A 71,731-nucleotide genomic window follows, 5' to 3' on the forward strand; every position below is an offset into this window, starting at 1 on the left:
CTACTATCGTTAAACGACGCTCAAGAAACAATGGAATACACAGAAGACACACACAATTCCAATACCACTCTCCCCTCTTACGCTAAGGATCCTCATTTGAACAAATCAACTATAAGAAGACTTTGAGGACAAATGAGGAAAAATTGAGTATGGCCTAGATCCTAGATGACAATAAAAAGTTCATTTTATGTGGTGTGAATATGGTATGCAGTTTTTTTCTATTGTATTTTGTGGTCGGGGTGATGTATGGAGGAGTTACAGTTACAGTCATCTGGTAGTGGGTACATTACTTCTTGAACACTGACACCCCTCCCCATGTTTGTAGTTGGATTTTATAAGTGAATGTGTGTGTGTGTGTGTGTGTGTGTGTGTGTGTGTGTGTGTGTGTGTGTGTGTGTGTTGGTCCTCCTAGGGCTTGAACTCAGGCCCTGAACATTGTCTGTAAGCTTTTTTGCTCCAGGCTAACATTCTGCTACTTCAGCCACAGCTCCACTTCTGGCATTTTTTTCTGGCGGCTAATTGGAGAACTGAAGATAAGTCTCTTGGACTTTCTTGCCTAGGTTGGTTTCAAGCCTCCATCCACAGATCTCAGTCTGGATTATAGGCATGAGCCACCAGTAATAGTTGAGTTTTTTTTGTTTTTTCGTTTTTGTTTTTGTTTTTCTTGGGACTTAAGCTCTGGGCCTGGGCGCTGTTCCTGAGCTCTTCAGTTCAAGGCTACTGTCCTACCCCTTGGGCCACTTCCAGTTTTCTGGTAGTTAATTGGAGAGGAGAGTCTCAAGGACTTTTTAGTGTCTGGACTGGCTTTGAACCGTGATCCTCAGCACAGCCTCCTGAGTAGCTAGGATTACAGGCATGAGCTACTGCACCCAGCTAATAGGTGGTTTCTGTTTTTGTTTTGTGTGTGGGGGGGTTGGTTTTGTTGTGTTTTTGTGGGTCATGGGATTTGAACTCTGGACCTGGTGCTGTCCCTGAGCTCTTCAGCTCAAGGCTACCGCCCTACCCCTGAGCCACAGGCTCTCCCTCTCTGCATCCCTTTCCTCCTCCCTGGCCAGGGAGCGTATCTTGGGAGCAGTCAGGGTGGCCTCTGAGGTTCAGGCTTTTCTGCACTTTGTCTGTGAAGACATCTGGTGAGAAGAAAGGGGAAGAAAATCGAAGCGACAAAGGAGGCAAAGGAAGGAAGACTAGAGGATTTTCATTCAACACTGTGGGTCTCCCCAGCAGAACTGCTCTGTAAACCTCCCCTGCCTGCTCTAGGCCTTTCTGGCCCTGTCCAGGATTACCAATTCCCAACTCACTGCTCTACAAGAGGCTGGATCTCAGAGGAGTCCTCATCTCCTGTGTTCATGCCGTTAGGGAAGTGAGCACTGGAGAGCGAGCCATGCCCAGATGTACCCTAGGAGAACCTGCAGTTTCCTTCCCTAGCACCTCAGAAACTGGAAGTGGGGAATCAGAAAGGATGCTAAGTTCCAAGCTTGGTCCCTGATTACGGCTCATACAATGCAAGCAATGGTCCCTCGAATTAGAATTGAAGGGTATATTTCAGAACACACCCCAGCTTTCCATAGCATAGTCCAGGGAGAAAAGAAAATGGGCAGGAAGAGAGACAGATGGTGACTATAGGGACGAATAAACACATTTTAACTAACAGGACATTTTCAAGTTCATTTTCTCATTTAGTCCTATTTAGACCTTTATTTCCTCCATTTCTCATATGTACAAACTTAGGATTCAGGACTCTTTCCCACAGCCAATGTCAGTTTCATGAGCAGAGCATATATATAAATACACATGTACGTCACACACATAGACTCAAAAGGGCAAAAATCCAGTCTCTGCTCATGTAAATTCTCTCCCAGGACAGAAGAAAGAAATTAGGGCCAAAGAAGTGAGTGGCCCAAGGTCACACAGCAAGTTAGTGCCAGTCTCAGGAGTCAACCCTGATAGCTCGAGCTGTAACACCAACGCGCTTGATTTTTATAAGGGAGGTTTCCTCCCACAGAAACAAATCACCCCATTTAGATACAATACAAATAATGTGTATGAAAAGTCTATTCTGTTCTGTTCTTATCTAACTCGTCAGTCTGTAGAACTCAGAAAAAAAAAAAAAAAAACCAAAGCATTTCGCAGACACCCAATAGAGGCTATGAAAACATCTCCCATTGTCTTTTCAGTACTGTGTTGCTAAGCGGAAAGCTGATGGGCCAACAAAGATTGGCCCCAAGCACAGAATGAACAAATGCTTTATTTTTTTTTTAAAGACACTGTAAGCAGAATACAAAATTACATATTCACTGCAATTACCACTGAGTTTAAAAATGCATATGCACAGAGACAAAAGCTGAAAGCAAAAAAATGCAAAAATGAAATCAGTTCTAAAGCAACAGGATTGTCTCTCTTAAACGTGTATGTAATGTTTTGATCACATTTGTGCATTAACAAAGACTTTGATCTAAGATGGTCATAATCTGAAATACAAAAGATTTCCTGGCAGAGCTAGAAGCCTAAAATGCAGCTGCTCCTCTCCCAGGAGTGTAACTGCTTGGTTGACCATGTTTGACCTTGACTGGGCCTGGTAATGGTCACCATAGAGATAGACAGGAAGGGGGTGGGGTTGGGGTGGGAGGGCGCTGTCTTCCCACTGGCAGTGCTGCTGGTTGTGCCTCTTTGTAACTTTCAGTACAGATTGTACTCAACATCTCCATTTTTGTAGGGCCTCCTCTGCAATCCAGAGTTAACTAAATTGTGCTCAGTTCACTGAGTGCCTACTATATGCCAAGGGCCCTGCCCTGTAAGACTGAGGACAGAACCTGTGGCTTGAAGCCTGGGACCCACCGTGAATAGTATAGATTTACATAATGTGAATTTGAGGATTCATACTGGTTGTGACAGATTTCCTTCTCTCTCAGACCCTCCTTCCCCCACCTCATCCTCAAAAGAAAAGGCCCACCGAGAGGGGACTTCTCCACATGTATCTTCCACTGTGCCTGGCACCTGAGAATGATATGTACCTAGATCTTTCTCTCTATATTTTTTTTTTTTGGCAGGTCGGGGAGGTTTGAACTCAAGGTCTAGGTGCTGTCCCTGAGCTCTTTTGCTCAAGGCTAGCCCTCAGATCCTCAGATCCCAGTCTCTGAGTAGCTAGGATTATAGGTGTGAGCCACCAGTGTTTGGCTCCCTTAGTTTGTTTGTTCAAGTCTGGCACTCTACCTTGAGCTATAATTCCACTCCTGGCTTTCTGGTGGTTAATTAGAGATCAAAATCTCACAGACTTTCCTGCCTGGGCTGGCTTCAAATCGCAATTCTCAGATCTCAGCATCCTGAGTAGCTAGGATTGCAGGTGTGAGACACCAGTACTAGCTCAATGTACACTTGTTGAAAAAACTCACTGTTACCTTGTGGCTAACTTAATTGACTAACCTCACTCTCTTAGGTAAACCTCCCGCCCTCTCTACCACACACACACCATTCCCACACTATTCTGATAAAGAGGTTTGGGTGTGGTCTTTATAACACTAGGTGTAGCACATGACCTGCTGTTTGTGTGGCTGGGTTGGGGTCTGTTGAGTTGAATACACTTTACTCGTGCACTAAGATGGCTCAGCTGTGATGTCAGCTCCCCAGTGGCAACTGCTGCACCATCTGCCACTTGGAGGTTTGCATGGGAGACCCATTCAAGTAGCCAAGGGCAGCCTAGCACTAAAGGAAATCACCTCTGGTGAGACCCGCTGCACAGATCCTGTTTGATCTCAGATCTTACCTCCCTCATCCCTTCATAGAGGAGCAGGAAGGGAGGGAGAGGCTGGCTTAGGGGCTGGAGGAAAACTGTCCACTCAGGACCTGGTCAGGTGGGCAACTGGCCTGCAGGAAGTTCTTTCCGAGGGAGATGTTGATTTACTTACCCCTCTGGAAGTCTCAGTCTTCACCATCCATGTGCTTGTGTGCATGTGCAGGTGTTTCTGTCTCTGTCCATCTTTGTCTCTGTTTGTATCTTAGAAGACAAACAGGATATTTAACTACTTCAAAACTAAAAACACTCAGAATAGACCCGACCCCTAAGTCCTTTCCAAATTTCCCAGAGCAATTCTCCAGGCTCTTTTCTTCTGTTTTCTTCTCTTCATTCCTCCCCCACCCTCACCCTTGCCTCTAGGAGGCGAGGTTTGAAAATTTCTACCTTCTCCTCATTTCTGTATTGTTTTTCAAAAAGGCTTATATGTTAAAGGTGTGGTCCCCAGCTGGTGGGGCCAATTTATTGGAAGGTGATTGGATCATGAGGGTGATAAGTTCATTCATTTGTTGAAGAGAGAGTACAGGTGGGTTAGATATAAGGCCAAATATGGGTTGTTAGATATAGTGGAGGAGATAGCTCACTAATGGGGAAGGGTCTTTAAAAGGTGCATCTTACCCTGGCCTGCATTTCTCCTCTCTCCATTCTTTCTCTCTGATCCATGGCCACCATAAGTGAGAAGTGAACTTTAAGAAATAGACACAAGAGGTTGTTGTTGTTGCTCATGGTTTTGTTTTCATTTCTTTTACTTTGTTCATTTATCTGTCTTTGGAGGGTAAGGGGGCACAGAAACAGAGGACATGGGGTGAATAAATTCAGCAGTGGGACTCACTAGACACTACCTGTAGGTGGGGATGGGAGAGAAAAACTAGGAAAGATTGAGGGAAGAGGAGGAGACATGTCCAAAAAGAAAGGTACTTATGATTTGACTTATGTAACTGTAACCCCTCTATATGTCACCTTTATAATAACAGTAAAAGAAAGCTAAAAACAAAATAAATCCTTCCAAACCCAGGTTATTTCTTTCATTGTCACAATGATAAGAGGGTGACTAACACCTGGACTGGACTCTGGTACCTACAGAACAGAGGCTAGGTTTTACTTCCTTTATTTCGGGCATAGCACCTACCAGGGAGTAGTACTCAGTGCTCAATGTACTAAGTATCCACAGTGAATTCTGCACTGTGTTTCTGTGGGGATTGATGGTGGATTTGTGGATATGTGGATAAATGGATGGATGGATGGATGGATGGATAGATGAATGAGTGGGTAGATGGATGGACGAATGGATGGATGGATGGATGGGTGGGTGGGTGGGTGGGTGGGTGGATGGATGGATGGATGGATGGTTGGGTGGGCGGATGGATGGGTGGGTAGATGGCTGGCTGGATGGGTGACAGAAAGTAAGATCGTATATCAGGTGTCAGGTGCACAAAGTTGGATACTGAAGGACAGTTTCATCAACATCTTACAAAGTGGAAAGTAGCTGAATGCCAGTGGTTCATGCCAGTGTTTCATGAGTCCTAGCTAGTCAGGAGGCTGAAATCTGAGGATACTGGTTTGAAGCCAGCCCTGGCAGAAGAGTCCATGTGGGTCAAGTAGCAGAGTACCAGTCTTGAACCAAAAAAGCTAAAGAATAGTACCCTGGCATTGAGTTTAAGTCCTAGGGCACACACTCCCTCCCTCTCTCTCTCTCTGTCTCTGTCTCTGTCTCTGTCTCTGTCTTTCTCTCTCTCTCTCTCTCTCTCTCTCTCTCTCTCTCTCTCTCTCTCTCTCTCTCTCTCTCACACACACACACACACACACACACACACACACACACAGTGGAAAGTAAGGACTTAGGAAAATCAACAGGAGGTAGATACAGAAAGAGAAGAAGCAATTATTAGTTACTAACCCTAGCTCTGAACAGACAAAGGGAAAAAAAATTAAGGTCCAAACCTTGACAGAGAAGCTGACCCAGGAGGAAGCTATGGCTTCTGGCAGAGGGAAGCAGCTGAACAAAACCATGGGCAGGGTCTGACTTCAGCACCAACCAGCTTCACCCTGCCAGGCCTCCACTCTGCCACTGATGTCTTCATGGGCAGAATCCAGTGAGAAGCCAGAGGGCAAGGAAGCCATGGACGCAGTCCACAGGGCCAGCCTACCTGTGCACAGGCCCAGGGTGGAGTGCAGGCCATGCCTCTGGTTCTCTGAGGAAGATGAAGGAAAAGTTGGGGTCTAGGAGCCAGAGCCCCTGAGTTCAATCTTGGGACTTTCTCTAACTGAACAAGTCACTGGGAGTCTTCTCTGAGGCTCAGTGTTGCCATGTGCATGTGGACCGGGTTGGACCAGAGACCATGAAGTTCCTTTCCTATCTCATAGGTTGTATATACACAGCTGAAAACAAAATAACCAGGGAGACCACCACATTCACCATGAACCCCAGGGAAGGTCGTGTCAAAATCACTATGAAACACTCTCCCCGCCCCCCACACTTGTCCTCTCCATGTGCTGAATCACAATGCTTGAGGAAGGTGCTAACAGACACCCTCATGGGAAGGGATTTTCAGAGGTACAGAGAGGTTAGGGAATTATCCCTAGGTGATACAGCCAGGGGGTAGTAGTGTTAGCATTTGGGTCTAGGCTTGTGTAGAGTCACAGGTTGTGCTTTTAAGTGTGTTACTATACTGTTTCAGGGGTACACACACACACACACACACACACACACACAAAATGTGCTAATATGTCCTGACATCGCCATTATAGTAAAAACTACACAAATAAGAATCAACCCTTATATACATAAATAGCTGCTTTGTGAATAAATAAAATGACTAAAACCTGAAAGAATAAGTGAAATGCATGTATAAAAAGTGAGACAGCTCAGATGCTGGAGAGATAAAGTCCTGATTCTGCCTCTGCCACTGTACGGTGAAGTGAGACAATGGGTCCCTGAGGGCTGTTGCCAGAGCCTCTGGGAACTGCTGGGGGTTGGGGACCAGCATCAAAGCCTACCATGGCCCACTCGGTCTGGTCAAGGTAAGATTCCACATGACTAATGATTGAGTGCCAGCGGGGTGCTGATGGCTCATGCCTATAATCCTAGCTGCCAAAGTAGTAGAGCATTAGAGCCCATTAGACTTGAGGAAAAAAAAGCTCAGGGCCAGTACTCAAGTCTGGAGTTTAAGCCCAAGACGGGCACACACAAAAAAAGTTGGAGCACTAATGGCCCTGACACTCAAATACCACTTCCCTCCAGAGCACCTGTGCTTGCAGCTGCCAGCAATCCATCCACCCTGTCTAAAGCAGTCAGCCACTTCCACCCGCTCATCTGTCTCAAACCGCCTTCCATAGTCTCACATCACCAAAGGTCACCAAACACTCACCCCACAACACATCTGAAGGACCCTTGGCTCAGCCTCTCCCTCCTCGTCTCCCTTGATAGCCTCTGTTACAGGGCATGTGGAAAAGAAAACACCCAGCTCTTGAGGAGGCAGAACAGTCACTGGAATCCACAGGAAGCAGTTTTCTGCCGCTCGGTTGTAGGAAAAGCAATGGGGAGGGCCACGCTCACCCAGGCCTGGGCAAGGGACAGATCACTAATATTTATCTTGTGTTTGCCAAGTTCCAGGGCAGTGCTAAGCACTTCAAGGTGTTAGCTCATTTTATCCTGGCAGGAGCTCCAGGAGGCAAACCCAGTTCCAGATGTGGACATCCAGGCATGGAAGGAGTAGCGTGAGGTCACACAGGTGTGTGGTACAAGTATGTATGGGTGGTGGCAAAAACCAGGGCTAGAAACTCTTACTGGCATAGTCCACATGCATTGTACCCCAACTCCTCAAGCCGGTGTACAGACATGGGCTCACTCATGCCACCAAGGCGATATGATCTGCAGCATTTGCCTGGCATCGTTGCCTGTGGAGGATCCAGAGCTTTCCATGAAGGCCTCACTAAGGCTGCGCAGGTTTCCAGTGTGGTCACCCAAGGAAATCTGGAAGGCTAGATTGTTCACTCCATGGCACAATTCAAGTGTTCAGGAGCTACAAAGGATTACTGGCCATCATATAAGACAGTGTACCACCACTCATTATAATAACAAAGGCTCACTGAAACACTGGTAGTTCATATCTGTAATCCTAAGGATTGAGATTCAAAGCCATCCTTTCAACTTTCATTGCCAATTTACCTGTTTAAGAAAAAAGCCAGAAGTGGAAGTATGGCTCAAATGGTAGAATGCCAGCTACAGCAGAAAAGCTAAGTGAGAGCATGGGCCCTGAATTCAAGTCCCAGTGAACCCATACAAAAACAAAAACCCAAACAAAGAAACAAAGGCTCAGAAAAGACGTCACCCTCTTAAGAGAACCATAAAGTAGTTGCGATATGGGCTTCATCAGTCTGACATCAAGTCTGGGATCACCATAATTAAGGCTTCAGAAAGCATCTCTGGGTCCCCTTTCAAGCATCCCACCCCAGGAGTCAGAGCAGCTGCCTGCAGGTCTCCCAGCTCAACCTCCTGGCCATGGAGACGGAGCTTGTGTGCTGTGAGAATGATGAGGCTGGAAGTTGCAGTCAGCGTTAATCCTGAAGCTGGAAACCGGAGGACCCTTGACAGGCAGGGCCTTCTCCTAGCCTGTGCTCAGGCCTCAGCCACCTCTGTCTTCCCTGTCTCTTCAAATTATAGGAGCCAGCACTTTCCAGGAAAGTCAGGGACTCACACACTCCCAATGTCCCTGGCTTTCTAAACTAACAAGGCTGCAGCCTGCCAACAACTCTGATGGAAAGCAGGGTGCCAGTGGCTCACAACTGTAATCCTAGCAACTCAGGGGGCTGAGATCTGGGGGGCGTGGTTTGAAGCCAGCCCAGGAAGAAAGCCTGTTAGACTCTTACTTCTAATGCATTACCAAAAATCCAGAAGTGGAGCTGTGGTTCAAGTGGTAGAATGCTAGCCTTGAGCAGAAAAAGAGGCAATGCCCAGACCCATAGTTCAAGCCTCAACACACACACATGCACACACACACACACACACACACACACACACACACACACACACACAAAATGCTAATGAATCACTGGCATCTGGAGGTGACTTTGAGGAAAAACAGGAAGGGTCCCAAAATAGTTCACTGAATGACAGTGACATCAGTGAGGACCCAGAGAATGACCAATGCTTGTGAGTCTAGTAAAAATGGAGATGCTTCTGAGCGGCTGCTGGCCCAGCCTCAGAGCTGAGTCTCCAGGGGATGAAGGCCTGCTTTCTTTATAAGTACATTTGCTTTTTCCAACTCAGAATTCTGCTGATGCTTACATGATGGATGCCCGTTCAACAGCTCATGGATTCCACTGGTTTCTTGAAGTTCACATAGGAGTCTACATTCTTGTCCTGAGTAGAATGACATGGCTCATTTGAGTTCTAAATTAATGAGACTTTCTGCTCTGATGGGCTTTCTTTGGGCACACAAAGACTGGGGAATGCAGTGATCTAACTTCGAGTCTCTATTCTGTCACTTAGTAATGAGAACTTTCAGGCACCTCATTTCACTAGCCAAAGCTTTATCTCCTTTCCTATGAACTTAGACTGTAGTGTGCCATGTGTGCCTATTAACTTACAACAGAGGCAAAGAGGAATCACTGGGGGCTGGGGGAAGTGAAAGGAATGACATTGTTTTAAAGAGAAATGTACTCAGGACCTGACTTACGAAACAGTAATGCAGATATAACATCTGTAAGGTCTGCTGAAAGGAAACTCCATGCAGTTCAGGAGAAGTAAGGGAAAGACCAGACCTCCCGCTGCCCAAGATGGAGCAAGAGTGCTTATGGTGGGAAGTGAAAGATTATATAGGCAGAGGGGTGTGGCCACAGCAGAAGTGGATGTGATCTCAGAAGACAGGGAAATATCTCAGACTGGGGGACCTCCCCTGCCCCCAGGCATGCCAGTTGCCAATCAGGGTGCTGAGTGGGGATTTCCAGGGAGCAGGGGGAGAGAGACAAGGGAAGGAGTCATTTCTTCCAGGTGGACCTAACAATATCCTAATAATAAAGTAATAACATTTTATTTTGTAAAAAAGGCAGGCACTGGCAGTGCACATCTGTAATTCTAGCTACTCAGGAGGCTGAGAACTGAAGATCTCAGTTCAAAGCTAGCCAGGGCAGGAAAGTCTATGAAACTTTTTTTTTGCCACTCCTGGGGCTTGAACTCAGGGCCTGGGCACTATCCTTGAGCTTTTTCAAGGCTATAGCTCTACCACTTGAGCCTCATCACCACTTCCAGTTTTTTCTGTATATGCGGTACCAAGGCATTTAACCCAGTACTTTGTGCATGCTAGGTGAGCACTCTACCACTTCTGGCCCTCTATGAGACTTTTTTTTGTGGGTCATGGGGCTTGAACTCTGGGCCTGGGCGCTGCCCCTGGGCTCTTCAGCTCAAGGCTACCACCCTACCCCTTGAGCTGCAGCCCCACTTCCCCTTTTCTAGTGATTAATCGGTGATATGAGTCTCACATTCTTTGGGTCTTTAGTGTCTGGGCTGGCTTTGAACTGTGATCCTCAGATCTCAGCCTCCAGAGTAGCTAGGATTACAGGCGTGAGCCCAACCCTTCAAATGTTTTTGATGTAAATAGGTAAATCTAAACACATTTTTCTGGCACAAATTAGTACTTTGCTAATTAAAAACTTATGATGTAAAGCCAGGGGCGTGGTGGCTCATGCCTGTAATCCTAGCTACTCAGGAGGCTGAGATCTGAAGATCAAGGTTCAAAGCCAGCCAGGGCACAAAGGGACCTGAGACTCTTATCGTCAATTAACCTCTAGAAAACAAGAAGTGGGGCTTGTCTCAAGGATATCATGGTAGCTTTGAGCTGAAGAGCTCAGGGACAACTCCCAGGCCGAGTTCAAGCCCCATGACCCACCAAAAAAAAAAAAAGGAAAAAGAAAGAGGAGGAGGGAGAAGAGGAGAGGGATATGAGGGAGATGGGGAGGGAGGGAGGAAAAGGAGATGAAACAGGAGAATGATTATGAGTTGAATGAATATAATAAATAAATTCTGCTTCTCCTTGCAAGTCTAGGGTCTTCCGTGGGCCCACCTGTGCCCACCCTGTCAGCCCCATCTTCCCCTCTCCCTCACTGGTCTTCACAGCTTCCATGATTATCACCCTGCCAACGCACCCCTGAGGGTGCCACCAACGACGACGACGCCGTATCCTTTTGTATGCCGTTCCCCTCTGCCCAGGAATCTCTCCCACTCTCTACTAGTTCACCTAAAATTTACTCGTTCTTTAAAACCCTAGTGAAGTATCAATTCCTCTCATACACTGTCAGCCTTCCTCCTTCTTACCCCCAGCTGAGGATGGGGCTCAGGGCAATGGACACCAAATCTAACAGGGCTTGTGACATCTTATTTCTCTGAGGAGGCAGGAGAAGGCTCCAGACACCTCTCTGGAAAAGGAGTCTCCTTGGCTTTGATCCCTTGAAGAGCCCGGGCTGTCCTGCATCCAGCAAACCCTTTCCCAAACATTCTTACTGGCTTGTCTTCTCCGGGTACCTCATCCCATGATTGAGGCCTGGGGCTGGGTGAGAGTGTGAGCCAGAGGGGAGTCCACCCCCATCCCAGAAGCACTGAGACCACAGCCACTGCCTGCCGTGCCCCACTTCCTTTCCTTCCTCCATCGCGGCCACTGTCCGCTGATGAACCCAACTCCAGAGACCAGGGACCTGGATAGCATATGGTTCTCTAACCTCCTCTTAACTCTAGCTCTTGCTCCATGATGCAGACATATATGGACAACTTTCCCTGGGCCAGTTAACTTGGCTAAGGAGTTGAGGTGCAGACACAAGTATCACAGCAGGGAAGCCACAGTGCCAGGGGAGGCAGGAGAGCCATGCCAAGGCTTACCCTAACTGCACATTTGGGGTGCAGGTGGCAGACACTGTGTACCCAGGGCCCCCGTGAGGAGAGGAGGGAGCCTGGGTAGCGTCTCTTCCTGAAAGTGGCAAGAACACTAGGGATGGCTTTTGTTGTTTATTTTTGTTGCTATTGCTCTGAGCGAAGCATTGTTTGCAGGAGTCAAAGAGAGTTGTTTTTCTGTCAGTTCTAAGGCTTGAACTCAGGACCTGGGTGCTGTCCCTGAGCTTCTTTTGCTCAAGACTAAGACTCGTTGGCTAAAGCTACCACTCATTTCCAGCCTTTTGCTGGTTAATTGGAAATAAGAGTCTCACAGACTTTCCTGCCTGGCTGGCTTTGAACTGTGGTCCTCTGCTTTCAGACTCCAGAGTAGCTAGGATTACAGGCATGAGCCAGAAGAGTTTTAAAAGAGAAGCATGGGGTCGGGAGTTTGGCCTAATGGTAGAGTGCTTGCCTAATATCCATGAAGACCCAGGTTAGATTCCTGGGTACCACATACAGAGAAAAAGCCAGAATTGGTGCTGTGGCTCAACTGGTAGAGCTCTGGCCTTGAGAAAGTCCAAGGACAGTGCTCAGGCCCTGAGTTCAAGCCCCAAGACTGACAGAGAGAGAGAGAGAGAGAGAGAGAGAGAGAGAGAGAGAGAGAGAGAGAGAGAGAGAGAGAGAGAGAGAGAGGAGAAAGAGAGAGAGGCAAATCCTGTCAGTAACAAAGGGGTGGGCATTCCAGGTAAAGGGTGGAGCATAGTGCTAGGAGGGTGGAGACCAAGGAGACCAAGGGAAGGAAAGCATTTGTCAGGGCCAGGACAGAGCCTTTGGGCTCTCCTTCACGTGAGGAGAGTCATGCAAAGGTTTAAATCTGGGACAACCTCCTCCTTAGTCTCTCCATCTCTACCACAACTTCCAGGTCCTGTCTGCCCTTCGGTAGCCCTGCACAGTTTCTGGACCTCATGCTAACATGTCCTGCACAGTGGCTTACAGCAGCAGCGCTGGACCTCACACTCCTACAGGAACTCCTGTGTGCGTCCCTCAGTCTCTCAGCTTTCTCCACAGCCAGCACATCATTGCAGTGCTCGGGGCCATCAGACCCAAACCCCACTGTGCAGGAGAGACCACCAAATAGCCAACCAAGCAGCAGGACCCCCTAACAACAGAGCTGAAGCTTCCATCTCTGTCACCTTCTGTCCCTAGAGAGGGGTAGGGATGGCACAGGAACTCCAGGGAAGGATTGGAACAGTAGGAGAGCATTCAAAAGCTTGGCAACTATTTCTGCATGAGGGCAGGCCCATTTCTGAAAATGAACCATTCATTATCTGGCCACTAGTGGCTCATGCCTATAATCCTAGCTACTCGGGAGGCTGAGTTCAAATCCCAGCACCAAGTGCGCAGGTGCGCACGCGCACACACACACACACACACACACACACACACACACACACACACACACACACACACACACACACACACACACACACACACACACACACACACACACACACACACACACACACACACACACACACACACACACACACACACACACCCCAGTGATGGAATCAATGCTGGAAGAAGCTCTTTCCAGTAACACGATAATGAAAATTACCTGACTGAAGTACAGTTCAAAGTCTTAGGCCTAGAAAGGAAGGAGCATTTGTGGATCAGAAACAGTCTTCCTTGCGAATCAGTACAACAACCTTTGCTGAAAATCCTTACCAAGGAAACTTGCTGTCAAAGAACTTAAGAATATATAGTGGTTTTCTTGCCTGAACCTTTTTACAAATGCTGTTAGGAGCCTAGAATTTGGTTCCAGGAAATACAGACCAATAATTGCTGTCATCTTAGTCAGGAACAGTAGTCACTGAGTGGAAGGCATCTGAGAGAAGGCTCTGGGAACACGCCAGTCCACTCAAGCCTGTGGAACACACTCCTGTTTGAGCTCTAGGCCACACTGATGGCAAAGAAGACGTAGCTAGACACGGGACCTCCCACTTCTTCAAATCGAGGATCAGATACAGGCAGAGATCACACTGAAGTTTCTGAGTTTATTGGTCTACGACGAATACTTTCAGATTCCCAAAATTTCTAGGCTGAGAACTACTGCCTCACACCTATAATCCTAGCTATTCAGGGGACTGAGATCTGAGGATTGAGGTTCAAAGCCAGCCTGGGCAGGAAAGTCTTATCTCTAAGAAGCCTCTCCAAAAAACCTCTCAAGTGGAGCTGTGGGTCAAATGATAGAGCACTAGCCTGATGTAGAAAAAGCCAAATAAGTGTACAAGGCCCTGAGTTTAAACTTCAGTAGTGGCGCAAAAATAAGTAAGTACATATATATGTATACAGACAGACATACAGACAGACATATATACATATAAAAATTCTGAAGTTCAAACGCTTCTACTGCCAAAAGTAAGACTCCTGAGCTGGGTGCTGGTGACTCACACCTGGAATCATAGCTGTAATCAAAGCTAGCCTAGGCAGGAAAGTCCTGGAGATTCTCATCTCCAATTAACCACTTGAAAACTGGAAGGGTAGCTGTGGTTCAAAGTGGTAGAACACTAGAGCTCAGAGACAGGGCCCAGGCCCTGAGTCCAAGCTCCAAGTTCAAGCCCCATGACTGACCAAAAAAAAAATTCTTGGAATTAGTAGAATACCTACTATATGTTCATCACTATATCAAGCAATTCCTCCTTCAAGTTGGAAGGAGGAATGGAAACTGGTGGACAGTAAATTGCTTTTCAATGACACTGAAAGATATGAACCCAAAAAGAAGTCTAGATGCCATAGTACAGAACCTCAACCTCAAGGTCGGTGCTTAATGTTAATGAGCAATTTTTCTAAAGCACCTTAATGCTTTTGCCATTGACAAATACTTGACTCCCAAATCAGTCAGTCAATTGGACATATGCCCATCCCTTAGATTTTGCTTACAAAGCAAATAACTTAAAAACTCCGGGGGAGGGGGAATGGCTTCTGCCTTCCTTCTAGGTTCTTTAGCTACAAGCTAAATTGACACCAAACAGATTAACAGGAGGAAAAAAACACATAACAACTGCACAAGAGTCCCACAGAACATGAGCCATGATGAAGAGCCAGATTGATGGAGGTTGATAAAGCATCCTGAGCTATAGAGAGGAATAAAAGGCCTGGGTGGGGTTTTTTTTTTATGTGTGTGTGTGTGGGGGGGAGGGTTATGAACTGTTTTGAGGAGGATAATGAATAAATGTTTGCTGTGTAGAAAGGGTATTGTCCCAGAGAAGAGAGAGGGTTCCAGTCCTGACTCTGATAAAGAATCAGAAAACTATTTTTATAATAATTTTTTAAGATCCTCATCTTTGCCAGGCACTGGTGACTCACACCAGTAATTCAGCTATTCGGGAGGCTGAGAACTGAGAATCACGGTTCAAAGCCAGCCTGGGCAGGAACGTTGTGGAGACTCTTATCTTCAATAAACCACCAGAAAACTGCAAGTGGAGCTGAGACTCAAAGTGGTAGAGCACTAGCCTTGAGCAAAAGAGCTCATGGTCAGTGTACAGGCCCTGATTTCAAGCCCCATGACTGACCTCCCCCCCCCAAATTATCTTTTCTCTTCCTCTCATCAGGAGAGGGCTGTGGGGATGGGGAGAGCCATTAAAATAGTGAAAGTTAATAGAAAATGATGGGCCAGGAGTTTGGCCTAATGGTAGAGTGCTTGCCTAACATGCATGAAGACCTGAGTTCAATTCCTCGGTACCACATACACAGAAAAAAGCCAGAAGTGGTGCTGTGGCTCAAGTGGTAGAATGCTAGCCTTGAGAAAAGCCCAAGGACAGTGCTCAGGCCCTGAGCTCAAGGCCCAGGACTGGTAAAAAAAAAAAAAGAAAATGATGGTTTGGAGTAATTACAGATGCCTCTGGTCTCCATGTCTAACCATTGTCTCTGAAATCTCTCCCAGTCCTTCCCATTTGTTCTCTGTGAAGAACAGCTGAATGTTAAGATGTACGCAAACTGAGTCATCTCCTCGACAAAACTTCACACTTCCCTACACCTGTCCCTGGTATGCACTTCTCTTTTGAGAGCAAAGCTCTCCTTTTTCCAGAATCTAGTTGAAGGCTTTTCCTAGACTCTATCTGTCCTCTAGAGCTTTTGCTTTTTCCTGCCATACACACCAGAAGATGTGCTGTTTGGGGGTGATTAGTTTCTGAAGCCCCTTCTCTGTTGGAGGAATGACCCACTTACTCAGCTTAGTCAGAGACAAGCTTACCTTCCTCATTAGAAGATCTCTTTCCCTAGCATGCCCAGGTCTCAGGCAAGAAGCATGGGGTTGTACAGAATTCCCTTTAGGGGTGGCAGCAAGGCTTGGCCTTTGCATTTCAATGAAGGAAATGGTCAGGTCTGAGGTTGCAGGCCCTAGTATATGACTTTCCTGACTAGGCTGGCTTCAAACTATAATCCTCAGGTCTCAGCCCCCCTGAGGAGCCAGGATTACAGGGGTGAGTCAATGTTCCCAGCAAAAAGTGTGAAGGACCCTGCTGTGATGATGTTGTCTAGGTTGGCCCAGCTAGAACCATACCCTTGTATGGGTTGTCAGCCTGTCAATAGCCTCAGCTTTTCACCCCTACCCCTAAAATGATTGCTTGGGTGGCAGCTATTACATCTCAGGATTGCCTGCTTTGGCCTGGTAAGCTAAATTCTCACTTTACTGACTTCCTGTTTTGTGTGTTTCTTTTTTTAAAATCTTTTTCATTGGGTATTATATCCTAAATCTGTTTCCTCAAGAAGAGACAGGTTTCTGCCTTTCCCCCTTTATTTCAGGAAACGTGTGCAAACAGCTATAGCAGCTGCCACAACTGGATTTGATTTGAACATGTGCCAGCAACCGGCCTGCGTTTGATCATGGAGAGAAAGCTGGCTCACTTCATCCAGTGGCTGCATCTCAGAACCAGGAATAGTAGCTGGTGATCACTGATTTGCTTATCGATGGTGGCAATGTCTGCCTCCATCAGAGAGTGGCTTATTAATAGCTGAATAGGTTGGCATTACCTTTCTTTCAGGGACTGCTTTGGATGGAATATGTTTTAATATATTTTGTTTAAGTGTATCACCCCTACCCAATTTTCCTTACCCTTGTTTAAGGAAACCTAGAAATTTTCCAGATAAATCAGAGGTCTGATCTTGAGTCTTTGCCTCTGCAGAAGGCTTTTTCACTGAATCATCTCAAGCCAGATTCTCTGGGGGCAGTTAGGAGTTTTGCTTATGGATCTAGAGAATGGAGGGTAGGCAGAGGCTACTTGAATCTTCTATCCCCTCACAGCTACAGTCACGGGTGCTTCCAGCTGTGGCCTGGACCCTAGCCAAAACATAGAGTCATCCTGAGCAGTAGTTCAGCTCAGCCTGTCCTTAGGGCACTGTGAGCTGGCCTGTGACTCCTCCTTCTGGCCTTTGTTAATTCATCCATTTGGCTGTCCGTTTTTGCACACCCAATGTATCCACTAAGTATTCTGCTAAGCAGGGGCTATGCAAGCAAATCCTGTAGATCCGTCCCCTTCTGGGGCCTTCAGCTAGTGAGTAAGGAGACCAGAAATGACATCATATGACTACTTAAAGAATGCAGGATAGGAAGAGCCTGTAGAGCTGGAAGGGAAAGGGACCAAGGCAACCAGAGAGGAAGTGTTATCTCTGCTGTCACTTGAAGACATGAAGAAAAAGAAGGCAGCAAGAACAAAGCCCAGAAGAGGCTGAGCATGGGGGGAGGGAAGCCAAGAGAGAAATGGGGCAGGAGTGTGACCAATGCAACCTCATTAAATCTTCAGAACAACCCTAGGAAGCGGGTACCAGTACAATGTCTATTCTCACCTTACAAATGGGAAAAACAAGGAATTCCCTAAGACCACATATGATCAAGAAACAAGTTCAGGGCCGGGAGTTTGGCCTAGTGGTTAAAGTGCTTGCCTAGCATGCATGAAGACCCGGGTTTGATTCCTCGGTACCACATACATAGATAAAAGCCAGAAGTGGTGCTGAGGCTCAAGTGGTAGAGCTCTAGCCTTGAGAAAGTCCAAGGACAGTGCTCAGGCCCTAAGCTCAAGCCCAGGACTGGCAAAAAAAAAAAAATTTATAAAAAAAAAAAAAAAAAAGAAACAAGTTCAAACCCCAGGACACACAAATGCAAACACACACACACACGTCCTAATTTGAACACAGGATGGCTGGGTATTGTGTCTAACTGAGCTGCAGCTGAATCATGGTAAAAGGTTTGGGTATTGAAGTAATGTAAAGACATTGCTTATGTGAATAGAGAGGCCAGTACTGGGGCTTGAACTTGGGGTCTAGGCACTGCCCTTTACTCTTTTTGCTCAAGGCTGACACTATCACTTGAGCCACAAATCCATTTCTGGCTTTTTGATGGTTAATTGGAGGTAAGAGTCTCATGACTTTCCTGCCTGGCTTTGAACCATCCTCAGATCTCAGCCACCTGAGTAGCTAGGATGGGAGGTCTCTGGTACCTGGCTAAGGTGTTGAATCTGTAACAAGATGGCCTCTGCTGAAGAAGCTGGGAAGACCATTGCCAATCTCTCCAGCATGACCTGCACTTATTATTCTGTCTGTACTTGGTAGCTGAGCCATGAAGGCAAACAAATGTCAAGGGGGAAAGAAGGGATTCCTCCTCACAGAAGCCTCACCTTCTGCCAGATCACTGTTCCTAGCTAGCACCTGCATTTCCACATTTTGTCCAGAGTGACCTCAGCTTTGGCTCAGTCTAAACCCAGCTCCAGCACAAGGAGAAGAATGGGTGTTTTCCTTGCTTTCCCAGGTGCCACGCCACTTGGGTCACAGGAAAGGTGGAAGGTGGAGGTATAGACTCTCGCCATCTTGGTGGCTCTCGTGTCTTCCTGGAATAGAGGAAACCTTCCTTTCCTTTCACTCTGGGCCTTCTGATGCCTGAGATCTCTGCCATGGCTCCAGCCCACACGCATATCTCCCTTCTCTCAACTCCCATAGTACTTATTGTGAGAAGCACACAATCAGTTCCTGTGTGCATTGTTCTCTAGCTATTTTGTATTCATTAATCCATTCAACTATCCCAAATTGTCTTCAAATGAGTCATAATTTGAGAGATGGATGAAGGTTTCTGGTTTTATGTACGAAAACTTTAAAATATCTTTCTCACCACTTGCCATGTCTGTCTGTCCACACCCTCATCATGCCTTTAAAATTGAGAATATCAAGGGCTTTCATCTCTCAACCAAGTTACTGTCATAGTATATCAATAATAACAATATAATGTAAAATTTAAAGTTGATTCAATAGATCATTTTATACCTTGAGTGTCACAAAACAGGAAAAGGCAAGGAAATTTAGGCACTCCATGCCCCCAGCTTTGGCAGTGGATGAGCTTATCTGACATATTGTCTGATGTGAATCATATTAAAACTTTAAAAATCAAGCCACAGGGGGCTAGAATGGTAGAGTGGCCTAATGGTAGAGTGCTTGCCTAGCATTTACGAAGACTCAGGTTCAATTCCTCAGTACCTCATGCATAGAAAAAGCCAGAAGTGGTGCTGTGGCTCAAGTAGTACAGCTCTAGCCTTGAGAAAGCTCAAGGATAATGCTCAGGCCCTGAGTTTAAGCTCCAGGATTGGCAAAAAATATTAAGCCATAGTAGTACTGTGGCTCAGGTGGTAGAGTGCTAGCATGGAGAGGCACAGGGACAGCACTCAGGCCTTGAGTTCAAACTCCAAAAAAATTCAGACAGACATTCGTGGCTCACACCTCTAATCCTAGCTACTTATGGGGCTGAGATTTGAGGATTTTCAGGTCAAAACCAGCCTGAGTAGAAAAGTCAGTGAGACTTGTATCTCCAATTAAATACCGAAAAGCTGGAAGTAAAATGATAGCCTTGAGCACGAAAACTTGGGGAAATGCCTGAATTCAAGCCCTAAAACTAACACAAAACTCCCCAGTTCTTAATGAAGGGAAAAAAATGAACAAATTGCAGGCGTGGTACTCGGTAGACACTATGAGAAAAATGAACTATACAACTTGCTGGCAGGAGGGGAAATCAATGGAATGTGTGACATTGTCCAAAAGAAATGTACTCATTACCTGACTTATGAAACAGCAACACCTCTGCACAACACCTTAATCATAACATATCTTTATTTTTTTGTGGGTCATGGGGCTTGAACACAGCTTAAGTGCTGTTCCTGAGCTCTTTAGTTCAAGGCCACCGCCCAGCCCCTGGAGCCACAGTCCCACTTCTATTTTCTAGTGATTAATTGGAGATAAGTATCTCATGTTCTTTAATGCCTGGGCTGGCTTTGAACCAAGATCCTCAGTTCTCAGCCTCCTGAGTAACTAGGATTACAGGCATGAGCCACCGCACCCGGCTTAACATTATGTTTTTAAAAAGACAAAAAGCCAACATCTTAAAAATGAACAGGAACGTATATACCTGACTTTTTCAACAAAGATAGAACTCATGAGAATATAATGGCATACAGTTTTTGTGATAATTTAGGCTCATATGAGACATATGGGCCTTGGGGTCCTGAATAAGTTGGCCTTGAATGCTTGGGATTTATTTATTATTTATTAGCTCTTTGTAGATTATCTTTGCTATTCTCTGGCAACTGACTGTCTTGCATAGGTCAGCCCTTAGAACAGGGCTGAAATGGTCCCAAGGCTCCAGCTTTCTGTCTATTCAAATTTTCTGCGAAGATGGCATGGCTGTCAGAGCCCCTCTTAGCGTGGTTTTTGACTACAGTTGAGCATCACAGAACCACAGAGATGGGGACCCTCCCTGCCCTTCAGTGACCTGTAGGTCAGATTCCCACCCCCTTGCTCTCTGCCAGTCTCTTGATAAGATTGAGTAGTCTCCATTCTAGAAATGCATCCTGTAGGACAGATTGTGGCACGTGGTAAGCCCTTGAGTATTTTGTTGAATAGATTAACAGGAAATTGAGTAGAATTGGACAGTGGTCCATAAGCCTATACCATGCATCAGTGTGTGACCTTTGCAGTGCTTCCAGAAAATTTTAGAACCTTCTCTGCTAGCTTTGAAGTCCTCAGTGTGCATCTCAGAGCAGGGGACAATCCCATTATACATGAAGTATCTATAGAACACACAGCTAGCTCAGCTGTGTGTAGTTCAATGTGAAAGTATCCTGGTGCTTCTGTATAGGACTGGCAATCACCAATGCTCTAACTCCACATGCTTCTCTCAGAACAATCCTTTGCTGAATGCCTTCTATGGGCCAGTGATGTCACTGGTGACCCAGAGATGAGATGAAACTTTGCCCAGGGATGGTCACAGCCAGGTGGGGGAGGGGTGAAACTTGTAAACAATCAAAAGGAACAGGACTCCCCCCCCCTTCCTCTCTCCCTGCAGAGCATGAAAACAGAGCTTTCATATAAAGTAAAATCAGCAGCTGACTCACCGGTAGATGTATACTTAGCCACCCACCACCCTCAAACAACTAAACATTGTGCACAGACTAGCAAACAGTGGTACACCTATCCTCCATCACCAGCACACAAAGTCCTGCTTGTTGCAGTTAGAAGAGTGAACTCAGACACACCTGTTTTGGAACCTTCACTCTTAAAGCTTAGGTAGGTAATTTAACCTCTCTGAGCATCCATTGAGCCAGCCTGACCACGAGGTTCTGTGTTCTGCTACCTCACTCGACTGAGCTATTGAAAGGGAACAAACAAAGTGATATCCAAAGAGAAAGCCCTTGTGCTCAAGAAGCACGTGTTCTGGTAAGAGAGAAGAGAGACAGAGTGTTGTGGATGCACATTTAAAGCTATGAGAAGATACATTATTTTTCCAGTGTGAAAAAAGTAATCGAATGTATTTGGGTTTTTCAGAGAAATGGAATCAATGGAAATATAAAAATCAGAGGTGGGGGAGAGTAGGAAGGAAGGAAGGAAAAGAGGGAGAGAGAGGGAGAAAAGGAAAGGGATGGGGGTGGGGGGAAAGACAGAGCCAGATTTATCAGAAGGAACTGGTTCACACTGAGTGGGTCAACAAGCTTGAGACTCCAGAAAGCTGAACTTAAACTGGAGAGTTCAAGTCCAAAGAGAATCTAGAAGCTCCCCTGCTCCAGTTGACAGCTGAAGATGGTTTGCCACAGAATTCCCTCTTGCTCAGAGGAGACAGGTCTTTTCATACTGAATACTTAGACATTCACATTAGGGACAGCAGACTGCTTAGGTCCACTCATGTAAGGATCACGTCAAAACACCTTTACAGAAACACTTAAAATAATGTTTAACCAAACAAGGGAACTGTGATACAGCAACTGAACCATCACACTAAACAAGGCTGAGGCGGTATAAGAAGGCTTACCTGGCTGAAAACCAATGGCAATGGCTTACTCAGGAGGCTGAGACCTAAGAATCTTGATGCTGAGCCAACTTGGGCAGACAAATCTGAGAGCCTCTTACCTACAACTAACCATCAAAAAGCAAGGAGCAGAGTCATGGTTTAACTGGTTAAAAAGAAATAACAGTACTTTCAAGAGATCTCCAAGACCCTAAGTTCAAGAGCAGACTATATAAAAGGCTTAGTTGGCCAGGTTTCTTGATTTCTCCAACTCTCCTTGATTCTCTGTGATCTCACTGACCATCTCCAGGTGTGGAGGGAAGTGGGTACAAATCTACTCATGACACAGACGAGAAATACGGGTGAAAGATCCCACTCAAAAATGTTTGTCATAGTCTTGCTCTAGGGACTCAGACCTGTGATCAGGAGGCTGAGATCTGATAATTGCAGTTGGAAGCCATCCTGGCCAAGAAAGTCCTTGAGTCTCTTATTCCAATTAACTACCAAAAAAGCTGGAAGTGGAGCTGTGGTTCAAATGGTAGAGTGCTAGCCTTGAGAAAAAGCAGCTCAGGGACAGTGCCTAGGCCCTGAGTTCAAGCCCTAACACAGGCACCAAACACATATACACACACATGCATGCTCTGAGCAAATAAATCACTGCAACAGTTGGAGAATAAACAACCAGAAGTGCCCGTGCATTTTTTTTTTTTGCCAGTCTTGGGCTTGGGCTCAGGGCCTGAGCACTGTCCTTGGACTTTCTCAAGGCTAGCACTCTACCACTTGAGCCTCAGCACCACTTTCGGCTTTTTTCTATGTATGTGGTACGGAGGAATCAAACCCCGGTATTCGTGCATGCTAGGCAAGCACTCTACCACTAGGCCAAACTCCTGGCCCAGGGCCCATGCATTCTGAGAAGCACACTGAATGTAGCCATTCTGCAGACAATTAACTGAACAAATTACAAGGATTCAAGGATGAGCTTTCACTAACATTTTATAAGGCTAGAGGATTCCTTGCAGCAGGACGAGTATCTCTCCCAGCTCCGAGCAGAAGGACAGAGGGGTAAAAACACTATTTACCATTATTTACATTTGCTATCTGCCCAGGCTTTTCTTGTGGAGTTCATTTCCTCGCCAGAACAACCCTTTGAGGTTGGGATTCTGTGTATAGATTATAAAGGGAACTGAAGCTTAGCGTCAAGTTGTTCAAGGTCAAATCACAAGTAATCAGCAGGGTTAGAATTTAGGGTCTTTTGCCTCTAAGTTTACTATACTCCCTATTGCTCTAGCAGATTGTTCTTCCTTCCTTCCAGTTCTTTTTTCTCTTTTGCTGTCATTTCCATAATACTGTGATGCTCAACACATTCTATGTTTACTAGGATGTACTCCAAGAGGAGTAGAGACTAGCCTGATCTTTTCTAGAATCCCTTCAGCATCTGTGGGCAATCTGGGCTCCCTGAGGCAGCTGCAGGAGGGGATTCAAGGACAGGCTTTGGCCAGCAGCCTGCATGGATCCAGAGCCAGGCTCCACTGACCAGTTGCTCTCTGATCCTGAACCTGATACTTGACCACCCAGTGTCACAGTTTTCTTATCTGTGCAACGGAAATGGCAATCAGAACAATGGCTACTTTATAGTGACATTTAGGCAGATTGAGTTAATCCTTGCAAAAGACTTAAAGTAGTACTTGACACATGTAATTACTCAATAAACATTAGCTTCTCTGTGTCCAGGGACTTCAATTGCCTAGAGCCTTATTTTCCTCCAACTTGACAGAGGCTTTAGATCTGTGCAGTGTCATCAAATGAGGGCGGTGTGCATCATTTTGAAGCAGTTTCCCACAAGATTCCAGATGAACATGACTTGCATGAAAGAAAGTTTGACAGAGATACAGAGCAACAAACATTTGTTCAGGCTCACCTGGAGAGGTGCCTGCAGCAGCCTAGACTATTTTTGGAGGAAGAGTTTAGCATGTGCGCTCCTTCTGTGTAGTCCTTCTTTCCCCATCAAGAAGTTTTGATTGCTCCTCTTCAAGGATCTCCATCTAGTCTACCTATGTCCACTATGTGTCTGCCCAGGCCTGGTTGCTATCTTTAATTTCATTCAGGAAGCTTGGAATTTACTGGCCATAGAGAAAGCATTTTATCTGTGCTTCGCTATGCAAATTCTTTCCATTGGGATTTCTCTGTGTCCGGCTCCACCCCAGCTCACAGGACTATAAACGGTTGTGTGTCTGTAGCTCAGCCCCAGGGATTCCAGAAATAACAGCGCCCTCCATTAGGGCACTGGAACATAGTAAGGCATTTCTGCATTAAGACACAGGTCCTTTCCAAGCAGGCCTCGCCTGTCTGTCAACGCACAAAGCAACCTTTACAAGTTGGATGGGGAGAGGAAGCCGGAGGGAGCCTACATTTCTGGAAAGTCTGTACTTTCCCCTGCCATTGGCTTTGCACTTCCATATCTTCCATTCTAGAGTTTGTCCCCATCAGTTTAGTCTCCACTTTGTACCTGAATTCATTTTTGTGTCATTCATTGCCTTTCTGAGATCCCTGGATGAGCTGGCATTGGAATCAACAGCCAAGCCCAGATGACAGTTTTCCTAACACGTGCAGGACGGACACCTTAATTGGAGTTGGGGGACTGGAGCAGTGCCCAAGAAAACGGCTTAAAAAGAAAAACGCTAGAGATGACCCCGACTACAGACATCTGGGGCAAGGGTGTTCACTACAAGGACAAAGTCTAAATCAACATCCAGGGGGAGAATTTTAGTATTACAGGTGTCTTGTAATCATGTTTGTTTTTTTCTGTCAGTAGTGGGGCTTGAACTCTGGGTTTGAGTGTTGTCCCTGAGCTCCTCAGTTCAAGGCTACAGCACTACCCCATGAGCACAGCATCACTTCCGGCGTTCTAGTGGTTAACTGTGGAGATCAGCCTTACAGTGTTTAGAGCCCAGGATTGGACGGTGATCCTCAGATCTCAGCCTCCTGAGGAGCTAGGATTACAGGCATAAGTCACCGTGCCCAGCAAGGCATAATATTTTTAAGTGTATACATATATTATATGAAAAAAAATATCCTGCTGAGTCTGGGGTTTGAACTCAGGGCCTGTGTTCTGTTCCTAAGCTTTGGTGCTCAAGGCTCTGGCTTTTACCATGTGGGCCACAGCAGCATGTCAGCCTTTTTCCCCTGGAGCAGGTGACTGGAGATGATGAGTCTCCCGGACTTTGCTGCCTGGGCTGTCTGTGAGCCGCGATCCTCCGATCTCAGCCTCCCGAGTAGCTAGGACGACGGGCGTCAGATGCGCAACCTAACCGGGTAGGAGAGACACAGAAGGCCCGTTTGGGGGTCTGGGTGGGTGTAAGTCACGGCCTGTTTCCCTCCAGATCGTAAGGAGAGTCATTTCCAGCCCCGGGCGCAGACCCCACCCCTCCCCGGGGGCGGACTTCCCCGGCGCGGCGGCCGCCCGGGCTGCTCCGAACCCGCGGCGCCCCGGAGGGCGGCGTCGCTCGGCCCGGGGGGGGGGGGGGGGCGTCTCGAGCTCCAAACCTTTGTCACCCACAGGCAGGGGGAGGGGAGCGGGAAGAAAGGCGCTTGTGCGACGGGGCGGCCGGCGGGGTCACGCTCCCCAGCCCGGCCGAGGCCGGCCCGCCCGCCCGGGGCCGCCGCCCGGAGCCCACGAGCCCCAGCGCGCCGGCCGCAGCCGCGGGAGACCCGGCCGCGCCGCGGACGTCGCGCGCGCCTCTCGGTCTCGTGCCGCACCCAGAAGTGCCCGGGGCGGTAGGGAGGATGAGGGGCGTTGGTAACAGCATCTCCATGGCAACAGTGACGTCCATTTACCCTGGATCTAATTGGAGGAAACCCCGTGGCCGAAGCCGCAGCCTGACGGTCAACCGAACTTGCCCAAGCCGACCCACCCTCCTAGCCTCCGCTTCCCCTCGCGCCCCGCCCCTGGCGCCCCCTTCCGCGCGCTCGGTCCTCATTGGCTAGCGGTGGGGCGGAAGGCGGGACTCCCGGGGACAGCGCCGCACGCCATTGGGCAGCGGCCCGTCGTTCGGCTCCGGGGTAGGCTGCTACGGGAGGGTCCTCGGCTAAAGCCCAAAGCCGAGCAAAGTGGTGGGACTCGCGTCGCGGCCGCGGAGACTGCAAGGTGAGTCCCCGCGGCGGCCGCAGGTGTCGTCCGGCCCGCGCGAGGGGCGGGCGGGCAGGGGCGGGGGCCGGGCTCGGCCCCGGGGTTGGCGGGCCAGCGGTCCGGCGCGCCGCCTCACGGCGCCGGCTCCCGGCGGGAAGGTGCGGAGCCCCGCGGCCGCTTCCATCTTGGGCCGGTGGAGCGGGGTGGGGGAGCGGGGGTGCCGGCCGCGGCACGTTCGCGGCCCCGGCTTCCTCCCCCGCGCCCCCTCGCCTCGGGTGGCGGCCCTGCGCCTTCCGGGCGTCGGGCGCGGACGGGCGCGGACGGGCGGGGGCCCCGGGCCGGGGGCGGGCCGCGTGCGCGGGGAGACAAAGCGGGCGGCGGGCCGCATTGTCTGACGCGCTCCCCTCCTCCTTTTTTTTTTTTTTTTTTGTCCTCGCCGGCGCCGCCCCGCCCCGCCCCGCGCAGCTCTTCGAGGCGGACTCCTCGGATCCGGGTCGCCGCCGCTCGCCCTCGCCCGCCCGCTCGCCCGCCCGCCCGCCCGCGGTCCCCCGCGCCATGGAGAAGACCGAGCTGATCCAGAAGGCCAAGCTGGCCGAGCAGGCCGAGCGCTACGACGACATGGCCACCTGCATGAAAGCCGTGACCGAGCAGGGCGCCGAGCTGTCCAACGAAGAGCGCAACCTGCTCTCGGTGGCCTACAAGAACGTGGTCGGGGGCCGCCGGTCCGCCTGGAGGGTCATCTCGAGCATCGAGCAGAAGACCGACACCTCCGACAAGAAGTTGCAGCTCATCAAGGACTATCGGGAGAAAGTGGAGTCGGAGCTGAGGTCCATCTGCACCACGGTCCTGGTGAGTCCCGCGCCGGGCTGGGCGGGAGCCGGGGTCCCTTTTGTGCGACGCCCTTTTTCTTTTCCTGGACAGTTGGGCCGCGGGGTTGCGGCTCCCCTAGGGGAGCCTCCTGCCGGCTCTCCTCTCTCTGTAGGCAGCAGGCGGCAGCGCTGGGACTCCAGGAGCTGGTTTCCCCAAGGATGCGTAGACCTCTTCCCAGACCCTGCCCTGGATGACTAAACTTTGAAGCATTGAAATAGGTTGGCACACGATTGAAATTCACCGCCCTGGCGTGGGAGACCGGTGGTCAAAGAGATCTGTAATTCCCAGAGATGTAGTTTCATCAATTCTCGGCTTTCCCGCAGATGAAACAAGCAGCCAGCCAGGGTCTTCTTTTTTCTCCTTGAACTAGTGTTGGGGTTTGAACCTAGGGCCTCATTCACGTCAGGGCTGGCGCATTAGCAGTTAAGTCACATTTCCACTTCTTATTTATTTATTTATTTTGCTTAGAAGAGTCTCTTGGGCATGCCTAGCCTGGCCTTAAACTGGGTTTCTAAGGTCTCAGCTGCTGGATAGTTGGAATAGGGCCATGAGCCACCAATGCCCTGGGCTTGGGCTCAGAGCCTGAGCACTGTCCTTGGACTTTCTCAAGGCTAGCACTCTACCACTTGAGCCTCAGCACCACGTCCGGCTTTTTTCTATGTATGTGGTATGAGAAATCGAACCCGGGTCTTTGTGCATGCTGGGCAAGCACTCTACCACTAGGCCAAACTCCTGGCCTCTGGGAACTTTTTTGATAAGAGCTTCTGCTTGGGTTTCCTCCCAAACCTGGTAATGGAAAATCTCAACAGATAGCAATATCTGTTGAGCTTTCTTTTTCCCTGTTAAGAACAGAATGGGGAGAAAAAGAGATGAGGGGAGTTGTGAATGTGAAAAGGACACAGCCCCAGTCTAAAGAACAGAATGTCCTGATCTTTTTCAGGATTTAATAGCACTCCCTTGCTATTATATTGCTACATTTATAGACTCCAGTGAATTGTGCCGAAATGAGTTCCTTTCTGGTGTGGGATAGGCAAAGATAATTTCCAGGTTTTGAGCTGTCCACTTTCAGCAAGGGTGGCTGGTGGGTGGAGTAGTGGCTGCTATGATTCACCCTTGTTAGAGAGAATGTTTTTTTAGCTTTGTCATTGTGAAGATCTTGATCAATAAAATTAAGTTAAAATTTTTTGCATAGCAGCCATGATATTCTGAAGGATTACTAAATGTATACTGCCAAGAGCTGTGTGGAGCATTCATACTTACATGTTTTCTCTTGCTTTGCACACCACTTTCCAAAGGAATATAATTTTTTTTTTTTTGGTAGGTTGTTTTTTTGGTGGGTCATGGGGCTTGAGCTCTTGGCCTGGGCGCTGTCCCTGACCTCTTCAGCTCAAAGCTAGTGCTCTACCACTTGAGCCACAGCGCCACTTCCCAGAGGCCTATAATTTTTGACATGTTTCAATCCACATTATGTTTTTGGCCTGGGCGCTGTCCCTGACCTCTTCAGCTCAAAGCTAGTGCTCTACCACTTGAGCCACAGCGCCACTTCCCAGAGGCCTATAATTTTTGACATGTTTCAGTCCACATTATGTTTTAGGTGTGCTTTAAAAAAACACACGTGTAGGCGGGGACTTTGGCTGGCCTAATGGTAGAGTACTTGCTTGCCTAGCATGCATGAAAACCCTGGTTCAATTCCTCAATACCACATATGTAGGAAAAGCCCGAAGTGGTACTGTGGCTCAAGTAGTAGAGCTCTAGCCTAGAGGAAGACCAAGGATGGTGCTCAAGCCCTGAGTTCAAGTCCCTCCCCAAACCACAACAACAATGAAAACATGCACACATGCTAAACTGCTGATTTTTCAAAGGGGGATAGAAAATCTCCTCTTTGTTCCAATTTTCATCGTAGAACCAGGAATGTTTTTCCCCTCTTGGGGAAAAAAAAACACTTAAAAAATGTACTGTTCTTCTAATACTGTGCAAATACAGGAGGTCTGAACAAAGTCACAGTTAACAGAAAAACCATAGCTGGCCAAAGAGTAAAAAAGCAAAGCAGATAGTGTAGAGTGAAGTGGATGGAGAAAACGTCATTGAGACTAACTTTTTGCTTCATGAAGGAGGGACTTTGTTCTAGTCCTAGGTTCTAGTCCCTGCTTGGCAAAGTGGAGAAGACACTTTTAAAAGCTCTTTTATTTGAATTGCTTGTAATCAAGAGATTTGTCAATTGAAAATGATTGTAGATGTTAGTAGCATCTAATGGCTATTAACAGTATTATCCATTGTCAAGGGAAAATATGTAAGAATTCCATATGCTGAAAACGTTTTCTAAATGTATTACTCTTTTGACAATTCACTGTATTGCAACTACTTTTCTGTTCTTTGTGGTCTATTAGGTACCCTGAACAGTTCAAGTTAGCTGATTTAAGGGAATGTTCATTTTATTTTGTGGCTCTTATGCATTTTTATCGTGACAGAAGTGTAGTTTCTAAAAGAGATCCCAGGCATACTATGATAGCTACACCAATTTTAATAAGGAAGAACCCCTAAAATTAGGACAGCCTTTTTTTTTTTTTTTAATACCAAGAAGAAGTTTTGAGACCCTAGTGCATAAATTAAATTTTTATTAGTGCAGTGGCTTATGAGACTCGTTTTGGCTTAATAGTCAGCCTATAAAAACTATCCTGGGAAAGCACATCTTTAGATTGGCAATGACATTTGTGAGCTTGGTCTGTGGTGAAAGTCATAGTACTAAGCACTGTAGGAGAACAAAGCTGAGAACATTGCTTTTGCTCTCTAGTAATTTATAACATATAGTGCATATGTGAAACATGCAGTCATATAAATTATGCAAGATAATTCCCATAAGATGATGAACCAATTATAGTGTAGTTTGAAACAGTCCAGGGAAGACTTCACAGAGATCATGGCTTTGCGGTGAGCTCTGAGAGAAGGGCTAGGAGGGGGTCCCACGATATCCCAGGCTGAAAGAGTATTCAGTGACAGAAGCCTATCACTGACTCGATCAGAGTCTGTAGAGTGATGGCAGAGAAAAGCAGGAATGAATCACAGTTTGTAAAGGAGTTTTTCCTCATTTGGTTAGTAGGAGGAGGCGGTCAATCAAGACACTTGCAATGGTGTACATACAGCTGCATCTATAAAATTCTTAACCTGTCTGTTATCTGAACTACAGACAAGGAAATGATAGACTAGTAAACAAGAGTCTGATTGAAAGATTAATTTTTGTGTTGCTGGGATGGGATAGAGGTCTTGTTCGCACTAGATTAAGTGCTCTATCATGGAGCTACAATTGAGACTCTAAATTGAGGCTCTTTACCTCTTTGGCAGATTAGTAATTAATTCTGAAAAAAGAGGAAAAATGTAAGTTCCTGAAAATACACACTAAAATGTGGTTTTCTTCTTTCCTCTTTGGAAGATAGGAAGAAGAATTTGGTATGGAGCAAGTAGGTAAGACTGATTTGATTGTAGAACACTGTCAGCCAATTTATTTTTAAATATAGTCTCATTTTCTTCTTTTTCTTTCATGGGCAACTTTGGAGTTAGGATTATTTTGCCCATTTATTCAAAATGGAATGTATGAGATGATGAGCCCACAACCTTTTTGATAATTCGTGTTGAGAAACTGGAATTAAACAAAACTCTAAAATGCTTTAACATGGGTGGTTGGTAGTTCATGCTGGTAATCCTAGCTGCTCAAGACTAAAATCTGAGGATCATGGTTTGAAGCCAGCTCAGACAGCAAAGTCTATGAGATTCTTATCTCCAAATAACCATCAAAAAGCTGGAAGTGGAGGAACTCAAGCGGTAGAGCATTAGCTTTGAGTAAAAGAAGCTCAAGGACAGCTCCTAGGGCCTGAGTTCAAACCTCAGGACAGGTACCTCCCTCCCCCACAAAAAAGAAAAGTATTCTAAAGAGCAGAGGGAAGCTGGGTACCAGTGGCTCACACATGTAATTCTAGGTATTTAGGAGGCTGATATCTGAGGATTGTGGTTCAAAGCCAGCCAGGGCAGGAAAGTCTGTGAGACTCATAATCTCCAATTAACCACCAGAAAACTGGAAGTTCCAAAGTGGTAGAGCATTAGCCTTGAGTGGGAAAAGGTCAGGGACAGTGCCAAGGCCCTAGTGCAAGCCCAATAAGCTAGAGGGGGGGGATCGCATAAAGGTGATTAACACTAAAACAGCTGAAGCCAAACTTTTGCCTAGAATCTGAGAAGTTACAGGTTTTAAAGAGATTGTCTATTCCTCAGTGTCATTTGTACAACTAGAGGACTCTTCAATTCTAGTACTTAGAGGCTAACTGAAGTTTAAAAGATCCTATCTATTACTTCTGCTTACACAGATTGAGGTATCTATTAGTAAAAGATAACATGAACTGTTAAACATTTCATCACTCATTCATTGGTGAGGTGAGTGTGGGGAAGAGCAGATAAGTAGCATGTGTCAGTTGCTTAGGAATCATTGAGGACTTGAATTTGTGAAATAAGGGCCAATCAAAAAACCAGAATGGGTGTCTGTAAAGCCCCTCTGGGACTTGGGAACCTAATACATCATTAATGAAGTCTGTGACCTTGAAGTAAACTAGTACTTAGGGTATGTGCACGATAAGTAATCTCTGTCAGCACAGTTGTATCTTCTTCTAGACTAATTTTAGTAGACTGATTTCAGGAAGCTTCTTCAAGTATAGTGCACAGAGTTTCGGAATTAAAATCTGTGTTACAATTTTGTAAAAAGAATCATTTAGAGCTAAGTGTCAAGATAGGGGCCTTTAATCAGCAATTGAGACCAAGGTAGATCACTGAGAGTGAACCTGGGCTACACAGTAGAGACCTGTTTTTAAAATACAAAAGTAGTGATCACATAAGCTGTCACGGTGACACATGCTAGTAATCATAGCATTTGGAAGGCAGAAGCAGGAGCAGCTACAATTTGAAGCCAGCCTGACCTACATAGTGAATGTCAAAAGATATAGATAGTACTTAGTGAATCTTTGAAAGTTTCTAACATTTTAGTAATATATTTGAATTTCATTAAGCATTCTGAGTTAAGATTGACTAGAGTAGACTGATATGTTCTTGATAGTCAATTAAATTTTATTGTGTTTTTATTGGTCTAATGGAAAAATATGGGCTCTTATTGTAAAGGTGAGAAAACTGAAGTATAAGGAAATAGATGACTGGATTTGAAAGTTGGATTTGAACCCAAGTTCTATGATATGATGAAATGAATGAAACTCAAATTGTGTACTGTGATGAATAAATGAAATGATGAGTGAAACCAGGGAATACATGGTTGCTGACTTACGACCAGAATATGACTCTCTGTTTTGAAATATTTGTGGTTTTAGAAGCTAAGAAATTATTTTGTAGTTTTGTTTTGTTTTTGCCAGTCCTGGGCTTGAGCTCAGGGCCTGAGCACTGTCCTTGGACTTTCTTGAGGCTAGATAACCACTTGAGCCTCAGCACCACTTCTGGCTTTTTTTGTTTTTTGTTTTTTAATGTATGTGGTACCGAGGAATCGACCCGGGTCTTCGTGCATGCTAGCCAAGCACTCTACCACTAGGCCAAACTCCCAGCCCCTGCTTTACTTTTTAATGGTGAAATGGAGGATTGGGGTTTAATACTCAATAGTACACTTGTCTAGTATCCAACTGCCTGGATTCAGGGAGGGAGGGAGAGTAGAAGAGAGAAAGGAAAAATAAGTTGCCTCCCTCCTTCCCTTTCCTTCTGTCACGGGGCTTGAACGCTGTCCCTGAGCTCTCCAGCTCAAGGCTGGTGCTCTCCCCTTGAGCCTCAGCACCACTTCTGGTTTTCTAGTGGTTAATTGGAGATTAGAGTCTCAGGGACTTTCACTCTTGGGCTGATTTTGTTGAACCTTGATTCTCAGACTTCAGCCTTGTGAATAGGTAGGATTACAGGTGTGAGCCTCCAGCCTGACTCCTATGTCACTATTTCTCAACTAGGAGATTCTACCCACTTTCCATCCCTTGGGGGACTTTTGACAACATCTGGAGTATTGGTTGTCAAGACTCGGAAGTGGGAGGAATGCTGGGTATGCTTTGTTATTATATCTTCTGGGCAGAGGCCTGAATGCTACTATGCATCATATAATACACTGTACCAATGACCAGTCATCCCCAGGATTACCCAACTGGTAATACCAAAATTGAGAAACCTTGATGTTACAACCTTGAGCTTGTACCAAGTTATATGATGCCATGTCCTTTGAGTTATTAACATGTTGGCATCTTGCCTGCCCTCTTTGTCTAGACTTGACATTTCCCCCCCCCTTCTTACCACTGTATGTTTGCTAGCTAACTCTAGTTCATCTTACTGAAATTTATTTAATGGGCCCTATATTTTCAAAGTGCCACTTCATGATTGCTTCTGAAGCCCTATAATTGCTTCTGAAACCTGGGGCCAGCCTAGCCAAAAAGCTCTTGAGGCCCCATTCCAACCAGTAAAAACCTAGGCATAGTGGCATGTACCTGTCATTTCAGCAACATGGGACACATAAATAGGATTGAAGCCCCGACTGGGTTGGGCAGAAATTGAGATTCTATTTAAAGAATAAAGCAAAAAGGGGCCGGGAGTTTGGCCTAGTGGTTAAAGTGCTTGCCTAGCATGCATGAAGACCCGGGTTCGATTCCTCGGTACCACATACATAGAAAAAAGCCCGAAGTGGTGCTGAGGTTCAAGTGGTAGAGCTCTAGCCTTGAGAAAGTCCAAGGCCAGTGCTCAGGCCCTGAGCTCAAGCCCAGGACTGGCAAAAAAAAAAAAAAAGAATAAAGCAAAAAGACCTGAGATCATGGCATAAGTTGTAGAGCTCCTGCTTAGCAAGCTTAAGGCCCTGAGTTCAAACTCCAGTACCAAAATGTGACAAAGAAACAAAACTCCAAACTCTTCTTAGCAAGATTCAGTGAAGGGGCCGGGAGTTTGGCCTAGTGGTAGAGTGCTTGCCTAGCATGCGCAAAGACTCAGGTTCGATTCCTCGGTACCACATACATAGAAAAAAGCCGGAAGTGCTGCTGAGGCTCAAGTGGTAGAGCTCTAGCCTTGAGAAAGTCCAAGGACAGTGCTCAGGCCCTGAGCTCAAGCCCAGGACTGGCAAAAAAAAAAAAAAAAAAAAAGATTCAGTGAAAACAGCTGCAGATCTTCCTTCTTTCTTCCTAACGGCCACTAATATATTGGTATATGGAGTCCAGTCTTTTAACACTGCCCTGAATGTTTATTGAACATACAAGTTTGAAGCAGTTTTTCCCTATTACAAACAATAATGAGAAAGACATCCCTATTGCATGCATTATGCCAGGATGTACTTAATAAGTTTTTTTTAATAACAGTACCACAGTGAGTTTTACTACCTTCTTAACTGTCATTTTTATTGGCTTCTGAAACAGTGGTTGGATAAAAAAAAAACCATGTTAGATGAGGGGCTGGAAGCGTAGCCTAGTGGTAGCCTAGTGCATACTCACCTAGCATGCATGAAGGGCTAGGTTCGATTCCTTGGTACTGCACACACAGAAAAAGCTGGACGTGACACTGGCTCAAGTGGCAGAACACTAGCCTTGAGCAAAAAGTGTCCAAGGACAGTGTCCCCAGACCCTGAGTTGAGGTCCTGGACTGGCAAAACAATTAAAAAAAAATTAAAAAATGTTAGATGAAAGAAACTGTGAAAAAGCTTTATGAAATTCTAAAACCAAAAATTTGATTTGAAAAAGATAAGGGCAGTGGTCTCTGGGAATACAGGAATAAATTGACTAGGAAGTAGCGAGAGGAGACTCGGTTGTAATGCTTTTAGATTTTTTGTGTGTATGCTGGTAGTAGTGTTTGAACTCAGGGTCTTGTTTTGCTAAGTGCTTTTTCTGCTGTGGAGAGATACACCCCCACTTCTAGTTACAATGTTCTGTGTTTGGGTTACACAGATATTGATATATATATGCATTTATCAGAACTCAGCAGTTAGAGGCTATTACACTTGTAATCACTATTTGGGAGGTGAAGATCAGGAGGATCATGGTTCAAAGTCAGCCTCCCTCTCCCCCCAAATAATCGAATGAAGCCTCCGTCTCGACTGACAAGCTTGTGTGATTGTGAGACCCACCTGGGGTCTCAACTCCTGAAGGACGCATGGCTGGGAGGATCTCTATACTGTAAGCTATTGAGCTGTTGTGATCCTCTGCTAGGACTATCCTAGACGTATATTAATTGTTACAAATGAGGGAAACCAACGAGCCTGTGTTTCTTTCACTTAATATGATTTTTTCCAAGTCTTTCCATTTCCTTACAAATGGGGTGATGTCATTATTTCTTATGGAGGCATAGAATTCCATTGTGTATATATACCTTTTTTTTTCCCCCTTTCCTCAACTGAGAAGCATCTCTGCTGGTTCCATGTCTTATCTATGGTAAATAATACTGACCATACTTGTGCTGGTAGCTTTAGTGTGGCCTCATTTGTGATCATTTGGACAAGTGCCCAGGAGTGGGACTGCTGGATCGTAGAGGAGCTCTGTGATTAGTCTTCTGGGGAACCTCCATACTGCTTTCCAGAGTGGTTGAACCAGTTTATATATTCCCACCAGTATTGTAGTAGTGTTCCCTTTTGGTCGCATCCCCACCAGCATTAGTTATTATTTGTAGCATGTTATTATTTGTTTTCTTGATAATGGCCATTCTGACTAGGGTAAGGTGGAATCTCACCCTAGCATTTCTTTTGGGGTGAGAATTGTTGAACATTTCTTCCTTGGTCTAGTGGCTGTTATTTCCTCTCCGGAGAAGTCTCTCTTTTTTTTTTTTTTTTGCCAGTCCTGGGCTTGAGCTCAGGGCCTGAGCACTGTCCTTGGACTTTCTCAAGGCTAGAGCTCTACCACTTGAGCCTCAGCACCACTTCCGGCTTTTTTTTTTTTGTATATATGTGGTACCGAGGAATCGAACCCAGGTCTTTGTGCATGCTAGGCAAGCACTTTTAACTACTAGGCCAAACTCCCGGCCCCAGAAGTCTCTTTTTAATTTATTTATTATTATTATTATTTTTGCCAGTCATGGGGTTTGAATTCAGGACCTGAGCACTGTCCTTGGACTTTTTCTTAAGGCTAAAGCTCTACCACTTTAAGCCACAGTACCACTTCCAGCTTTTTTCTATGTATGTGGTACCGAGGAATCAAACTGGGGCCTTTGTGCATGCTAGGCAAGCACTCTACCACTAGGCCAAACTCCCGACCTCTTGAATTTTTTAGCCCATTTATTTATGGGGTGGTTGTTTCTTTGAGGATTGATTATTGGGGGGGGGTGTTAAATTTTTGAGCTCTTGGTGATATATTTTTTATACGAGGCCCTTGTCTGTTGTATAGCTAGTAAAGATCTCCAAATCTGTGGGCTGAGGAGTTCTTTGCCATTCAGAAGCTCTACAGTTTAATGCAATCCCATTTATCTGGCCTTTCAATAGCCATATAAAATGATGCTAATCGAAATGAACTTCAAGATATGGAAACAGGTGTTTTTTTTTTTATGTATTGTGTGAAGCTATTTATTTTTTCTTTCTCCTTCCCCTCCTCCCCCTTGGTTTGGTTTATTCCCTGTTGTCACTGTTTTTGATTTTGGTACCCTGTGTCTTGTATATACATTTATCTGATTTGGGAAAAGAAAGGGGATTTACAAAATGATAAAGCAGAGGACAATGCAACAGCGAAACTCTCAAGACACTGTTAGAAATGAATTTACGACTGGGGGGGGGCGGGAATCAGAAGGGAAAATGGAAGAAAATGAGGAAAGGGTAAATACTGACGAGAAATAGTGCTTTACTTTTGTAACTGTGATCCCCCTGTAGATCACTTCACAATAAAATAAAATTAAAACAAAAAAAGCTTTAGAATCTGTGGGTACCTGGTTCCAAGGAGACCACCATTCAGGAAAACCCACGTGTTCTTGGAATGTGTGGAGCCCAGTGTTACAGTGCAGATGCCCTCAGGGCTCACTCATCAGTGGTGTTCTGAGTACACTCATAACATGGGGCTGAAACTATCCCCATTCAATAACAACTTTGCATTTCCCTGGAAGCCACTCAACCACTGCTTCTTTGTCTCTGAGTTTGATTTTTATCTGGTTTGAGTAGAATCCTATAGAAGTTTTCTTAAGTCTGGCATGTTGCAAAATGCTTATCCATGTTGCAGCTTATATTAGGTTTTTGTGGTTGAATAATGCATCACACTTGTGTTTCTGTCAGTTTATATCGTGATTGTGCCTACCTTTTGGAGTGTAAAAGTTGTTATGAGACCATGTTTCCTTTTCTCTTGGGTGTATACCTGGGTCATACGGCAATATTGTGTACTCATTTGAGGAACTGGCAAATGTTTTCCTATGTGATTGTACCATGTTACATTTCTACTAGCACTGAGAAGCCTGGTTTCTCAGGTTTATTCAGCCAGTCTAGTGGATATGAAGTGCGTTACCTTCTTTGGAGAAGTTCTTATTCAAATTCTTGACCCCATTTTTAGGTTGTATTATATTTCTTTTTGTTTCAGACAGGGCCTTACTATCTGAAGCTGATAATTCGGTTTCTGCAATTCAGTTTCTCATGCTGGGATTATAGATATGTGCAACCAGGCCTGGTAGTTGTTTTCTGTTAGATTGTGGTAATTCTCTGGGTACTAGACCATTATCAGATACATTTTCTCCCATCTTTCCATTTGTCTTACTTTCTTGATAGTATCTTTTGATAACATCTGATTTTTTTTTCTTATTCCTTTGGTTGCTTATTTATTTTTATTGTGTAATTCATGGTCACAGATTTATCTAGATATGCGATTTCTTCTGAATTTTGCCATCTTAGCTGCTATATTTAGCTTTTCGATCCTTCTCTTCGCTTCTCTTCTCTTCGCTTCTTTTCGCTTCTCTTTTCTTTTCTTTTTGCCAGTCCTGGGCTTAAGCTCAGGGTCTGGGCACTGTCCTTGGACTTTCTCAAGGCTAACGCTCTAGCACTTGAGCTTCAGTACCACTTCCGGCTTTTTTTCTTTTTTTAATTTTTTTTTTATTGTAATTAGTAAAAGGGTTACATGATATTTGCCAGATAGAAGGTGCATTAATTCACATACATTGATACCCTTTCACATGTCTTGGTACCCATTTCCGGCTTTTTTTCTGTGTATGTGGGACCAAGGAATTGAACCCAGGTCTTCATGCATGCCAGGCAAGCACTCTACCACTAGGCCACACTGCCTCTTTTTCTTTTTTCAGTGGTGCTAGGGTTTGAATTCAGGGCCTCATGCTTGCTAGGCAGGTGCTCTTCTACTGAGCTATGCCTCCAGCTAGTTCTTTGATTCATTTTATGTTATCTTGTTTGAGGAAGAGGTCCTGATTCATTCTTTTGCATGTGGATGTCCAGTTTAACAGCAACATTGTTACAAGATCTGTTCCTATGTCTTTTTTTTTTCTTTCTTTCTTTCTTTCTTTTTTTTTTTGCCAGTCCTGAGGCTTGAACTCGGGATCTGAGCATTGTTCTTGGGCTTTCTCAAGGCTAGAGCTCTACCACTTGAGCCACAGCACCACTTCCAGCTTTTTTCTATGTATGTGGTACTGAGGAATCAAACCTGAGTCTTTGTGCGTGCTAGGCAGGCACTCTACCACTAGGCCAAACTCCTGGCCCTCCAGTTCATATGCCTTTGACCTGAAGTTCCAGTGCTAATGAAAAAACAATAGTAATTGGGCATACTTGAGGAAAACTTGTGATTTCCCTGTGTATTAGTCACTTTTGGTTATAAAATACTAGGGAGAGTCCAGCTTCAAGGCGAGAAAGGCACTTGGTCCCATTGTTTCTGGGCTAAGGTGAATACAGTCTTGTGGCTGGAGCAACATGGTAAAGTGACAAAGGACAAGATGTGTATCTTTGGGCCCTTCAGCCAGGCCCACTCCCAGTGACCTATTTCTTCCAAATAGACCTTATCTCCCACTGGTCAGTTCAATCAGCCATGAGTTGAAGGATTCTTTCATTGATGAAGTTAGAGCCTTTATGGTTCACAACACGTGGAATCTTTGCAGAACATTTCATATTGAACTATAATAATGCTTCAGCCATAATATTCACCTAGAGCACTGTATTTTGTTTCCATCTCTCCTTGTATTTTTGATCTCCCATTTCTATATGTCGAAATCATTCTCAATTCTCTGTAAAACCGAATTTAGGAACCTACATCCTGTGGTCAGTTAACAGCTAACGGCTTATTAATACTTTCCCACTGACTATTCTGTTACTTCCCAGTTGTAGAAAGTTACAACATGTTCACATGTAAAGAAACTGGAGCATACTAATAGACTCAATTCTAGTCTAGTGAGCTGTAGAACCACTTTTTCTAGAATAGTGCTCTTTCTGTTCCCCCTGTCTTTTATTGTAGTGCCTTCTTTTCCAGATCCCATTCTTCTGAGATGCCCTCTCCATTAATTTTGAATTTTCTTGTGTGGAAATAGGGAGCATCTAGGCTTCAGTACACATGCTCTTCCACCTCTTTTGAACATAACCATTACTATGTAAGACAGTGCAGGTCCTGAGATCTAGCCTATTTCTTCAGCCTCCTTTCGTATTGCTTTGTGCTCCAGCACGTGGAACTACTTAGTGATCTTGTCTACTTTTTGCCCTTTTTGCTAATTTTCTTCCATCTGGTAATGAGATTATAGTTATAGTTCTATATTGTCTGGAGCTTACCAGTGTTCTTGCTTCTTCTTGTGGTTGTCCCCCAAATAAAATTAACTCCATACAGTATGTCAGTATTGATAAGAGTATATACAGATAAGGACTTCATTTAATGTTTTTTCTCTACTTAATAAGCACTACTTTTGTTTTTCCACGTAATCAGTAACTTCGGTGAAGTTTCGTTTTTAGCACAGAATAATTTGCCAGCCATGGGCTCTTAAATTCCACCGAGTCTGTTCTTCCCTTTGTGTGTAACAGCTGATGGACTAGACCTATAAATAACATTTATCGTAAGAGGTTGTATATGGTGCAGCTCCAGAGACAAATGGATAGCTAGCCATAGAGGGAAAATTAGACTGCATATTGAGATAAACTTGTGACATAGTACATGGTATAACTTTCTAGTGGCTTAATAAGATTGGTTGTAGTAGACTTAAAGGGGAGCACATGAACATTTTTCTCCCTCTCCCACTCTCACTCTCACTCTCTCCCTCTTCTCCCTCTCATCTCTCCTCTCCTCCCCTCCTTCTCTCTCTCTCTCTCTCTCTCTCTCTCTCTCTCTCTCTCTCTCTCTCTCTTTCTTTCTTTCTTTCTTTCTTTCTTTCTTTCTTTCTTTCCTCTTGAACTCAGGGCCTTAACACTGTCCTTGGGCTTTCTCAAGGCTCAACTGGTAGAGCCAGCACCACTTGTTTTTTTTTTCTCTATGTATGTGGTACTAAGGAATTGAACCCTGGTCTTTATGCATATTATGTAAGTACTCTACCACTAGACCAAAATCCTGGCCTTGTATCTTATTTTCCTAGGGTGTAAGTGTTTGATCCATGCTTCATAAGCTAAACAAAAAGCTTGACCCGTTTTAGTTTTTTTTTTTTTTTTTTTTTTTTTTAAACATGAACAATATTTCTGTTAGGTATCAATCAGGATGTCTATTCGGTTTGATAACTTACAACCAAACCAATATCTGACTTCTCTTCCTTCCTGTTGAGGAAACCTACATGCTCAGTGTTACTTATCCTTTTTGAAAAATCTGTGGCTAAAGTAGCATCTAATTACTAGTAAAATGAAAGTTCTCTAAGAGGAAGTAGGTATAGGCATTGGTTCTTTTGTCAGCACTGCTCTGAATGAAGTGTTGACAAATAGTGGTTATGTACAAATAATAGTCTTTAATTCTGGTTAGCAAATTTGGAAAGTATTCATGTTACCAGTGAATGTCTTTCAAAAACCTGCACATCTTTATTACCTCATTCTTTGTTACAGTTACACTCTGTAATGTATCTTCAACATACTTCCTGTTAAGTCTTAACCTGCTGAAGTCTTAACAGCTAAGTGTTTGAGCTAGGTGGCATGAACCATTCTGCCTGCCTGCCTCCTTTAATTGTTTTCCTTCCCTCCCCCCATTTAGTAGCTGATTGGTTTGTTTTGTTTGCTTCTTGTTCGTTGGGATGGGGGGGGGTGCACTATGCTCATGAAGGCTGTCCCATTCTCTGGAAGGTGCTGCTATTCTGAGGCATATAGTGTGATTTATAAGTTTGCCAGTGTCAGGATAGTGACTAGGAGAAAGGTAGAGAAGTATTTGGAGCAGGGAAATAGGGTTCGTTGGTTGTTGTTTTTGTTGTTGTTATTGTTGTTTTTTTAATAGTGCTAGATTTATACTGAATCAAATCTTTGGGAATTTTGACTGGGAATTAACATGCCCAGAATGGAATTTAAGGCTACTTAGCAGCTGCTACAAATAGACTGGAGAAGGAAAAACCCCAGAACCTGGTAGGGCAATTAGGTTGCATTAGTTGAGGTGAAATTATAATAGCCAGTTGTGCAGTAGAAGCAGGAATAAGGGTTAGGGAGGGGTATAACTCAGGGTGACCATGCTCAGGCTCTGAGCATGGTTCCCTGTTCCCCAAAGGAATGAAACTAAAAAGATGGACAGATGGGATACACCATAGAATCAGGATTTTTTTTTTTCTTTTAAAGAAATGATCTTGCTAGTAGGCCAGAGTGGTCTCAAACTCGGTCCTCCTGCTTTAGTCTCCTGAGTTCAGTAGTGCAGTGTTTTGTGTGCTTGCCCTGCTTGTGTTCATCAGTTCTTGGGCTTAAACTCAGGACCTTGGGCTCTACTTTTTTGCTCATGGCTGTTGCTCTGTTACTTGAGCCACACTTCTACTTTCAGCCTTTTCAGGGTAATTGGAGATAAGAATCCCTCATCTTTGTCTGCCTGAGCTGGCTTTGAACCAGGATCTTTAGAACTCAGCCTCCTGAATAGATAGGGTTGTAGAGCTTCTAGTGCCTGGCCTCCAGTGGACTTTTAACTGGTGATGGGGTGAGATACGGTGAGTGAGTGAAAACCCAAAAACTAGTGTTGATGAGCTTAGGTGATTGGGAGGTGGTGAACTAATTAAGTAATAAGTAATATAAGGGTGGAGGTGGAGGTCTTGATATGAATTTATTTCTTTTTAGGGCATACTAAGATCTGGTAGATGAACATAGAGTACTGTCATGGGCAGGGAGCCTGGCCTAGTGGTAGTGTGGTCACCTGGTGTGCACGAAGACCTGGGTTCCATTCCTCAGATACATAGAAAAAGCTGGAAGTGGTGCTATGGCTGAAGTGGTTGTACCAGCTCTAGCTTTAAGAAAGCCCAAGACAGTGCTCAGGCCCTGAGTTCAAGCCCCAGATCTAGGGGAGGTGGGATATTGTCATGTATAACAATAAAAAAGCTGGAATTGGTCACGAGGGTGCTGTTTTCCAAGATGGGAAAACGTTACGACAGCCTCTAACTTTACTACAATTTGTGGTGTGGCCTCTAGCCATTATGAGCACACACATCTGACAGTGATTGATCCACAATAATCAAGTTCATGGGACTAGCTTATAAAATTAATATAGAAGAAAGCTTATTCAGGGCTGGTAGCGTGGTCACCTAGCATGCAGAAAGCCCTGGATTGGATTCTCCAGAACCACATACACAGAAAAAGCACTGTGGCTCAAGTGGCAGAGTGCTAGCCTTGAGCAAAATGTGTTCAAAGACAGTGTCCAGGCCCTGAGTTCAAGCCCCTAGGACTAGCAAAAAAGAAAAGAAAAGAAAAGAAATTTTTTTAAAAAGCTTCTTCGTTTGCACTGCTGAGGAATAGCTAGCACAAAATGACCACTGTGTTTTTCTTCAGGAGGCAGATATATTCACCTAGGATTAAGTTTTAATTTGGAAGTTTCTTAGCATCTGTAGCGTAATATCAGCTGAATTTCTCAGAGTGTTTTGATAGCCATCATGTACACAGTTGGCCTAAACTTAGCAGGGCCTAGGTTGCTCTACTTCTAGCTTTTTGGTGATAAATTGAAGGTAGGAATCTTACAAATTTTCTTGCTCAGGCTGGCTTTGCACTGCAATCCTCAGATCTCAGCCTCTGAGAGTAGCTAGGATTTTACAGGCATGAGCCACTGGTGCTTGGATGATCATTATATCTTTGACTTTCAGTCTTGCCTGTTTTTTCTTTTCTTGAGTCTTTTCTGACCGATTTGTCCACATTTGATTTTAATTTACAGTCAGATTATATAGTCAAGTCCTGTAGTTTTACTACTATACAATACATATACATGTACCCACGGTACAGTCTTGACTTCCTAGAGAAAATTATGTCCTGGGACTTGGGTAACTATTTTATGCATGGGAGACGACAGTAGGAGTAAAACCAGAGGAATCTTTAGAATGACAGCTGGCTTTCTGAACTAGGACAATGAGTGCTTTTCCTAAGATAGAAAATTGAGTCGGGGAAAAGGAATGGTAGTAGAATATGTCAGGAAGACAACTTTAATTTTTTTAAGGTATGAGTTTCTTTTTCTTTTTGCTAGTCCTGGGGCTTGAACTCAGGGCCTAAGCACTGTCTTTGGGCTTTCCTTGAGGGTAGAGCTCTACCACTTGAGCCACAGCACTACTTCTAGCTTTTTCTATGTATGTGGTACCAAAGAATCAAACCCCGGGTCTTCGTGCATGCTAGGCGAGCACTCTACCAGTAGGCCAAACTCCAGACCTTGAGAGTTTCTTTTTATTCTTTAGCTGTACTGGGTTTTGTACTTAGTATCTTGCAGTTGCTAGGCAAGCACTCTACTACTTGATTCATGCCCTCAGCCCTTTTTGTTTCTGTTATTATAGGAATAGGGTCTCAGTTTTGGTTTGAGCCGACCTGGACTGCGATCCTCCAGTACATACTTCCTATAGCTCTGATGAAAACCTTCCCTCATCAGTTTTTTACTGGTTGAAATGGTGTCTTATGCACTCCACTTGGGCTGAATACAAATTGTGGTACTCCTGATCTCAGCTTTCTGAGTAGCTGGGATTACAGGTATAAATACTCCTGGTAAAATGAGTAAAGTTAAAAACTCCCAAGGGCCAATCCAGATGCAGGTCAACTATGAAACACTCTTTTCAGAAGAAAAAGATCTGTGACATGTGTAATGATGCGGGGTAGGTGCCAAGTGATTTTCACACTATTTAGAAGTAGGAATTGGCGGTTATTATCTTGTAAATGAGGAAAGCAAGGTGCAGAATTATGAAAGTTGCCCAGTTAGGTAAGGAACAGATTCATGAGTTACCATCATCATGTAGGTTAGTTTCAACCATGTGCTTGCATGGCCCAAATAAATGCATTTTTTTCCTTTTTTCTATCCTCCCCCTCCCCTCCCCTCCCCTCCCCTCCCCCTCCCTCCCTCCCTCCCTCCCTCCCTCCCTCCCTCCCTCCCTCCCTCCTTCCTTCCTTCCTTCCTTCCTTCCTTCCTTCCTTCCTTCCTTCCTTTCCTTTCTTCCTTTCTTCCTTTGTCCTGGGGCCTGAACTCAGGGCCTGAGTATTGTCTCTGGGCTTCTTTTGCTCAAGGCTAGTCACTTCAGCTTTTTTCTGTTTATATGTTATTGAGGAATAGAATCCAGGGCTTCATGCTAGGCACGTAATCTACTACTAAGCCACATTCACAGCTGCTAAATTCATATCCTGTCATTCCCTTAAAATGTACTATGGGCTATTACATTATTGGAGTGCTTGAGATACTTGTTTATTTTAATGGAACTTACTGTCAGAATCTAGAAAGCATAGTTTTGAGGGCAGGTACTTGTACTAAGAAAAGAATTACTCTTAAGAATTTAGTCATTAAAAGAAGAAAAGGAATAACAATCCTCTGAGGTTAGAGGTGTGGCTTACTCGGTAGAGCTGGTAAGTGAAAGTGGCCGCAGGATCAAAGCTCAAGGACCCTGTCTTAGACCAAGGAAAAAAAATTAGCTATTCTAATAGGGAGCTGAGAAAGACCTTAATGTTTTTTCAGTAGCCAACCTATTTGCCCAGAAGAATGAAATTACCTTTTACAAATGTATATCATACTAATTCTGTTATCTCATTTTTGGGAAAGTAGAAACTTCACAAAGGATGGCCAGGAAATTTTTGGTTTCTTGATTTTCTTAATGCTCCATTATATATGACCTTTTTCTTTCCATTCTAAAAGGATTGTGTATTGTGATTGTGAATTTCTGTCCTTGGGTGAAAATGTTGTTATTTGCATTTTAATTGCTTCTAAGATTCTAGATAACTGTTACTTTTTTCTACCCTTTGAATATTCTTATTTTCTCATGAAAAGTCAGTAGTTGGGTGGGGAGTTTGGCCTAGTGGTAAAGTGTTTGCCTAGCATGCACTAAGACCCGGGTTTGATTCCTCAGTATCACATACATAGAAAAAAAAACCAGAAGTGGTGCTGAGGCTCAAGTGGTAAAGCTCTAGCCTTAAAAAAATCCAAGGACAGTGTTCAGGCCCTGAGCTCAAGCCCAAGAACTGGCAACAACAATAACAACAAAAAGTCAATAGTCCTGTTATTCTTTCCATTATATTAACTTGACATTTCTCTAGTTTAAAGAGTTTGTTTTTGGCATTTTGTAATTTTCACCAAGACAGTCTTAAGTATGAGTTTATTTTTGTCTTCTTTGAAATTTAGTATGTTTTTTCCCATCTGAAGGTAATGCTCCGAGTCTCAGTGATTTCCTGTAAAATGTCTCTTTCTCCTAATTGTATTTTTTATGGAATTCCTATTGGATATTCTCTTAGATTTCTTTTTTGTGAATGTCTTACATCTTCTCTTGCTATCATTTTTGTTGTTGTGTTTTTGTTTTTTCTGTTTTCTAGGATTTGAACTCTGGGCCTACGCACTGTCCCTGAGCTTTTTTTTCTGAGGTAGCATTCTACTACAATAATAATAATTTTTTTTTTGTAGGTCTTGGGGTTTGAACTCTGGACCTGGGTACTGTCCCTGAGCTCTTCAGCTCAAGGCTTGAGTCACAGCCCCACTTCCTGTTTTCTAATGATTAATTGGAGATAGGTCTCAGGGCTCTGTAGTGCTGGGGCTGGCTTTGATCCGAGATCCTCAGATCTCAGCCTCCTGAGTAGCTAGGATTCCAGGCATGAGCCATCCTGCCGGCTAGGTAATTTTTATGGAAGTTGATTAAAGATAAGAGTGTCATGAATTAATTAGGTGCAGTGGCTCACACCTGTAATCCTAGCTACTCAAGAGGATGAGATCTGAGGATCAAGGTTCAAAGCCAGCCCAGGCACAAAAGGACCTGACACTTATCACCAATTAACCTCTAGAAAACTGAAGTGGGGCTTGGCTCAAGGGTAGGGTGGTAGCCTTGGGCGGTAGAGCTCTGGGACAACGCCCAGGCCCAAGGCTAGGGGTGGTAGCCTTGATCTGAAGAGCTCAGGGACAGCAGCGAGGCCAAGTTCAAGCCCCAAGACCCCCTCTCTAGCCAGGTTTTGAAATATGTTCCCCAGCTCTAGCCTCCTGAGGTTGCTGTGATTACAGATGTGAGCCACCAGTGCCTACTCTTTTCTTCATTAAAAAGTAATAATAAAATAGAATTATTTATTTTATAGTACTGGGATTGAACTCAGGGCCTCTTGCTTGCTAAACAGGTTCTTTGCCACTCGAGCCTTGCCTCCAGTCCTTTTTCCTATTGGTTATTTTTGAGGTAAGGTCTTAATTATTTATGCCTTAACTAGCTTGGACTCTGAGCATTCTTCTTGCGATTCCTTATATTACTGGGGATGGCAGACCTATTCCCAGAAATTGTGCTTCCCCTGCTGCTACGATAATAGGTGTGTACCACCACACTCAGCCATTGAAATGGAATCTCAATCCCCCAATTTCTTTCTTTTTCTTTTTTTTTTTTTTTTTTTTTTTTTTGTCAGTCCTGGGCTTAAGCTCAGGGTCTGTGCACTATCCTTGAGCTTCTTTTGCTCAAGGCTAGAACTCTACCACTTGAGCCTCAGCACCACTTGTGGTACCAAGGAATGTACCAAAGAATCGAACTCGGGTCTTCCTGCAAGCACTCTACCACTAGGCCAAACTCCCGGCCCGCTCAATCCCCCGATTTCTGCCTCCAAAGCAATTAGAATTACAAACTTGAACCACTTTGCCCAGCTTTTCAGTTTTTTAATTTTGTTTTTCATTCTGTGTTATAAGTAGTTTTGTTAAATGTACTTGCTGAGCTGGGCAGCAGAGACTCATGCCTGTAATCCTAGCTACTCAGGAAACTGAGATCCCAGAGGACTGTGGTTTGAGGACAGTCCAGGAAGAAAAGTTTGGTAGGCTCCATTTCTAAAATAGGAAAAAGAGGCCAGCAGCATGGCCTGGTGGTAAGAGAGAGGTAAGAGAAGACCCAGCGTTGGTTCCTTGGTACCACATACATAGAAAAAGCTGGAAGTTGTGCTGTGGCTCCTTTAAGTGGTAGAGCACCAGGCTTGAGAGAACGCAAAGACAGTGCTGAGGCCCTGAGTTCAAGCCCCAAGATTGACAAAAAAGAAAAAAAAAATAAAAAGAAACAAGAGCTAGGAGAATGGCTTGAGTGGTAAAATTTTTATTTTTTATTTTTATTTTTTTGTCGGTCATGGGACAATTCTGGGCCTGGACACTCTCCTTGAGCTCTTCAGCTCAAATGTATGCCTTTACCCACAGCACCACTTCCAGTTTTTTGGTGGTTAATTGGAGATAGTTTCATGGACTTTAGTGCCTGGGCTGGCTGAACCTCAGTCCTCAGATCTCAGCCTCCTGAGTAGCTAGAAGTGATTACAGGCCTGAGCCACCAGCTCCTGGCTGTACTATCCTTTTTACTGTTTCATTTTTCTCTAACAATCTCTGATCTTAAAGTTGCTTTTCCCCCCTGAGTATTGTCTTCCTCTCCTCCCCTCCTTTCCACTCCCAGTCTACTTTTCTTAATCATTGTATTGGTCTTTTTCTCTTCTTTTCCTTCTCTCTCCAATTCTTTTCCCCCTCCATTTTCCTTTTTCTCTTTTTCCTTTCTGATTATTCTTGATAGGGGAAAGTACAGCTTTTGCAAAAATAGAATAAAGGGAATAATATATACCTCCATTACATAGCCCTGGCGATTTTTTTTTCTTTTTGGCCAGTCCTGGGCCTTGAACTCAGGGCCTGAGCACTGTCCTTGGGCTTTCTCAGGGCTAGAGCTCTACCACTTGAGCCACAGCACCACTTCTGGCTTTTTTCTATGTATGTGGTATGGAGGAATCAAACTCAGGTCTTCGTGCATGCTAGGCAAACACTCTAAATGGTAATCTTTTTTTTTTTTTTTTTTTGGCCAGTCCTGGGCTTTAGCTCTGGGCCTGAGCACTGTCCTTGAACTTTCTCAAGGCTAGAGCTCTACCACTTGAGCATCAGCACCCTTTCCGCCTTTTTTTTTCTATGTATGTGGTACTGAGGAATTGAACCCAGGTCTTCGTGCATGCTAGGCAAGCACTCTACCATGAGGCCAAACTCCCGGCCCCTGTGGTGATTTTTTTTTTTTAAGGGTATATGTAAGGCCCTGAGTTCAATCATCTTCAGGCCCCTCCTCCCCCCAAAATAATATTTCAAAGTATGATGTTAATACTCTTTCTGTAGAGTGATCATGTATTTCTCCAACTAGGGTACCTCTAATAAAGAAATAGCATAGTCATCATACTGGGATAGCAGTCCCAAATGGAGACAGTTTGGGGGTCTCACTTGAATGCATCTCCTCCCCCACCCCTCTCTCTGTTCTGGTGCTTGAACTCAGGGCCTGGCCACAGTCCTTGGGCTTTCTTAAGGCAAGAACTCTATCACTTAAGCTTCAGTGACACTTGTGACTTTTTCTGTGTATGTGGTGCCAAGGAATTGAACCAAGGTCTTGGTGCATGCTAGGCGAGCACTCTATCCCTAGTCCATGCTTCTAGCCTGGTGACTTGATTTCTTCAGCACCATCATTGCTATAATTGTAGAGATTTGGGGGAAATTGAACTTCAAGGGGAATATAAAGTAATACGGATTTGCTTGAGCTTTACAACTAGAGTTTGAGTTCTACTGTGGTATCAGCTGATCACACATCCTGTGAATAGTTTTGCTTTATTTAATTTTTCAAGATGTGTATCAGAGAAGGTTCATCATTCTTTTTCATTGAAATTAAGAGGGGTTACAGCTATATTCGCCAGATAGAAGGAGCATTACTTCACACACATTGATACCCCTTCTCATGTTTTTGTTCCCATTTCCCTCTCCCTACTCCCTCCTCTCATCTTATTTTCCTCCTTTCCCTTTCCTATTTCAAATAAAGAAACATACAAATAATACCAAAACAATACAAGTAAACAATACCAGATTTCAAGGTCAGATATTGTACCGATATGAGAATAACCAACAAAAGGGACAACAAAAGAGATGATAAATAACATAGTACATTAAGAAAAACATTCATTATATAGCTTTCCTTTCCATATCCTGGGGGTCCTTTCATTTAGCCTCATCCTATATGGTCTTATGTATGTAGGTTTTGAGCTATTGTAATTCTCTGCTAGGAGAGTACAAGTTTTGTACTAATTGTTACACATGAGGGAAACCATTGAGCCTATGTGCCTTTGGGTCTGGCTTACTTCACTTAATAGGATTTTTTTCCCAAGTCTTTCCATTTCCTTACAAATGGGGCAATGTTGTTTTTTCTGATGGCAGCATAGAATTCCATTGTGTACAAATACCATATCTTATTGATCCAGTCATCTACTGAGGGACATCTGGGTTGGTTCCATATCTTTGCTACGGTAAGTAGTGCTGCAGTGAACATCGGTTGTGCTAGTGGCTTTAGTATAACCTTGTTTCTGGACGATTGGGTAAATGCCAAGTAGTGGAATTGCTGGGTCTCTGATGCTTAAAAATATTGAAAGTATCTTATATTAGTATTGAGGGCATGCTCAGCAGTAGAGCGTTTGCCTAGCTTGTGTGACCACTAAGTTCAAACCCAAATACCGCCAAAAAAAGAATGACAGTAATGATTTTATTTATTTTTTGCCAGTCCTGGGGCTTGAACTCAGGGCCTGAGCATTGTCAGGACTTTTTCAAGGCTAGAGCTCTTCCACTTGAGCCATAACACAACTTCTGGATTTTTCTATGTATATGGTATTGAGGAATTGAACCCTGGTCTTCGTGCATGCTAGGCAAGCACTCTACCACTAGACCAAACTCCTGGTCCCTACAGTAATGCTTTTAAATGTTTGCTTATTACTATGCAAGTAACATAAAGGTGAAATGGTTCTATTTTGTGTAGATGACTTTAAATTAGGCAGACAAGGAAGTACTTGGGTGTAAGAACCACATTTTGTTCTTCGGTAATATAAGTAAAACGTGAAGTAGTCTTACTGGGTTAATCTGCTATTATTTATATATTATTGACTAATAGGATCTGGAATTTTTCTAGAATGCAAACATGATTTCTGTTCTTTATGTAAGATTTTCCAGTAGTTTACTTTGTACTACTTTTCTGGAGTAGTGCTTCTCAAAATTGTGTTTGCTAAGCAGATGTAGCCCAAAAATAGCTAACACTGTTCTGGGCTTTGGCTTGTTGATTGGTTTTGGTCCTCAAAGTATCACATAGGTATTAATACCTCAGAATTTTGATGACAATTTCATTGTACTCCATAAATAACTTAACATTAAGTAAAGCTATCATATTTTTCTTTGGTAACTTTATATTGTCAGGCATTCCTGTTTCAATTTAAGAACCATTAGCTCATTGGATCAAGTGCAGATAACTTTTGTATAAAATACAGGATAAAAGATTTAACAGTGGGCCCTAGTGGGCCCTGGTGTGGCGGGTCACATCTGTAATCCTAGCTACTCAGGAGGCTGAGATCTGAGGATCATGGTTCAAAGCCAGCCCAGGCACTAAAGTCTGTGAGACTCTTGTCTCCAATTAACTATAAGAAAACTGTAAGTGGTGACTCAAGGGGTAGAACAATAGCCTTGAGCTGAAGAATTCAGGGACAGCGCCCAGAGTTTAAGCCCCATTACCAGGGGGGAGGAGAGGAGGGTGATTTAACAGTGGGCAGGATGGCACATGCCAACCCTCAGGAGTCTGAGGTAGGAGATTGTAAGTCGGGCTACAGAGTGAAACTCTTTCCTAAAATTAAAAAAAATATATATGTATTTTTAATTGTCGGGATATTGTATAGAGGGGTTAGACAGTTACATTGGTCAGGTGCATTACTTCTCACACATTGAAACCTTTCTCATGTTTTTGTCCCCATTTCCCTCTCCCCACCCCCTCCCAGTCATCATGTCCCCCCCATTTCAAATATAAAGGTATATACAGTATACCAGGTAACAAAGTCAGATACAGGTATACTTGAAGTTTAGAGTATTTAGATTCAGGACTGGGTATGCAGCTCACCTAGTGATGTAGCCCTGGATTTGCTCCTCCCACACTGCTAAAATAGAAATTGGATTCAGGTGATACAAAACTGCTGTCAAGTTATGTTTCTAACCTCATATATTTTCTTTATTTACCTTTTTTTGGACAGGTACTTATTTGCAGAATATGTTTAGGGCATGTAATTTTTTCTGTGCTATATTTCATACTTGATTACCTAAACATGTTTCTCCTCCTTAAATTGCATTTCCTTTTTTCTTCTTGGTACACTGCCCTCCCTTTTTGTTTTCTGTGGTTTTGTTTTCATATTTGCCCTAGGATCTTGCTGTGTTGGTCATCCCCAAACCTTTCAGTTCCACCCCAGCCCTTCTTCCTCTCTAATCACTCTTCCTAACCCGAGGCCATCTTTGTGGGCCTCCTCTCCTTCTTGTGCTTCTGCTCAGCACCCTATTCCCATGTGGCCTAGTGTTTGGTGTATAGTTAACAGCGTACCTCCTGGGGACAGGGTGGCAGGGATCTTGTCCTACCTCGGGTCTTATTGTATTCCCTATATTCTCATACCTGAGGGGAGCGTAATCTATATATATGGTATAGATAGTAAATATCTGTATATATCAGTAGACATTTGAGTGGGTAGTGAAAGAACAGGATCTTTAAAAATGATATGTTTGGTGCAGTTGAGCTTTGCTGTTAGAAACTATGGCCGCTACTTGTCAAGTCTGATGAGCAAGCTACTGGCAGCAGCCTGACCTGACCTACTGCAGGGGCTAGTGGTTTGGATACATGGCAAGCAGATGTATGCTATTAAAAGTACTTGTTTGTAATGAGGTAGCTTTACTCGTGTTTTAATATTCCTTTTCTTTCAGGAATTGTTGGATAAGTATTTAATAGCCAATGCAACTAATCCAGAGAGTAAGGTCTTCTATCTGAAAATGAAGGGAGATTATTTCCGGTACCTTGCTGAAGTTGCATGTGGTGATGATCGAAAACGTAAGTACATCTGATTTAATGAATAAAGTTAAAATATGTAACAAGGAGTGTGGATGTTAGCCAGGGATTGCTCAGTTGCTCAATGTGATAGTATACTGAGAGAAAGAACTTGCAGGATTTCTTTTTGCTTGTTTCTGAGGTTTCAGTTTAGGTTGACTGGCTACATTGCTGTGGTGAAACACAGTGGCAGAGAAGGTATCAGATAGAGCAGAGCTATGTGTGGCAGTCAAAGCAGAGGCCAAAGAAGGGCTATGGGGACAAGAGGTATCTTTCTAGGCCTCAGTGACTTCCTTCCTCAGCTGCCTTCTACTTTCTACCATGTGTCAATAAGGCCAGCTTTCTGTGAACCCATCAAGGGAATTTGGATATCTGTTGATTAGCTCAGAGCCCTTAGGATCCAGTCACTTCAGTTGTCAGCCAAGCCCTCGAGAGACATTTCCGATTCAAACCTTAATATGAGATTCAGGGAATGTTAATGACAATATCTATCATATCTCTGGGGTCTCTGTAACTCAAAAAACTATTGTAGAATGTGCATATTAGAAAATGAATAGAGGGCCGGGAGTTTGGCCTAGTGGTTAAAGTGCTTGCCTAGCATGCATGAAGACCCAGGTTCGTTTCCTCGGTACCACATACATAGAAAAAAGCCAGAAGTGGTGCTGAGAGCTCTAGCTTTGAGAAAGTCCAAGGACAGTGCTCAGGCCCTGAGCTCAAGCCCAGGACTGGCAAAAAAAAAAAAAAAATGAATACAGCCTTATATTCTCAAAAATGAGAATACGGCTGGGCATGGTGGCTCACGCCTGTAATCCTAGCTACTCAGGAGGCTGAGATCTGAGGAGCAAGGTTCAAAGCCAGCCCGGGCACAAAGGGACCTGAGACTTATCTCCTATTAACCTTGATGGTGGAGCTTGGTTCAAGTGTAGGGCTGTGTCCTTGAGCTGAAGAGCTCAGGGATAGCGCCCAGGCCAAGATAGCACCCAAGCCCCATGACCCACCAAAACAAACAAACAACAACAAAAAAAAAACCACTTGGGAGGCTGAGGCAAGAAGGCTGAGGCAAGCTCAGCCTTTCTGGCTGTGGCTTAGGGCTACGTAGTGAGAAAAGAAATGCAGCCTAAAATTGCCTTGTATGCCCTTAAAAGATAAACTCAGGAGGGTGTTGGTGGCTCAAACCTGCAATCCTAGCAATTCAAGAGGCTGAGATTTGGAGGATTGTGGTTCATTGCCAGCCCTGAGAAAAGTCCTTGAGACTGTCTCCAAAAATAACCAGCAAAAAGTCAAATTGGAAGTGCAGCTCAAGTAGTAGAGTACCAGCTGAGCAAAAAAATGGTGCAGTCATGAGCACTGTTTTTCAAACTCTGGTACTGGCACTGAAAAATACAAGTTTTTCTTGAAAATATTATTTAAAATTGGTCTGATTTGAGTTTTTGATTCACTCTATCTTTTCCCCCAGAATTACTTTCATATAATTAATGAATGATTCTGTATTTTACATGGCAATTGTATATATAACATAGAAATGGGATATTGTACTTGTAAAAGATGACACCTTTGCTGCTTATATCCACGGAACTAAATACCTGAGGAGGAATGAGTGTGTTATTGGTTTATTTAATACACAGGAGTTGCATTGATTAGAAAGGGAATAGCTAAAAAATAGATTTCTAAATCTTAGATTATCATTTGAAACATGGAAATGTCAAAGTACATTTATTAACAGCAGACTTGGTTTATGAAGTAGTACTCTAGTTCAGAGTAATACAAATTCTAACACATTGTGGATGTGCTTTTTATCAACTTTTAAGTTACCTCCCCCCCTTTATTTTTTGGTAAGTCTATTGTTTATTTTCTCATCTCAACACTGTACTGCAGATAATGACTGACCACCGGGATACTCGGCTACTCGCTGCATAGGAGACAGCTATCCTAAATGAGTCTATAGTTGAAAAATATGAAGGGATAATGTTTTTGCTGTTACAAAATCTGCATACTAAATTTACTTCATTGCTGTAAAGCAGAATTGGCTTTGAAAATATTGGCACTGAACTGAGCATGTAAACATGACAAGTCAAAAGAGTATTTCTGGGTATTGAGACATAGCCCCTGGCTTTGATCAGATCAAACCCACTCGTTCTCTGGCTATTGACACTACTGGTCCCTTTCTTTTTAAAACCTGTTGTGTGGCTTAAACTCAGGGCCTGGGCGTTTTCCCTCAGCTCTTTATCTCAAGGCTAAGTGCTCTACCCCTTGAGCCATAGCCCCACTTCTGGTTTTCTGGTAGTTAATTGGAGATAAGGATCTCACAGACTTGCTCAGGCAGGCTTTGAACCATGATCCTCAGATCTCAGCCTCCTGAGTAGCTCGGATTATAGGCATGAGATACTGGCACACATTTTTATTAGGCCAGTAATCAAGCTCTCGACAGAGTAGAGGGGTGTGTGAGTGTGTGTGTGTGTGTTTGTGTGTTTTCTTTTTTTTATGCTGGTCCTGTGGCTTGAACTCAGTACGTGAATGCTATGCTCAAGGCTAGTCGTCTACGACTTGAGCCACTCTTCCACTTTTGGTATTTTGTTTGAAGGTGAAAGTTTCACAAACTTTCCTGCCTGGCCTGCCTTTGAACTGCTATCCTTAGATCTCAGCCTCCTGAGTTGCTAGGATTACAAATGTGAGTCACCACACACTTAGCATTGTTTTATTTTGCTTGGTGCAGTATTTGGATTTGTCAGCCTGGGCTAGCTTTGAACCTCAGTCCTCAGACCTCACTCTCCTGAGTTGCTAGGACTTCAGGCAGGAGCTGTTAGCCTCAGGTTTGTCAGAACATTCGCATTGTACATCTTAATACAAATAGTCACTATAAGTACAGAGATTTTGGTGATGTAGTGGTCTTTGTACGTACACTGTTTTTACTATTTAGGTAAGGAAGATTCCTGCCAAACTCTTTTTAATTGTTACATTTTCATGTAATAAAATTAAGATAGGAATGGAGGAAGTAGTCTTATCCCCCGTTTTGTTCCAGAGATGGGAAAATTGGACATACTAGCTCATGTTTTTGCTAAGCTAATTATAAGCAAGGAGAAGTATAAGATCGCTTATAAGTACTCAGTGCTATACTGATACAGTGGGTTTGAAAGCTAAGAAGAAAAACGTACATGTTGAGTTGTGAATGTGCTCCTATGTACTGGATATGTTGAGTATCATGCTTTCGCATTTATTCCCCCTCACAGAAACGATAGACAACTCCCAAGGAGCTTACCAAGAGGCTTTTGATATAAGCAAGAAAGAGATGCAACCCACGCACCCAATCCGCCTGGGGCTGGCTCTGAACTTTTCTGTATTTTACTATGAGATTCTTAATAATCCAGAGCTTGCCTGCACACTGGCAAAAACGGTAAGATGAATGTTCAACTAGTAACTGAGTCTAAAGTTGTTTGAGGGATCAGATTGTGTGTGTGTGTGTCAGTGAGTGTCAGTCCTGGGCTTGAGCTCAGCCTGAGCACTGTCCTTGGACTTTCTGAAGGCTAGAGCTCTACCACTTGAACCCCAGCCCCACTTCTGGCTTTTTTCTGTGTATGTGGTATTGAGGGATTGAACCAGGGTCTTCGTGCATGCTAGTCAAGCACTCTTACCACTAGGCCAAAACTCCTAGCCCAGGGGGGATCAGATTTTTTTTGATTTTTTTTTTTTTTTGATTTCTAGGTGTTTCTGTTTTCATATACATAACTTTTCTTTTATCACTACCTTGCCTACTTAAAACCCAGGTTGTTTCAGTAATGCATTCTTCCTATAATTATACAGAGTAATATCTGACTAAGGAGCATATAAGGTAGAATAGTGAAAGAAGTACCAGTAGCTTTTTAAAAGGAATGAAACATAAAAGATTGTAAAGTAATGTATACTAGGTTTGGTCATTAGAAATCTAAGTTCCTAAAGTATTTCAAAATGGGACAGTAAAGAGTCAGGAGTTTGGCCTAGTGGTAGAGTACTTGCCTAGCATGCATTAAGACCCAGGTTCAATTCCTTGGTACCATATACATAGAAAAAAGCCAGAAGTGGTGCTGTGGCTTAAGTGGTAGAGCTCTAGCTTTGAAGAAAAGCCCAAGGACAGTGCTCAGGCCCTGAGTTTAGTTCCTAGGACTGGATAAAAAAAGGAGGGGAGGGGCAGTAAAGAAGGGCTTCTGCAAAAACTAACTCCTAGTTCCTGTTGCAAGAATTAAGCATTGCTTAATTCACAGTATGTCCTGTGAAAGAACCAGGCTTGCTTACTTTAAGTATATGAAGTTCTAGATCATTCTCCTAAGTTCTTTAAACTAGAAATAGGAAGGAATGATTCCATTAAGTTTGTTGTTGACTCACAGTAGAATCTGAGACAAGTGGTTTGTAATTGTATACTAATTAGTTTTGTCAGTGCAAATATTGTTTACCATGGCATTAATATTTATCAGGCTTTTGATGAAGCCATTGCTGAACTCGATACACTGAATGAAGACTCATACAAAGATAGCACCCTCATCATGCAGTTGCTTAGAGACAACTTAACAGTAAGTTGTTCATTCTTCATTTTATTTCTTTTCAGGAATAAAAGTATACTAGCTTCTAGTTACATCATTTTTTTCTCCTAGGAAAAAAGTGTGTCTAGAATTGAGAGACAGCTTTTCACTACGAGTAGATATTTTACTAGCCACTCTGAGAAATAGCATTCGCATTACCAGTTCATTGAGTTGAAGATACTGATAAATTATGTTAATAGAACGTTTCCATTGTTTTAGTGTTTTTATTCTTTGGATAAATTAGCTGTACCAGAGTGGGGACTATGTTTCAATGCATTTCTAAAATCACATGAAATACATGTTCTAATAAAAGTTTATATGCTGGGCTCAGTGGCTCAAACCTATAATCCTAGCTGCTCAGGAGACTGAGATCTCACGATCACAGTTCAAAGCCAGCCTAGGCACTAATGTAATGTCTGTGAGACGTGTATCTCCAGTTAACCACCAGAAAAAAAAATGAAGTGATGCTATGGCTCAAAGTAGTAGAATGCTAGCCTTGAGCTGAAAAGCTGAGGGACAGCGCTCAGGTCAAGATCAAGCCCCATGACTGATCATAAAGTTTTATGTTGTGGATTTTGCATATTAAACAAGCATTGAGTACAGAGTAAATATATCAGATTTATTCTGCCATAACTGAAGCCTCTGTACTGAAGCCTCTGTTTTATCTTCTTGTTTGTCTCCCTACTTTGATAGGTAGCTGGAAAAGGACATGTGTTAGCTTTCTGTTCTGTCGCTATAACAGAACTCTTGAGATGAACCAATTGATAAGGAGAAAATATATTCTGACTCTCACTTTCAGAGGTTTTGTTCCATGGTAGCTTGTTGCTGTATGTTTATGCATCAAGGCAGGATGAGGAAGTCCTTTATCTCCTGGAAACTAGAAAGCAAAGAGAGAAGGGTTGCAGCATCTTAGGCCCTTCAGGGTACTCCTTTAGTGATGTAATTTCCCTTAGCTAAATCCCATTTCCTAAAAGTTCCACTGCTTTCTGTAGGGAGCCAGGTCTTTTGTGGGACATTTCGTAGACCCAAACCATAGCAGGGAAATGATTAGGTAAATATAGAATTTGAGCGTAGCAGTTTTTGTAGGTTCAAGTACACTTGATGATAAGATACTCTGTTAAACTTACTAAAAAGAAGCTGGGCACGCAGTGGTTCACGCCTGTAATTCTAGCACTCAGGAGGGTAAGATCTGAGGATCGCAATTGAAAGCCAGCCCGGGCACTAAAGTTCGTGAGACTCTTAGCTCCAGTTAACCACCAGAAAACTGGAAGTGGTGCTGTGGCTCAAGGGGTAGGGCAGTAGCCTTGACCTGAGCTCAGTGATAATGCCCAGGTCCAGAGTTCAGGTCCCATGACTGACAAAAATAGAAACCAAAAAACAAAAGTATATGAAGAGATACCATGTCGTAATATCAGCGTAGCTCTCCTAGCCCTGAAGTATGGTGCTTTATCTTTTTACTAGATAGGATTAATTGTGTGTACACATATATGTATGTGTATGTATATTCAGTGTATGTATGTAGTTCTTGAGGGAATTTGTTGTTTTAAATTTTTTTAAGTTGTATCCTGACAGTAACTTTATCTAAGATTCTTGTTTCTTTAAGTTGCCAGTAGTAGCTGGACTGGGAAAACCAACTGTTTGGATTATAGTTTGTATTACTGATCACATAATATTGACTGATTCCTTTTTCACTTCTTTACATCCTAAAACTAGAGAGCCTTGGAGATGCAGCATTGTACCAATTCAAGAACCCTTTCTGTTTATGCATGTGTATAGTTACTGCTGCCTTGTAGCTTTCCTTACCCACCTGTTTCCACACCCGTAGCTTTCCCTTCCATATAAATAGTTTTTGGTTACTAGTCTCATAAGTATTGAAATACTAATAACAGAAAGAACATTTAATTGTTAGGATGTCTTGTTATTCTGATTTTAGCTTTGTTTATCAATGTTGAGGATCAAACCCAGAGCCTTGTGTATGTTGGGCAAATGCTTTGCTTCTGAGCTATAACCCAGTTTAGCTTATTTTTTTCCCCCCTAGTTTTTAAAAGAGAATGCTAAAAATGTACATGAAGAGAGACAGACAGAACAAATCTTGAGGTGTCAATGGTCTGGTGTGGAAATAGTAATTTATTGTGATTCTTTGTTTTCTAGTTATGGACATCAGACAGTGCAGGAGAAGAATGTGATGCAGCAGAAGGGGCTGAAAACTAAACACAAACAGGGTGTCATCCTTCTTCTCTTCAAGAAACCTTTTTACACATCTCCATTCCTTATTTCACTTGGATTTCCTATAGCAAAGAAACCTGTTCATGTGTATGGAATCAACTGTTCATGGTCTTTTCACACTGCAGCTTTGGGAAAACTCCATTCCTTGATTTGTGTTTGTCTTGGCCTTCCTCGTGTGCAGTTACTGCTGTAGAAAAGTATTAATAGCTTCATTTCACATACACATAAGTAACTTCCAGACACTTATGTAGAGGACTTAAAAATGTACCTGGTATTTAAGTAATCTGAACCAGTTCTACAAGTGACTGTGTTTTGTATTACTGTGAAGATACGAAAATATAGTGAATTACAACTTGAAGTGTGTTCTACATAACCTCCTTATTTCTCCATCCCCTTCCTTAACTCTTCTTTGAGAGTTTCCTTTCAGAAAACCACTTTCCCATGCTCGCTCTGTACTCCTTTTTCAGGAGGAATCCAGATGTATTAGTTTGAATGGGAAAGTACTTGAGGGGGTTACAAATGGAAATACCTCCTCCTGTTTTGCGTTTTAATGGAGGTCATGAGTGCGACAACAGGGAGTTTCCTATTCATTCTCCATTTGCTGCTGTTTAAGTTGACAACTTCCCTTCCCAATAAAAATTCACTTACACCTCCTGCCTTTGTAGTTCTGGTATTCACTTCACTATGTAATAGAAGTAGCATGCTGCTGCCAGATTACAAGCATTGCTTTTGGCAAATTAAAGTGCATGTCATTTCTTAATACACTAGAAAGGGAAAATAAAGTACACAAGTCCAAGTTTAAAACTTTAGTACTTTTCCATGCAGATTTGTGCACATATAAGAGGGTGTCAAGTTTGTCTTAGTGATTGTTCTTTAGAGAGTTGGACCACTATTGTGTGTTGCTAATCATTGACTGTAGTCCCAAAAAAGCCTTGTGAAAATGTTATGCCCTACGTAACAGCAGAGTAACATAAAAATAAAATTACATTTTATAAAACCATTTACTATGGCTTTGTAACAATTGCATACCCATATTTTAAGGGACAGGTGAATTTACTACTTTCTGAAGTTTATTGATACTTTTATGTAAAATGTAGTGACATATTTCTGCATTGTGGTACAATTGTCTGAGGATGCCTGGAAATGTGTAAAATCGGATTATGTTTCTTAGAGTATCTCCCTGTAGGTCAGTCTCATGGACCCTCCCTTGCTCAGATGTAAATGATAATCTGGCGAAGTGTCATATGGAATAAAGTGGACATTTTGAAACTAGAAAAGCTAACAATGTGGTTGTGGTTTTGGCTGGTGTTGGAATTTGCTTCATTAGATACGAAGAGGTGTCAAGTATCTCACTAGTTAGTTTTTAAGTAAGTTTCTGAAAACATTGAGTTATAACTCTAGTGAGTTCCAAATTTTCTTAAAATGATTTAATGACCTTTTTTTTTTTTTTGCCAGTCCTGGGGCTTGAACTCAGGTCCTAAGCATTGTCCTTGGACTTTCCTCAAGGCTTAACACTCTACCACTCGAGCCACAGCAACACCTCTGTCTTTTCTATTGTAATACTGAGGAATTGAACCTGGGTCTTCATGCATGCTAGGCAAGCACTCCAGCACTAAGGCCAAACTCCCAGCACAATGACCTACCCTATAAGTTTGAAAACTGAGATTTAAGTCTGAGGATAATCTAACAAATTAGCATTGTAATAGTCTCTATGTCCCAAATGCCAGTGTGAAGTAACTTCAGTTATGTGTTACACACTTGCCCTGTGTGTTGCTAGGAATAAATCCAGGACTTGTCCTACAAAGCCTTTACACTGAATTTGTTATCTTAGGGCAAGTGAAGACACAGAATTCAACAGACGCTGGGTAGTAATGATTTAATTAATTAAGTTTGGGTTTGTAGGTTGATGTTAGAGCACTTACTTAACATGTACCACAGTGGAGAAAAGTGAATGAAACTACTTAGGTAGTTGTATAAAGGGGTTTCAATTCCACAAGTCAGATTATGAGGATAATGTATGTTAGTTAGTGTAATCCCTTCTGTTCTTCCCCAAAAGGTTTGAATTTTAAGGACTAAAAGGGCCTATTCAGGTGATTTACTTTTTCCTCCCAAATGTTGAGCTTGGTTTTAATCTGATTGTAGGTAACTAATTTGATTCATTTTCGTTTGCTATCTGATATATTTTTAAAGTTTAAAGTCATTCTTCATGGTATAGAAAGGGTTTCTCTGTAAAACAGTCACTGCCTTATTCTGCATGTGTATTTGTCAACTTTCCATGCATAGATCTGTCTGGAATTAGTGCTTGTTTGGCTAAAGGAGAGTTTATGGTTGACATGTTAGACTTACGTTGCTATTGAATCCTGAAGATTGAAATGAGTACTGATATAAACCTTGTTTGGGGGCCTTCAGTAGGTGCTTACGAGTAGTTCTGAAGGATATTAAGAATTCCACTTGGCATGCACTACTTAACCACATTCCACTTTTACATGGTCATGTGTACACAGCTGATGCCTTGAAGGATATAAGTAAGTACCAAGGGAATTCTGAAAACTTTTCCAGATGTTAAAATTGTAACATCTTGAACATGAGCATGTCCATAAATGGTCTTTATTTTAGGAATCCAGTGTCAGTTAGACTATATTATGCCTGGACAAGTCTTTGTACACATTTAATTCTCTCTTTTGCTCTTAATTGACAGATGATCCCCCCCAAAAAAGTTGTATGTGTGTCTGCAAACAGCAGGCCCGAGTTTGGATTGATTTAGTACATTAATCATTGCTCCCATCTTCTTTTTTTTGGAGTCAGGTCTTGCTATGAATTCCTCCTCTCCAAGCTTTGAACACTAGGTCTTCCTGCCGAAGCATCTCAAGTACACTGGGTATTTACCTCTCTTAGGTGTCAGCACCATTTCTATGCCACTGTAGTTTGGTTGTGCTGTGGTGTCTTTCTTTTTTTTTTTTTTTTAATTTTTTTTTTTTTTTATAGATAGTCATTTTTTTTTTTATTTTTATTTTTTTTATTTTTGGCCAGTCCTGGGCTTGAGCTCAGGGCCTGAGCCCTGTCCTTGGACTTTCTCAAGGCTAGAGCTCTACCACTTGAGCCTCAGCACCACTTCCGGCTTTTTTCTATGTATGTGGTGCCGAGGAATTGAACCCGGGTCTTCATGCATGCTAGGCAAGCACTTTAACCACTAGGCCAAACTCCCGGCCCCATGTGGTGTCTTTCTTACCGTGGCATTAAAGTAGCATTTAAAAAAAATAGTAATTCTGGGGCCGCGAGTTTGGCCTAGTGGTAGAGTGCTTGCCTAACATGCATGAAGACCCATGTTTAATTCCTCCCTACCACATGTATATAGAAAAGCTGCACATGGTGCTGGGGCCCTAGTGGTAGAGCTCTAGACTTGAGAAAAGCCCAAGGATAGTGCTCAGGCCCTAAGTTGAAGCTCTGTGACTGGCAAAAAATAAGATAATTCTGTTTTCTTCTCTCAACTCCCCAATCCCAATAGTCTTCTTCTGGCTAACTTGAAATTTTTTTTCGAGACTGTCTTTGCTAATAGCCAAGGCTATCCTTGAACTCAGTGATCCTACCTCAGTCTTCTGAGTGCTGGAAGGGATTTTCATGAAGGAGATACTTTGCACAGAGTGCCAGTGGCTCACAACTTTAATCCTATCTCTGCAGGAGGCTGGGAGATGGTGGGTCAGGGTTTAAAGCCAACCTAGACAGAAAAGTCCTTGAAACTCTTATCTCTGAAATAACAAGCAAAAGGCGTAGCTAAAAGTGTGGTTCAAGTTGAAACCCTGATACTAGCAAACAACAATTATTGCCTCTTACTGCTATTTAGAGAATTAATGCTTATTCAGGTGCTGGTGGCTCTCAGCTGTAATCGTAGCTACTAAGGAAGTCGAGATCTAAGGATTGAGGTTCAAAGCCACACCAGGCAGGAAAATCTGAGAGACACTTACCACCCTTTAACTGCCACAAAAACCGGAATGTGCTAGTTGAAAACTATACCTGAGCTAGCCTCAAACTTTGATCCTCCTGATCAGGGTCTTCAGAGTAAGTAGCATTATAGATGTGAGCTGTGTGTGTGTGCCTGCCTGCCTGCCCATGTGCCCATCCTGGGCTTGAATTCTACTCAAGGCACTCTACCACTTGAACCACAATTCCACTTCTGGCTTTTTGATGGTTAATTGTAGATAAGAGTTATAGACTTTACTGCCCTGATTTAGTGTGAAGTGCAATCCTTCTAACCTCAGGCACTCATTAAGAAAGATTACAGGTGTGAGACAGTGCCTAGCTGAGATTTACTTTTTATTAAATGTGTGTCTTAAAACTTTTAAGATACTGTTTAAAGACTACTTAAACCATTGAAATAACAAAATTAGGATATATTCAACAAGATTAAAGGTTCTCATGGGATATAGATTAAGGGGGTTGAAATTAGATTGAGCCCTAAATTAAAAAAAAAAAAAAGACACTTCAGTAGGCCTTGCTACTAAAGGCTCCTAAATTATTTAAACTGGACTATAGCTCTCAGAAGTATCTGTTGTTCTTGCTGGGTACGATGGCTCATGCCTGTAATCTTAGCTGGTTCAAGGCCAGTCCTGGCACTAAAGTCTATGAGACACTTATCTCCAATTAACCACTAGAAACCCGGAAATGGAAGTGGTGCTGTGCTCAAAGGGTAGGGCAGTAGCTTTGAGCTGAAGAACTCAAGGATAGTGCCCAGGCCGAGTCTAAGACCTATAACTTGTTTAAAGAGCTGGATATGGTGCTTAGTAAACTAAGCACAGGGAAGGCCTAGGGAAGTTTGAGAGCTTTAGGTCTGCCTGGTTGACAGGGCAACATTCTACTTTGATTAGAGTTTACTGTAATTTGAGTCAAAGATTTTCCACATGTAAATTTGTGTTCTATAGATATGTCTGTGTGATGAAAAGATTTTATTTCTCTTACGTGCTATCAAAATAGTAGTTTCCCACCGATACAGAGGCTTCTTAAGATTGGTTTGAAGACAGCTCAGGCAGAAAAGTCCTTAACCACTAAAAAGGCAGAAGTGATAGTGTGGCTCAAGTGATACAGTGCCAGCCTTAAAAAGCGTAAGGGATAGTGTAAGGTTCTGAGTTCCAGCACCAAAAAAGGAGGGGGGCGTAGGGGGAGGCTTACGGTCAACTGAGATTTGTAGGCTGGTGTTCTTTCTACCAGCTTTATAAGCAGTTTAAACCACCTAGGCTCAAGGTGATGTAATTTGGTATTCTTTGAAGAAAATCTCTGCATGGTCTGTCTGGAGTGGCTTTTCTCACTTTCAGCAGAAATTACCAGGATACTTGCTCATCGAGGGACAGAGTGAGCCCGGGACTCATTCTGTAATCCCAGCTGTTCAAGAGGCTGAGGCAGGAGGTAATAAGCAAGTTCAAAGTCAGACAGCCTGTCTCAAAATTGAAAAAATAATGTTGGAGGTGTAGCTCAGTGATACAGTGCCAAGAATATGTGAGACCCTGGGTTCAGTCCTTAGGACAGAAGGGTGGGGAAAGGGGTAGAGCAGGACAGCCTAATTTTGGAAGTGGAAAGTTCTCATAAAACCAGTTTTATGCATAAGAAAATCAAGCACTCTACCCAGACCTATTATCCTAGATTTTCAAGGGCATAGACTCAAAAATAAAATGATAGTGTAATTTGGGAATGCAAAATTAAAAAAAAACATTAAGCAATGATTTTACTTCTAATTAGCATTCTCTGATGGAGCACAGCAGGGAAAAGTCATTCTGTTGAAACTAAATGAAGGAAAATCTAGACCCAGAGAACTAGTGCCTTGATCAGGTCAAGCACTTGTTAGGGCTGGGAAGGGGGCTCAGTGGTAGAGTGCTTGCTTGGCATGCATCAAGCTCTGGGTTCCCTTAGCCCCAGACCTTGAGTTCAAGCCCCATGACTGGCAAAAAGAGAAAAGATTGGTGAGCAGTTGGTAATACCTCGAAATTCTCGTGAAAGTGGAAGGCTTTGCTCCCCGCTCCCCACTTTTTTTTTTGGTGGGGGGAGCCAGTTGTGGGGCTTGAGCTCATGATCTGAGCAGTGTCCTTAGACATTTCTCAAAGCTAGAGCTCTACCACTTGAGCCTCAGCACCACTTTCAGCTTTTTTTTCTATGTATGTGGTACCGAGGAATTGAACCTGGGTCTTTATGCATGCTAGGCAAGTGCACTACCACTAGGCCAAACTCCCAGCCCTCCCCACATTTTTTATTAAGTGACAGTGCCAAAACAAGTGCACATGGCCCATGTTTTTGATTCAGTAGGTGTGAGGTCAAGCCCAAGAGTTTATTGTTGGGCCTGGGTTATGTATGCAGAGGCACAGCATAGGGGCTCATGTGTCAACTGGTTCTTGGCCTGTTTTGTATTTAAATTTTAATACAAGGTTTTGGTCCCCCCACCCCCCTATAATGAAGTTTAAACTCAGGACCTTGTGTCTTAAGCATTGAAGCACTGAATTTGAGCAACACACTCAGCCCAAAGTAATAGTTTTATTCCAATTCTGACCAGACAGTTTTCATGATGTGTGAGATGCCAAAGGTCTTGTATGAACCCTGAGTTAAAAAAAATTGCTTCTGGTCGGGCACTGGTGGCTCATGCCTGTAATTCTAGCTGCTCAAGAGACTGAGATTTAAGGATTGAGGTTCAAAGCCAGACTGGGCACAAAAGTCCATGAGACATCCCAATTAACCACCAGAAAATTGGAAGGGACACTGTGGCAAAAGTAGTAGAGTGATAGCCTTAAGCTGAAGAGCTCAGGGACAGAATTCAAGCCCCACTCCTCCCCCCCCCCCCCAAAAAAAAGAATGCTCTGGGATGCAGGTATGAGGTAGGAGATATTTGATCAAGATAAATCAGCAGTAGTGTTGATTTGGGATTGGCTGGTGCTTGTGGTAGGAAGCTAGAAGTATATCCTGAGGAAAGGCTGGAGGCCCAGAAACTTGCATGTCATGTGAGCTAGCTTCACAGCAGTCACACTAGGCGCCCAGTAGTTTCATTCAAGGCTAGAGGATTTGAGCTCATTCCCTTTCCTTATCAGTCCTTTCACTTCCTAAATTGTTGATGCAAGGCAAGATAAAATATAAACAAGCTTTTCTTTTTTAAAGATAGGACTAATATGTAGGTGGTTTGTGTGTGTGTGTGTCTCTCTGTCTCTGTCTCTGGGTCCTGGGGCTTGAACTCTGGGCCTGGGTGCTGTCCCTGAGTTCTTCAGCTTAAGGCTACCACCCTACTGCTAGGCCTGAGTATTGTCCCTGAGCACTTCAGCTCAAGGTTACTGCCCTACCCCTTGAGCCAAGGTGCCACTTCTGGTTTTCTAGTGGTTAATTTGAGGTAAGAGTCTCATGGACTTTAATACCAGGGTTGGCTTTGAACCATGATACTCAGATCTCAGCCTCCTGAGTGGCTAGGATTACAGGAGTGAGCTACCACTCCCAGCCTTTTTTTTTTTTTTTAAATTGTACTGATGTATCTGTTTCAAGGTCTGCACTACGGGAAAAATGTCAACCAAAAGCTATCTCAGGCCACTTGTGTTTCTTAAAATCTGAAGTTATCTAGAAAAGTCAGGGAAGTAATTCAGTATATACTGGCCACCTAGCATATTTTTAAGATGGTTTATTTACTTTCTGCCTATCCTAGGGTTTGAACTCCGGGATTAGGTGCTCTACCATGAGACTTGTTTCTTAATTGGAGACAAGAGTCTCAACGACTTACTTGCCTGGGCTGCCTTCAAACCTCCATCCTCAGTCCTCAACCTCCTTTGTAGTCAGGATTCTAGGTGTGAGCCACCAGCACCCAGCTTCTTATGGACCCTTCACGACCTTATTTTATTGGAATAAAAGACATTTGGCATTGTTAGCTGGTCATACTTAAGTGTTGCCACTAAGGCAAACCATCTATCTGGCTGTGAATAAGAACTGAATGGATGGATGGATGGATGGATGGTACAGTACTGTGACATACGGAGAGAGCGTCTCCTGGAGATGGTGCTTGAGTGCTGGCAGAGTAGTAATCTCAGCATAGGGGAGGTTGAAGCAGGAAGATCACAAGGTTGAAGCTACATTTTGAGACCCCATGTCAAGAAACAGTGGGAAGCCAAATTGTGTGGATCTCTGTTGGCAGGCAAAGCAGCAGGAAATGTACCCAATAGATGGTGGAAACCCAGGGAAAGCATTTGACCAAGGGAAGGGCTAACGAGGGATGAGCTTTGTTGTTAGGAAAGGTAACTCAGCAGCTGACAGTACCTCACCAGAGTCACTATTCTGAAGAGACTGTTGGGTCAGAGAATGGGTTTCCAGATTGGCTCTTTACCAGAGTGCCTCCACAGAGATTATGCACTTCCTTTTTGCCTTCAGGCTACTCACACTACACATCCTTTGCTGCCATCCGTGGTAACGTGAAAGATTTAAGTCCTGCTAATGAGACTTTTAAGACAGGTATGGAGCTCTTGTCTACATCTTCAGCATCAAATGCCATGTGTGTGTCTGGTACCTGTTTAGTATTGAGCTGTGTGATGCCCCTCAGTGAGATACTGAGCCAAGCCAAACAACACTGATGGTCACCAGAGGTGGTTAAGCATGCCTGTAACCCTGGAATTCTGGAGGCAGAGGCAAGAGGATCCTGAGTTTGAGGCCAGCCTGGACTACATATTGACACCCAAAACATTGATAATAGCTGGGAAATAAATGCTCAAGGTAAGACTTTGCGTGTGTGTGTGTGTGGTGACAGTATAAAGGTGATTTGCAAAGGGGTTACAGTTACATAAGTGAGGTAAAGAGTGCAGTTCTTTTTGGACAATGTCACCCCCTCCTCTCCCAGTTTTTCCCTCCTGTCTGAACCTATAAGTTATATAGTTCATTTTGGACAATTTCTAGTAAGTACCATTACTGCATTTTTTTCTCCCTTTATCCCTCCATTTCTGTGCCCCACTTACCCTGCCAAGGACAGAAGATCCCAGCCTCCTGAATAGTTAGAATTATAAGCATAAGCCACTGGCACCTGGCTTCCCTTGACTTTTTTTTTTCCATTTAAAAAATACTATCGTTAAGTCTTCATTCTACTTCCGCCCACTATCCCTACCCTCAGGTTAGTTTATTATTTTTTTTACATAGTGCATATTAAAAATGAGCTCCTTTTTCCTTTGACTCATTTTCAGTGTCTGGCTTTTAAACCCTACTCATCATTATTTACAGTGCTAGCCATCCTTCCATTACTGTTTCTTTGTCCAGGCCTAGACGCTGTCCGTGAGCTCTTTTGCCGGCACTCTACCATTTGGAGCCGCAATGCCACTTCCAGTTTTCTGGTGGTTAACTGGACATGAGTCTCATGGACTTTTGTCTCCTGCCTGCCATTGAACCATGATTTTCAGATCTCAGCTGTCTAAGTAGCTAGGGTTGTAGGTGAAAGCCACCAGCACATGGCTTATCCTTTTCTCATTAAGCTGAGTTGGTAATCAACTAAAAGGCCTAGAAGACACAGCCACCCCAACCCCAACTTCTCAATCTGCTGCCATAAACTTCCTGCTGCCTGGATGGGGTGAGCAGCTCCCCTGAGATGGAAGAAAATTGATGTTAATTTGTTTTGTGCAAACTGGGGAAAAAAACCTTTTTTTTTGGTGTCAGTACTGGGGCTTGAACTCGGTCTGAGTACTGTCCCGGAGCTTCTTCTTGCTCAAGAATAACATTCTACTTGAGCCATAGTGCTACCTCTGGCCTTTTCTGTTTATGTGGTGCTGGGGAGTCAAACCCAGTGCTTCATGCATGGTTGGCAAGCACTCTACCACTAAGCCACATTCCCAGCCCTGAAGAGATCATTTTGTAGAAAGTGAATATTCAGTTCTTTATTTAAAACCAGGTAAAATTACAAAACCAACTAGGAGGGTGGTAATTATGTTCAAAGTGTATTGTGGTCGTGTATGAAAGTGTCATAATGAAATCTATTACATTGTATAATACAATGCTACATTAAAAAGGGAAAAAAAATCTTTAAAAAGATTCCAGATCTAACCCAGCAGCCTTCTCTGTTTCAAGAAAAAGCCGCAAGTGCAAATTATTCTTTACCTCTTTAAGAGCTAAGAGCCCTTGATTGTAGAAAGATATACCCTCTCATGTCTCCCAAAATAGATTTCTCATTAGTTTGAGTTTTGTAGTAAGTGCGTGACGTGAATGCCCTGGTGGTAACAATTTGTGGAACATTCCGCTGGGGGGGGATGACCCTGTGGTCATCTACTGTTGGGTGCACAGCAAGAACTAGACTGTTGTTCAGGACTCATTTTCAGGAGCTGTTCCTGCCACTAACTTGCTGTGTACTTGGGAAAGCAGCCAAATCTCCTTTTCTTCTATAAACTCCAGAAACAGGTAAGGGTTCTGACAAGATGGCTTAGGAATATTTCAAGCCCAATCGATCTGCTTTTGTACTCAAGGCACTCTGCCACTTGAGCCCCAAGCTCCACCTGTAGCTTTTTGGGTGATTAATTGGAGAAAATTCTCACAGAAGTTCTCGCCCAAGCTAGCTTTGGACCACAGTTCTCAGATCTTGCCCTCCTAAGGAGCTAGGATTACTGGTGTGAGCTACTGGCACTTGGCTAAACTGAAGTTTTAATGGATGTCTGCTTTTAAGTTATTTCTGCATGTCAATGTATTGTCATCTCTGCAGAGTAGGCCAATAAATGGTAACATCTCTCCTCCTCTTGTGACATTTGCTTTTATTTTCTGCTTCTTCAAGGTGACAGTGTCTCAGAAGCACAGAACTTGACTACACAGTGACCACACAGATCAGGATCAGGAGACTCAGGCCCACACTGTCAGAGAGACCACTGGATGAGTGGCCTCCCTTATAGTGCATATGTGGATGGGACAGCACAGACACGAGTGCATTCTTCTAGCCTAGATTCTGAAATGGTTCTGGAAGCAGGGGGTCAGAATCCCCAGGTCCCTAACTGAATGCCGCGGTCAGTGTATAGACCCTATAGGCCTGGCCATGCTTTTCCTATCAGTTACAATTTGAATGTCCTCCTGCTTGAGCCAGGGGCTCCTCCTAAGCCAACTAGAGTAAGTGATTCATTGGTGCAGTCCACCTGAGCTTGTTTACTTTAATAAACTGGGCAGAATATCACTCCTCTGGCCCTAAACTACTGTCTGGAAAATTTCTGGATGATGCAAATGTAGAAGCCACACGCACAAGATCTTGACCCATTTTTTTGTTCTTGGCCTTAATATTTAAGGTCTTGCTAGCTCTTTTTCTTTTTTAATCTCTTTAGTGTCTGGTTTTTGGTTACCTTATGACTCGCAGAGGCTCTGCCAGTGGCATGATAGGGGAGGAGGAGGAGGCCAGATACAGATACTTGTGGTGGTCCTGTTGAAGGGAGCAAGGAGGTCAAAAACTGCTGGCCTGGCGTTACTGGTGGATTTTACTCTCCAAGTGACAACAGAACAAAACAGTCAAAACTATTAGCTTTTCATGTTCCTAGAGATTGCTGAAATAAGACTCAAGTGGAATCTGTCCTAAGCAGAACTCCAGGTTTGCTCCCAGTAAGGTATTTGGCCTGGGACAAGCAGGACTTCCCATCAAGCTAAGAACAGGCAGAGTGTGGGAAGAGAGAACAGAGCATTCAGGTCCATGGTGGTCTCAGGATTTCCTGGACACAATGGGATCTGCAAAAGAATGATGGTTAAACCAGAAGAAACTTCATCAGCCAATGTTTGAATGGATTTGAAAGTCCAGTTATGTACAGGTTTCCTATTTTACCTTGTAGAACTTCACTACAGGAGTTAAGCTTGCTTTTTTTTTTTTTTTTAAATGTTGGTCATGGGGCTTGAACACTGGGCCTGGGCACTGTCCCTGAGGTCTTCAGCTCAAGGCGCCCTGCCCCTCGAGTCACAGTGCCACATACAATTTTCTGATGGTTAATTGGAGATAAGAGTCTCATGGACTTTAGTGTTCGGGCTGGCCTTGAACCATGATCCTCAGATCTCAGCCTCTTGAGTAGCTAGGATTACAGGCATGAGCCACCACACCTGGCTTATGCTTTTTGTTTTTTGTTTTTTCTTTTTTATTGTACTTTATTGTCAGAGTAATAGAGGGGTTACAGTTACATTCATCACGTAGTAGGTGCATTACTTCTTGAACTCTGGAGGAGTTAAGCTTTAACTAACTAAACCATAGCTTTACCCCTTGTTTGTCTACTGGATACATTAGCCTTCTGAGGTAAGTACCTTTACTTCCAAATTTTAAACAACAATGCTGGGAGAGGTTTTACCACTTGTCAAAAGTGATTTGCAGGGGCTGGGAGTTTGGCCTAGTGGTAGAGTGCTTGCCTAGCATGCACTAAGACCCAGGTTCGATTCCTCGGTACCACATATGTAGATTTGCAGATTGTTCAGAGCCAGCTACTTGGCTTCGAAGTCAGCTCTCACTTCTGAGTCATGACAGGTCTTCAAAAACAAAACAGAACTTAGTGAGGAAATGTTACAGAATAACAAGATGAGGCACTGATCTTTGATAAGAAAACATCAGCATCTTCTGTGCCCTTGTTAGGAAGGAGGCTATGGTTAGAAATGAATGAAAGGTTGAGACGGGAAGTCTGCCTGAAAGCTTCCT

General features: G+C 43.7%; 1 protein-coding gene across 1 annotated transcript; it reads left to right on the plus strand.

Annotated features, from left to right (window-relative positions):
- Positions 1–26,006: 26,006 nt before the first annotated feature.
- On the plus strand, positions 26,007–60,116 carry Ywhaq (tyrosine 3-monooxygenase/tryptophan 5-monooxygenase activation protein theta). The gene is made up of 6 exons (XM_090337463.1): positions 26,007–26,110; positions 26,558–26,941; positions 52,216–52,339; positions 55,564–55,727; positions 56,782–56,877; positions 59,038–60,116. The coding sequence occupies exons 2-6, from the start codon at positions 26,648–26,650 to the stop codon at positions 59,095–59,097; spliced, it is 738 nt and encodes a 245-aa protein (XP_090193589.1). The 5' UTR covers positions 26,007–26,110; positions 26,558–26,647; the 3' UTR covers positions 59,098–60,116.
- The last annotated feature ends 11,615 nt before the right edge of the window (positions 60,117–71,731 follow it).

The sequence above is a fragment of the Megascapheus bottae genome, chromosome 7, assembly GCF_031878675.1.
Source record: "Megascapheus bottae isolate mThoBot1 chromosome 7, mThoBot2.hap1, whole genome shotgun sequence".
In the NCBI taxonomy this organism is placed as follows: domain Eukaryota; kingdom Metazoa; phylum Chordata; class Mammalia; order Rodentia; family Geomyidae; genus Megascapheus; species Megascapheus bottae.

Bases quoted from the DNA above. Each gene is read 5' to 3' on its own strand.
- Ywhaq (XM_090337463.1), top strand. From the start codon at position 26,648: ATGGAGAAGACCGAGCTGATCCAGAAGGCCAAGCTGGCCGAGCAGGCC. The intron at 26,942-52,215 runs GTGAGTCCCGCG...CTTTTCTTTCAG, and splicing joins CCATCTGCACCACGGTCCTG to GAATTGTTGGATAAGTATTT. The intron at 52,340-55,563 runs GTAAGTACATCT...TCCCCCTCACAG, and splicing joins ATGTGGTGATGATCGAAAAC to AAACGATAGACAACTCCCAA.